This window comes from Neomonachus schauinslandi, chromosome 10 (genome assembly GCF_002201575.2).
Source record: "Neomonachus schauinslandi chromosome 10, ASM220157v2, whole genome shotgun sequence".
Classification (NCBI taxonomy): domain Eukaryota; kingdom Metazoa; phylum Chordata; class Mammalia; order Carnivora; family Phocidae; genus Neomonachus; species Neomonachus schauinslandi.
This window is the reverse complement of record NC_058412.1, coordinates 79,131,112-79,203,200: the sequence shown is the minus strand read 5'-3', so window position 1 is coordinate 79,203,200 and position 72,089 is coordinate 79,131,112.

Sequence of the window (72,089 nt, the reverse complement as noted above, 5' to 3'; positions counted from 1 at the left end):
ATTCTCTTATTTTTTTTTTTTATAATTTCTTACTAGAAATCTATAGCCACTCTTTGTTTCTTTGTACTTAAAGCATCTTTTTTGTCTGGCTCTTAAGATGTTCGTTTTATGACGGGCTCAGGAATTTATTTTTATAATTTGTCTTTTTTTCTTTAATCACACCTCATTGTAATCTAATTCACATGCCATAAAATTCACATGTCATAGTTTGTAGTATATCCAGAGTGTGCATCAATCACCACTATTGGATTCCAGAACATTTTCAACACTCTGAAAAGAAATCCCATTCCGATTAGCAGTCATTCCCACTCCGTCAACCCTCTAGTCCCTGGAAACCACTCATCTACTGTTTGTCTATATTGATTTGCCTATCTGGATATTGCATGTAAACGGTATCATACAATCCGAACTTTATTCCTTTTTTTGGCCAAATAATATTCCGTTGTATAGATACACCACATATTGTTTATCCATTCATCAGTTGATGGACACTTGGGTCGTTTTTACTTTTTGGCTATTGTGAATCATGCTACACTGAACATTTGTGTATGAATTTTTGTGTGGATCTATATTTTCAAATCTCTTGGGTATGTACTTAGGAATGGAATTCCTGGATCATATGGTAAATCTATTTTATCTTTTTGAGAAATTTCTAAACTGTTTTCCATAGCAGCCACACCATTTCACATTCCCACCAGCAATGTATGAGAGTTCTAATTTCTCCACATGCTTGTTATCATCCATCTTTTCTATTAGGGCTCAGGAATTGAAATATGGTGTGATTTGGTAGTGGTTTACTTTGTGTTTGTCTTCCTTAGGGTTTCTGATCGTCATAGATCTCTGGGTTTATAAAGTCTTTATAGAATTTGGAAAAAATTATTCTTTCATGTATTTTTCCCCTCTTCCCTCTCCCCCTTCTCTGGGAGTTCTGATTGCATGTAAGTGGGACTGCCTGATTTGTCCTACAAGTCACTACTGTCTGATTTCACTTTTTAAAGTTCTCCCCTCTCTGTTCTACATTTGGGTAGTTTATCTTGCTATGCCTTCATCTTCCAGTGCATACATCTTCTCTTCTGCAGTGTCTACTCATGGCTATTCCTATCTGGTGTAGGGCAGAGACTGAGCAAAGGCACAGAGATGTGAGGAAGCCAGGGGGGCTTTGGGAACTGCAGGAGTCCAGTGTGGTCTCGCCATGCTCAGCTTCAGCTCAGCCCATGGAGAAAGGAAGGCCTAGGTTTTGGTACCCTGCATGGATCCCTTGCAGGAAACTGAGTGAGGATGTCACTATTTCCCAACTGTGAAATCTCCCCCAGAGGGTCAAATTCTCTTCCCTTTCATAGCGCAAAGGGAGTAGTCATCTTCCCATCTCTCTTGGAGGCAGCCTCCTACTCTTGTCTAATTGGAAATATCTCTAGATCCACACAATGCTGCAGCTGGCAGCCCACCAGTTCCCTCTATGCAGCAGAGCTGCTTAACTTGACTGCTGTGAATGATGAAGAAATCTGAGCTGTGTGAGAGGAAAATCAGAAATGTCCCTTGCCAAATCTATTGTGCTGGAGTCTTTGGGATTTGAATGAGGTTGACTGAGTTCTGATAATTTCGATCAATGCATTTTAAAGTGATGGGATACAAGAATGAAGCAAAAGGCAATGTTTTTTATTCAATGTGCAAATCATCTGACTGTATCTTCCAGATGACTCTGTACCTTTAATTAATCATTTGTAACTTTCCTCTGAGAAAATGTGAAATTGATGGAGCTGATGACCTTCCAGAAAAAGTGCCATGCTGTTACCCTGAGACCTTCCAGTGCCTATACTAAATGAATGCCTATGCACGGGCTTGTGTGGGAAAAGGTGTGACCCCATGAAGGGTGTTGTTAAAGATGCAACAGCACCCAAACCCTCATGATTCCTGAACCTCCTGTGCTCACAGCAAACCAAAGGGAAAGAGCAACTCAGCCCAGCCCACGTCCACCTTGGCTCTCTAAATTAGAACTTAGGACTAAAGCTAGAAAAGTGTGCTTATTTTATGCAACCAATCTTCTCCAGAAAATGAATTTCAACTTGTTTTTGTAAGTAGTATAATTTTTAATTAGGTGCTAGGTGAACAATATATGTTTAATAAACTCATTCAAATTGGGACTATCATGAATGAAGCATTTTAACACAACAGAGAAGGAAAAAAAAATGTAAATTTTATGATTAAGCACTTGGGAAGACTAAACCAACCATGCTGACACCTACAGAAATGAAATGGTCAGGTGGCAGGATATTGTCAACGGGAATCTGCCATGTAGGGCAGGAATTGAGAGCACTTTGGAGGAAGGAAACCTGGACTCCAGACCTGTTAGTTACAGGTTCAGGGATCTTTGCACATCATTCAATATCCCAAATTTGTGGCTTCTCCCTTTGTAATATGATTATAATATCTGCCTCATTGGGTGCTGAAAATATTAAATGACATAATATATGCAATGGCACTTTATAAATTGTAAAACCCTATTACTACTCATGGGCCAGATTTCAAAAAAAGGGCCGCTGTCACCAGAGAAGAGGTTTGGAAGCAGAAAGTCTGAAGGTTGGTCAGACTTAGAGAAGCCATGAAGAGTAGAAGAGCAAGTGTTCCAGGCTAGAGGGATAGCATGACCAATGAACTCTGCACCACTGGGAAGCAGCCTGCTTCTCCTGTGGGAATGTTTCTAGTCCCTCCTCCATCATGGCCATCCTCCTCTAAACTCCAGGGACAGAAGTGACAAGCTGGCTCTACAAAGGCACAGCATCTGGACCATTCCTGCCTGGGGGCAAGAAGTGGTCTGTGATTTGGCTTGAGGATAGAAGTTGGATCTGGAACCAGTGGCTTTGAACACTGAGGGCACATATAAATCACCATGGAACAAGAATGCCTGGTCTCCATCCCTGAGTTGCACTGGAGCAGACTTTCTGGGAATGCAATGGCTTAGGTGGTATTTTTTTTTAAATCTAGACATGACTCTGATAAATAACAGAGTTCTGAGAACTGCTGTTTAGCTTTTGATCCACGAATAGAGAAATTCTTTCTCAGTAGAAACAACCTGCTGTCCATTCAGTTGGAAAGTTAAGTCTATTCTCTAGTGGCCCCCAAAGGGGGCTAACTGTGCTCCCAAGAGAGGGTCAGAAGTTCTGAAACCCTGTTGGTGTACCAGAGACTTCTGCCTCCTGCCCTGTAACTGCAGGGCTCTGACAGGTGAAGGCTTCAGCCATTCTCAGCAATGGAGAACACTTCACATAGAGAGCAGGGCACCTGCCATGGCCCATGAAGTTTTCATTGCACGAGCTCTCCTGTGTAAGTCCTTTCATGTCGTCACTGTTCATACCCACCCTGCCCAGCTCTCTGCATAGACACTGCAGAACTGAGGGAGGAAACTGGAGCCAAACATCCTCACACATGCCCAAGCTATTAGTGTTACTAACAATAAGCCAGTTTCCATCTTAATTTCATCAGATCTACTATCATTTAAAAAATTTTGTTTATTGCCTGTCTCCTCCACTGGAAGGTAAGATCCAAGAAAGCAAGGATCTTTTTTGTGTCACTCACTGCTATCTCCCCAGTGCCTAGAGATGTGCCTGGCATATTGTAGATCCTCAACATGTGGTGTATGAATAATCAACTAGCCCCCCATTTCTGAGAACTTATTATGTGATAGGCCCAGTGCTCTAATTATGTCTATCATCACATTTAATTCAAACAACAACCCCATATGGGAGGTGCTATTATTCATTCTCATTTTAGAGCAGAGGAAACTGAAATTCTGAGAAGTTAAGACACCTGCTCAAGGTTACACACATAAATAAGAAGTAGAACTAGGCCTTGAACCCATGACTTTACAGCTCCAAAGACCAAGCTCTTAAGGATTTTGAACTAATTTCTCTCACTCAAGGTACTACAGGAACATGTCCTCCTCAAGAACTGGTTATAAACCTGGTTTCACTCTGACCCTGAGTAGTAATGTGTTAATGGCACAATCTCCAGGCAGTGGTATTTCCTGGGAAGGGGGGTGGGTATTGAAATCTAAGGGGGAATTTTATCCCTATATCCTCCCTCCCAAATCCAGGATTCTTTAAGAAATCTACACAATACCAGATAAGCTCATTATCTTTGGAAGATTTCTTTTTTTAATGATACCCTACCAGCATATTGAAAGGACCAAGGTGAGATCAAGGTGTGTCTCGGGGGATAAGACTCTGGATGACTTTTATTTTACCCTTTATATTTTTCTACAATGAATAATGTATATTAATTATGGTAAGGATTAAGCTGGTCTAACAAAGAAACTGCAAAATGCTTTATCCTACATTAGTTCAGAGTTTCTTTTTCTCTTACCTACCAGTCCAGGGCAGAAAGTTGGGCTCCACTCCATGAGATCACCCAGGTTCCCAGCTGGCCCCACATTGGTCTAAGTCGCCTGCTCCAGTTGTCCTCATCTTTGTGGTTGAGAGTAGCTCATCAGCACCACCTCCAGGAGAAGAGGAAGAAGTAAAGGGAGGGCATAAATTGCCTTTTTTTCAAGGAGGTACTCTTATCTCACTTGGCAAAACCCAGTTACAGGGCTACATCTAGCTGCAAGGGAGGCTAGGAAACCAGTCTCTGGGCAGCCATCTGCCCTCCCAACACTCACAGAGAGAAGTCCATTATTAAAAGGAAGAAAGGGAAGATGGATATTAGGGGACAATAATTTCTGCCATAATGTGTATTTATTTATTCTAATTAAAAAAAATCTGTCCCCCCAAAAATACGACTTTTTAAAATTAATATACATCAAAATTGACTTTTTTTTGTATGGACAGGTCCATGGGTTTAAGCACACCAACGGAGTAGTGTAACCTCCACCACAATCAAGTTACAGAATAGTTCCATCACCCAAAAAGCTCTCTTAGACTGCCTTGCCTTAGTTACACCCTCTTCTCCACTCTTAACCCCTGATGAACACTTACTTGCTCTCTCTCACTATACTTCTTTTTGAGAATTTCAAATCTTGTATAAATGGAATCATATAGTATGTAACCTTTCCAGACTGGCTCCTTTCACTCAGCATAATGCCTTTGAGATTTATCCCCATTGTTATGTGTATCAATAGTTTCTTGCCTCTTAATGTATAGATGTCCCACCTTGTTTATCCATCTACCCACTGAAGGACATTTAGATTGTTTCCAGTGTTTGGTAATTATTCATAGAATAGCTTTAAACATTTGTGGACAGGGTTCTGAATGAACATAAATTTTCATTTCTCCAGGGCAAATACCTAAAAATGGGATTGCTGGGTGAGATGACACGTGTATATTTATTTTTTATAAGAAACTGCCAAACTGTTCTAGACTGGCTGCACCAATTTACATTTCAACTAGCAATGTACACAGGACTTCTGTACTGCTGAATCTTCACCAGGTCCTGGCACTGATAGCATTTCTTATTTCAGCCATTCTGATAGGTACATAGTGATATTTCATTATAGTTTGAATTTACATATCTCTACTGGCTAATGATGTTGAACATCTTTCATGTGGTTATTTGCCATCCATATACTCTCTGGTGAAGGGTCTGTCTAAGTCTTTTGCCAATTTTTCCACTGGGTTGTTTGTTGAGTAAGACAGTTTTTTAACATATTTTGGATACAAGCCTTTTGTTAGATACATGATTTGCAAATGTTTCCTCCAAGTTTTTAGCTTGTGTTTTCATTCTTTAACAATCTTTCACAGAACAAAAGCTTTCAGTTTTGATTAAATCCAAATTATCATTTTTTTTCTTTTATGAATTGGGCTTTTGCTGTCATGTCTAAGAACTCTTTGCCTAACCTCAGGTCACAAAGATATTCTACATTTTCCTCGAAAAGTTTTAGAGTTGTATATTTTCTTTTCTTTTCTTTTCTTTTTTACTATTAGGATCTATGATCCATTTTGAGTTAATTCTTGTATAACGTGTAAGGTTTAGATTGAAGTTCACTTTTCTGTTTGTATGAATGCCAATACCATGTGTTAAACATACTATCATATCTCCACTGAATTGCATTTGCATGTTTGGCAAAAATCAGCCATTCATATTTGTGTCTATGTCTGTACTCTCTATTGTGTTCTATTAATCTATGTATCTCTCTCTCTGCCAATACCACACTGTCTTGGTTATTTTGAAGTAAATCTTAAAATTGAATAGTGGGATTCTTCTAAGGCCAATATTCTTTTGACTATGCTAGTTTCTTTGCCTTTTATACTGACTTTAGAATCAGCTTGTCAAATATCTATAAAAATTCTGCTAGGAGTTTGGTTGAATTGCCTCCAATCCATGGGTCAATTTGGGGGAAAACTGACATTTTTCCTATGTTGAATTTTCCAATCCATGAACATGGTATGGCTCTATATATATTTAGGTCTTCTTTGATTCATTTCATCAGCATTTCAGAGTTTCAGCACATAGATTCTATGTATATTTTGTTAGAATTAAACCTACATATTTCCTTCTGAGGGGAGTTATTTTACATGGTACCCTTTTTTTTTTTCAATTATTCACTACTAGTATTTAGAAATATGAGATTTTTGTGTTTTGACTTTGTATCCTAGAATGTGACTAAACTCAGTGTTATGGAATGAATTCAATCCCTTCAAAATTCATGTTGAAGCCCTAATACCCAGTGTGAGTGTATTTGGAGATAGGGCCTTTTAGGAGGTAATTAAGATTTAATGAGGTCATAAGGGTGGAGCCCTAATGCAGTAAGAATGGTGTCCTTATAAGAAGAGGAAGAAAAATGCACATAGGACCTGCACACAAAGGAAATTCCATGTGAGGACACAGGGAAAAGGCTGACAGTCTGCAAGCCAGAAATCAACCTTGTCAACATCTTGATCTTGGACTTCCAGCCGCCAGAACGTTGAGAAAGTAAATTCTGTAGTTTAAGCCACCCAGTCTGTGGTATTTTCTTATGGCAGCAGCACTAGTAGACTAATGCACTCGCTTATTATTTATAGTTTTTGGTAGATTACTTGGGATTTTCTGTGTAGATAATCATGTTATCTGCAAATAGGGCAAGTTTTATGTCTTTCTTTCTATTATATATGCTTTTTATTTTTATTTCCGATCTTATTGCAGAGCCTAGAACTTCCAGCAGCATGTTGAATAAGTGTGGTGAAAGTAGACATCACTGGCTTGACTTGTTCCCAATTTTAGGGGGAAGGCATTCAGTCTTTCCCCACTCACTATGATGTTAGCTGAAGGGTTTTGTTGATGCTCTTTATCAGGTTGAAGTGATTCCCTTCTATTCATAACCTGCTGAGAGTTTTTATCATGAGTTGGTTTGGGAGTTTGCCAAATGCTTTTTCTATTTCAATTTACATGATCATATATTTCTTCTTAGCTTATTGATATAGTAGATAAATTTAAATTATTTGTTTGAATGATGAAACCAGCTTTTATGCCTAGAATAAATTCTACTTGGTCATAGTATATGATTTCTTTTATATATTCCTAGATCCAATTTGGTAATATTTTGTTGAGTATTTCTGCACCTAAATTCATAAGAGATGTTCATCTGTAGTTTTAATTTTTGCATACTTTGTCTGATTTTGATATCAGGGTAAAGCTGACCTCATAAAACTAGCTGATACATTTTCATTCCTCTACGTCCTGGAAGAGATTGCGTATATTCGATTTTATTATATGTTTGGTACAATTTGCCAGTGAAACTATCTTGGCCTAGAGATTTCTTTTGTGGAAAGTTTTTTAATTATACATTTAATTATACATTCAATTATACATTTTAATTATAATTATACTATAAAACCTAACTGGTTTTATAGTTCTAGGACTATTCAGGTTAACTATTTCATCTTGGGTAAGTTTAGATTCTTTGTGGATTTCAAGGAATCGGCCCATTCCAAATAAGTTGTTGAACTTCTGTATGTGGAGTTGTCCATATTTCTTTATTATCCTTTCAATGGCTATGGGGTCTGTGATTGATTCTTTTTAAAACACATTCCAGAGTCACCTGAGTGGCTCAGTCGTTAAGCATCTGCCTTTAGCTCAGGTCATGATCCTAGGGTCCTGGGATCGAGCCCCACATCAGGCTCCCTGCTCTGTGGGAGGCCTGCTTCCTCCTCTCCCACTCCCCCTGCTTGTGTTCCCTCTCTCACTGTGTCTCTCTCTGTCAAGTAAATAAATATAAAATCTTAAAAAAAAACAAACCACACATTTCACAAGGAAGCATGTTCTATTGATTCTTACGACTTCTCAATTTGCTAATAAAATTCTTTTATGGTCTTTTGATTTTACATGTCTCTAGGGATTATAAAATGGATTTGCAACAGGAATGGCATCTTTAGTCTAGATATAAAATACAAGGTGATGATTGATTTCTCTGGTATGTGGGCTTTTTGAGGCTGTTAGGCCTCTATTCCCCAGCCTTCCACCAGCTAGCTCCCAGAAAAAGATTGATACAAGCTCAACCACCAATTTGTAGTTCTCCCTCCACCCTCTGTTTTGAATCTCCGCCTCCTACCACAGGAAAGAGATGAAAGCACAATACTTCTTAAAAAATCTTCAACCCTGCCTCAATATTGTTTTCAAGTCCTCATTTAGTAATTTGGAAAGAAGCTTGGAAGAAATTAATAACTTGATTATCTGCTATTATGCCCTCTCTGGAGTTATTACCAGAATAGTTAAGCCTACTTGCTACAGCGAGGAAGGGCCTCAGGGATTGCCTTCCTGTTACAGATCAAGAAGCTGTGGGCCTTTAAAGTAGGTATCTTTTATAGAAAGTGTACAATATACCTGGCTGCTATAGATATTACCTTTATCAGTAATAATATCAGGGTGGGCTTTATTATTTTCATTTTATAGATAAGAACAATAAAGCTAAGAGATGTTCAGTTCAAGAATGTTTCATGTTTCTGGCTGGCTGTATGACCCTGGGAAAAATAATTAACTAGTAATTAGGCTTCAGTTTCTTTATTTGTAAAATTGGGATACTAATATAACTTAACTCATAGGATTGGTTGAGGATTAAATGTGTCTGGCACATACTAAGCATTCAATAAATTTTGTCATCATCCTTGCTGTTATTACTATACCATATACTATTTCTTTGAAATTTTTCTATAAAAAAACCACATACTGAATTTGTACTAAATATTCTTTAAAATTTATAATCATTAAATTAAAAAATAAAGTTAAGGAGGGCACATATTACAATGAGCACTGGGTGTTAAATGCAAATAATGAATCATGGAACACTACATCAAAAACTAATGAAGTACTGTATGGTGACTAACATAACATAATAAAAATAAAATAAAATAAAAAGTTAATTTGTATTCAATTAAGGATATCTTGACTAACCAGACCACACAAAGTATTCCCTAAGTTAACTGTTTTTTGTTTTTTTGCTGCCTTCAGATCAGGTTCATAAGAAATGAGCAGCGTATATTTAAAATAACAGCCTCAGCATTCTATGAAGAAGCAGCCATCTCTGTGCCTGCTTACATTCTTGGTCCTGGAGAGTCCCTGGCTGGTCAGAGCCTTCATCAACCTAGACAGCTTTATACAGGTTCATTAGGTTTACCAAGGCAGGAAAATGGGCTAATGAGTTTTCAAAATTGGATTTTATTTCTCGCCCTCTGACTTCTTTTGCCACATGACCTTGCACTGCTTCTCAACAGAGTAGGTGGAACATACATCCACACCTCCCTGGACTTGGCCATGTGACTTGCTTCAGCCAATAAAATGTGAGCATATGTGATGCTAAGCAGAGGCTTTAAATGCCTGTGTAGTTTGGCTTGGATGCTTTGCTTCTGCCATCTGCTATCTGCAATAAGAGGAATGTGCCTTGGGGAGCTCCTGGTACTGCAATGAGGAGACACGTGGAATAGACGTAAGCTCAAACTGTGGCTTGGGGTCAAGTCCAACTGATTCCTGCAGAGCCACAGAGAGCCTAAAGTCCATGGGCAAAGAAAAGCACCATTTGTTGTTATAAGCCACTATGATCTTGAGTTTGTTATGCAGCAAAAACTAATTACACATGTTTTGGTAAATTTTCAACAATAAGAATTAAAATCTATTGTGTGTGGTGATGACAGGGAGTAGGTATTTCACACACAGCTTGTCAGAAAATCCATTTAATCAAGTAAAGGCTATAAATTTCCTCCACAGCACTCAGGTGAAAGACACATCAGATTTCCTTACATTTTGTAAATTCACCAACTCTGCTTCAAGCCATCACCTTTAGGGATGGTGGGAAATTCCATCTCAGTTGTATTTTGGAGGTCCTCCTCCTCCCACCCCCCCCACCCCGCCGCCCCTGCGGGTTGTTTGGAAACACTGGTGCTTACAACATCCAGAAAATTGGGGGAAGGCTTATGACTGCTGTCCCTGAAGTATCTTGTCCAAGGCCAGCGGGGAGTGTTCCAGTGTTGCAACCCCACTCTCTTCCTTTGTGCCGAGTTTGTCTGGGCATCCCTGCTGAGGCTCCCAAGCAGTAGAACCTAGAGAAGTACTTCTCAAACTCCAATATGCACAGAAATCACTTGACAATCCTGCTAAAATACAACTTTGGATCCAGTGGGTCTGGATTTCTGATGAGCTCCCAGGTGATGCTGACATTGCTGGTCATGCACAACATGTTGAGTAACAAGACCCTAGAGTCCAGCCTCCCCTGGCATTCCAAGAAGCCATCCTTCCTCATGAGCACTCTGAATAACTGGAGCTCCGGTCTCCAGCACATGTGGGCCACCTGCCCTCCCCCCGTCCAATACCCTACCTAATCCCACCTTCTAAGGATGAGCCATTACCTCTGCCCTCTGTCTTTCATTCATTGGAAACATTCCCTTTTCAGATAATGAGCCTCACAGCTGAGTTAAATCTAAACCAGGATTTAGAAATTAAAGTCTGGATCCTTCTCTCCTTTGCCAAGGGCATCAGAGACCTCCAGGACTCAAAGGCCTGGCTGTTTTTCCAAAAAGGGAGTCAAAGGAGAAAATTAACTGGATTGGCACAGTAATAAAACTGAATGAGTATCTCAATAAGCCATCCAGCCACATTGGAACAGTCCAATTCCCTGGATTGCCAATGAGAGAATACTGTCCTGGAGACAGGTCTTTGGCTCAACCTGGTAACTACACATGCCTTCTGTCAGCTCAGAATTCTTGGTCATTTCACATTCAGGGCCTTGGAAATGCTGATTTTTAGAACTGGCAGTCAAGATAATTAGCATGTAAATGACACCTAAGGGTTCTAAGCAGAGCTGATAGGAACCCAGCCTTCAGGGCAGCCTTCCCAGTCCTGCAAGTTTATGGCCAAGAATCTGTTCTGATTGGTTGCTTTATTTGCTAAATGTTTTGAATTTAACAGGTTACTTGGGGAATAACTTTGCAAGCATGTATTTGCAGTGCCTATTCTTATATACCTCATTTTTTTCCTTACAACAAAAGTATTACAACACTTTTCAAATACTGGTTTAAGCACCCAACTAGTGCATAAGGTAAAATATCCTTCTATCAAGTCAATCTGTGACTGGTTTGCCTGAGAATCCCAAGAAGCCAGCAGCCTTATTTTACCAAAACACTGGGGAGAATTTATCCTGGTGGGTTGGTGAGGCTGCTGAGTCCTAGGCCCACGGAGGAGACCCAATGATGGTCTCTGGAAGAGGGTAGGAGGTGTTGTAGAGATGTCAGATACTACATCAGGCTAAAGACCCTCAAACAGCTAAGGGTGTCTTTGTCTCTTTTCTGGCTCTTTCTTTTTCTTTTTCTCTTCCCTCCTCTTCTTCTCCTCTCCCTTCCTTCTCCCCCCCCCCCCCCCACTTATCCACACATCCTCTTCCTCCTCCTCCTTCTCCTCCTCCTTCTTCTTCTTCTTCTCCTTCTGTCTTCTGTTGGCTCCCCTTGAGAGGCAGATTTTCAAAGACCTGGGGGCTGCTCACTGGGGCTCCAGATGGGGGCTGGTGAGCTGAGTGCTGCAAATCATCTGAGTATAAGAAGGCTATTCCAGGGTCGCCTGGGTGGCTCAGTTGTTAAGCGTCTGCCTTCGGCTCAGGTCATGATCCCTGGGTCCTGGGATCGAGGCTTCCTGCTCGGGCTTCCTGCTCGGTGGGAAGCCTGCTTCTCCCTCTCCCACTCCCCCTGCTGTGGTCCTCTCTCACTGTATCTCTCTCTGTCAAATAAATAAAATCTTAAAAAAAAAAAAAAAGAAGGCTATTCTAGCAAGATGGCCTCCTTAGTCTGGAAAGGGGTGGGAGGTGAGGAGTGCAAAGGGAGATTGGAGATTAAAGGCCTCTGGGGGCGTTATGGGAACTCCATGGGCTTTGTGTAACCCCCAGTCTCAGTTTGCCTGTGTTGAACCCCCAAAAAGGTGTTCTTGCACTTGATGGAATGGGTGGCAGAGAAGTGAGGTGTTAGGGAAACTGTCTTTAACATATCCAGGCTGGGGAGAGGAAGGAAGAAGCTAGAGAGTCCAGGGTGTGGTGGAAAAGCGGAGAGAAGGTATGGAGGCCTGGAACAAGAAAGAGAGGGTCACAGAAAGCTGGCTGGGCCTGACCAAGGTTTCTGGGGCTGAGCAGCAGAAAGGCCAGTGTTCCCAATCCAGAGTCTGCACTCACAAGAAGTCTTCATGGGCAGAAACTCACCCTTCTTGCTAGCTCTGCTAACCCACTTATCTCATGTTAGTTAAGCCAGGACATGAGTCAGTGTGTTTTGGACACATGGGTGTGAGGACTGGAAGCCATTCTTTGGTACACCTTCAGTTGTAAGGGAGGAAACAGAAGCCCACTGGTAATTCTCTTCCTTAGCATTTACTGAGCTCCTACACATTCTAGGTACCAGGGTTTCAGAGGTGAATTAGACATGAACTTGGCCACAGAGTTTTCAGTCTAATGGCCTTGTTCATGTGACTTACTCCAAGTCACCTAATAGTGACAAGGGTTAATCCAGAGGGTCTGGCTTCAGTCTCATGACCTTTCCACCCCTTACACTTCCACCTCTAAAGAATATTTGTTCCACCACTCTAAGCATATTCTCTCTGTTTATCAGGGGAAGAAACCCCATGCTTTGCAAAGCTCAGTGTGCATGTGGATTGCCTAGAAACTTATAAAAATGCAGATTTTGATTTGGTAGCTCTGGAGTGAGGCTGATGTTCTGCCTTGCTAAACAGCTCCAGGGTGATGCCACTGCTGAGGGTCCACAGATCACACTTTGATTATCAATGCCTTAATCAACTGTAATCCATTGGTACAACTCTTGATTGAAAAGGATTCAGAATCAGTCCCTTCTCAGCAGTGATGGGGGTAGAGGAAAGAGGAGCAAAGGATCTGGGAGGACTAGTCTGCCTTGCAGAAGTGTGGGAGGGAGATGCATGGCAGAGTGCCCTGTTTGCCATTCCATAATAAGATGATCTCCAAGTTCCCTTCCATTTCAAGGATTATAAGAGTTCCAGCCAGACCCTAAGGTGGTATGGTGGGTGAATTATTATGCAATTCAAGCCTATTAAGCAAACAGCCGAGCTGACAGCCTATGTGGTATGAAATGAGGAGAACCAAGAATGTTTTCCTTTAATTCCTAATTTTAACCTCCTTTAACTCACCCTCTTATGCCCTACTTGGCTAGTGGTTGACAGTTTCCTTTCTCAGTAAAACTTAAGATACTCCAGGATGGCAGGATTAAGCCATTATTAGTCACTAACACCACAGTGTAAATGGATCAGCTCTTCTCCGCAAGGAGAAATCTTAGTGAACCTAGGAATGAGGTCATCTGAGTTCTAATCCTGACCCTTCCACCAACCAGTTGTGCAACCTTACATAGTTTGTATAGCTTCCTTGGACCTCAGTTTCCTCTCATGTACAATGAAGGGGGTAGACGAGGTCAGCACTACGGTCCTCTGGGCTTTACCAGCTCAGTATTTTGTTAGAAACAGCAAAAAGGGAACTACCATCAGCCTCTGAGGGAGAGGGAGGTTGGAATCACTAGCTTGTGTCTCATATCTCTGGGCCTAGAGGGTGCGACTCTTAATTCCTAAATGAGATGAGAGGTATTAAGCCCTCAGGAGAGTGCCAGGCAATGGTAAGAGCACAATGACTGCGAGATAGCATCGTCACTTTGTAGGACCGTGTGAGGGTTCAGTGGCCTGTCTGCAGTAGGTCCTCGATGAGGAGGGTGCGGGGACACCGAGTGGGAAGGGCAGCTGCAGACAGGGGCTCTGAACATGGGGCCTGGGGGAAAGCCAGAGAATGACGCCTGAGACCAGATGCCAACTTCTGAGGTTGCCCCAGGCCAGCCCTGCTGTCCAGAGTTCCCACTCCAGGTTTTTACTTTTCTCTCTTTTCCAATCAAATTTTACCTCAGGTTAGAGCTACTCAAGCAAGTTATTCAGATAATCAAGGCTAAAAATACATGACTTTCACCAGGAATATCCAGCTAATGACGTCTAGTGCTTCTGTGTTGGCCCCAGTTAAGCAGCCACCTTCATGCTGCCTTGATCACCAGGGCTCTGGATGAGCCATCTCCAGGTCATTCTTTCTCCTATTCTAAAGACCAGGACCAGAGTTTACTGCTGCTGTGGGTCAGTAGCTCCCCTCCTCCTCTGTAGCTCTCCTTCCCTCCTCACCTACCCCTCTCTTCTTCTCCCCAGACGTGCTGGCAACAAGGCTCCTCCCAAACCCCTGCCTCCTCTACAGTTCCCCACCGGCCTTTGAGTCTTTGCGATGGAAGCCCATTAGAGAGAACCACTTTCCTATTTTATGCAGCGCTCTAATATTTCCCATGGTTTCAAAGTGCTTGACTTGCCTTTTGGACTTGCCCCAGCTCTTCCATCACACTCCTAGGACCATGGCTCAGGGGGATCAAGTTGGCTGAGTGCACAACCCTCAGAGTGTATGGGTGCAGATCAATCCAGAACTCTGGTCACTCTAAGGCCCTTTGTGGGTTTCTCTGGGAGTTGGTGTGTGTGCTTACACCTGTTTGCTGGTGGTGCTACTGGGAGGATGGGGTGTGTGACACATACAAGTGGGGTCTAGGGCAAGATGTGCTTCATGGAATAACACAGCTCTGTCAGCAGAGCCACCTCCTCTCATACCTGTAGCAAGAAGCCAGTTTGCTCAAACACAGTTGGAAAGAATCAGCTTTCTCCCCAGCAGGCCACACCAGCTCTTGACCCTGACTCTGACCGAGGTCAGAAGCAGGAGTACTGTGGCTGCACCTCTCTCTTGTTTTCCTCCCATCAAGTCCAGCTCAGCAACAAGCCTGTTTGTAAACACAGATCCCCAGCCCCATTTCTGGGTACTTCCCTGCCCAGCTGTGATCGTTAATTTTATGTGTCAACTTGGCTAGGCCATGGTATTCAGTTTCTGGACAAACATGAGACTAGATGATGCTGTGAAGGCATTTTTAGATGAGATTAACATTTATATCAGTAGACTCTGAGTAAAGGAGATTACCTTCAATAATGGGTATGGACCTCATCCAGTCCTGGATGTCCTAGAGGTCCAAGAATTCTGCCAGATGACAGTTTTCAGATTTAAACAGCAACACCAGCTCTTCCCTAGGTCTCTAGCCAGCCAGCCTGCCTGGCAAAATTTGGACTTGCCAGCCCCCACAATCGTGTGAGCCAATATCTGAAATCTCTCTATCTCTCTCCCCTACTATCCATCCATCCATCCATCCATCCATCCATCCATCCATCTATCCATCCATCCATCCATCATCTACAGAGAGATAATAATATACACACACATCTTATTGGTTCTGTTTCTCTTGAGAACCTGACAGATATGTCATCTGAGGTGACCACAGAGTCCTGAGGGATAACCCAGAGGCGGCGCCAATGGCAAACTGATGAGGATTACTCTCTTCATCTGTCTAAGGTGTCACTGGACACTGGCGGTTAAAATTCTGGACAGACAGGCACAGGGTGCATCCCTGTCATCCTAACAGCATTTTGTTGCAACTAAGGGCTGTTGGGGGTGGGACTGTACTCTCATAAATTCCTAGGTGGGTGTATGTCCTAGGTGTCATTTTGCACATCAAGCTTAAAGACTTAATTTATCTTAAAAGTGGGTAATTTCTTACTTTACTCTTCTTTCAGAGAAGACCATCAGTATCTCTTCCAGGGTTCTGAAGAATCATACCAAATCAATGCAATTTGGGGATTGCTTTTTGTTAAATGGCCATTTTCCAGGAGGAGGCCCAAAGAGACAGGATCCAGGTCTCTATGGAGGTGTGGGTAAGCATCTGTAAGTCCTTGTTTCTCCATCTGTAAATATGGCTGCCGCCATCATCATCATCATCATCATCATCATCATCACCATCATCATCGCTGCCCACTGGACTACTAGGAAGCCACCTATGGAGAGAGAGAAATGATCATAGAAATGTTCTCCTTCCTCCTCATTCTTTATCCTTTCTTGCTCTCTCTTCATTGTTTGCTTCTCAAGGGATGAATAAAGCTCCCCCAGGACTAAGCTAGGAGTTAGCAACCAATACAGTACATCAATTTAAGCGAAAGTGTGAGGTTTTTAGGCCAGTAGGTTTTAATATGTTTGTCCCCTCCAACTTCACCAGTGCCTGAGTAATTCTAGCCTCCTTACAGGGTTTGGAAGGGGCAGAGTGATCTTGCTGATATTGCAGAGACCAATGGTGACTGACAGGAAGCTCAGGCCCTGCAGCAAGCCCAAGGTGGGGGTGGTTCTAAGGGGAATGGGGGCTCTCTGCACCTCTCAGACCATACCTCATAGATCAAGGGTCAAGAGACTTGAGTACCTATCCCAGCTCTGCAATTAATCTTCTGTGTGAAATTGCACAGGCCACTAAACAGATCTAAGGCTTAGAGCCTTAGCTTCCTTTTTGTAAAACAGAGGTGATATTACTGCTCTACACACACACACACACACAATTTTTTGATACCAGCATTAAAAAATGTTCTCCAGTTTTATTGAGAAATAATTGACATATATCACTATATAAACTTAAGGCCTATGGCAGGATGGTTTGATCGACATATATTGTGAAATGATTATCACAATAGGTTCATCTAACATCTATCTTCTCATATAGATTCAATGAAAAGAAAAGGAAGACGAAAAGAATAAAGGAAAACATTTTTCTATTGTGATGAGAACTCTGAGGATCTACTTCCTTAACTTTCTTATATATCACACAGCAGTGTTTGCTATAGTCATCCTGTCATACATTGCATCCCTCGTACTTACTTATCTTATAACCAGAAGTTTGTACCTTTGACTACCTTGCAATTCTCCCTCCCCCGGTCCTCACCTCCAGTAACCAAAAATCTGATCTCTTTTTCTATGTGTTTGATTTTTTTGTTTTGTTGTGTGTTTTTTTTTTTTTTTAAGATTCCACACAAAAGTGAGATCATACAGTATTTGTCTCTCTGTCTGACATATATCACTTAACATAATTGCCCTCTAGGTCCAACCATGTTGTCAGAAATGGTAGGATTTCCTTGTTTTTGTTTTTTTTTTTAATGGCTGAATAATATTCCATTGTACATATATACCACATCTTCTTTATCCGTCTATCCATTGATGGACACTTAGGTTGTTTCCATGTTTCAGCTGTTGTAAATAATGCTGCTATGAATATGGGACATCAACATTTTTCAAAGCGAGGTTGTTAGAATCACCAGCACCAAGTCCCCTGAGGAGCTTGCTAACATGCAGACTCTTGGACCTTATCCTGGGCTTTACTGAATTAGATTTTCTGGGGCCAGGAATCTGCATTTTAACAAGGGTACCAGGTGCCATATTTTGTCCCAATTATTCATGTTTATGTTATTCCACTGAGAGACTGGAATTCCATCTAATTCTAGTCTTATTAGAATAGTGAACTATCCACACACAGGCCACATTTTCTTTTTTTTTTTTTAATTTAAAAAATATATATCTTTATTATGTCCATGGGGAAAAACATGTTTTGGATAATTTGCTCTTTTGAGCAGAAGAATGTTGTGGTAGAGGGGCTAGGAAAAGTCTCCATTTCTCCACTGTTTTTTGTATCCACATCACTTGCAACGTGACATCACAGTACCTTCCAGCAAAAGGTAGTCTATTTCTTTCCCCCACAAACCTGGGCTGCTCTGTGACTTGCTTCAGCCAACAGAGTGCAGGAAAAGTGATGTGTGTTCCTTCCACTGGAGGCTGGATGAGGTCCCACCCCCTTCTACTCTCCTGGATCCCTGCCTCTGCCCTGTGACAAGCCCAGGCCTGCCTGCTGGGGAGTGAGAGATCACAGGAGGGAGAGCCCGGATGCCCAGTCGTGGACATCCCACAAGTTTATAGTTGTAAAGCAGACAGCCCCCAAACAAATGAGGCAGCACAGTGAAGACCAACAGAGCTGCCTGCTGGACCCACAGGTGACCAAAGATGCCCTAAGTCCAGAAGAGCTGCCTAGCTGACCTGTAGACTGTAGTTTTAAAATATGGGTTTTATTCACAAACAATGAATCATGGAACACTACATCAAAAACTAATGATGTAATGTATGGTGATTAATATAACATAATAAAATTTAAAATATATATATGGGTTTTATTATGATTCGGGTATGGTAAGGCCAAGAGATCATCACCTCCTTGCTGCTTGTTCAGAAGTGGTTCATGGGATGGATTTCAACTGAAACCATTGAAAAGATAGTCTGTTATTCTTACAGATCCCAAGGAAAGGGGGCACACCACCCCACCCCACAGAGGGCCTCTTGGGGAAGCACCAGGGTCATCAGGAGACAGAGGGAGAGGAGAGAAAAGTGAGCAAGAGCCGTTATCGTGGTTTCATTTGGCTGACACAGGCTAAGCAGACATAAAGCAGGGTTGTTTAAAGTGTTGTAATTTTAGCAGGCTCTGAGGCATAAGGACTGTCCCTAGTTGTCTAATCCTGGCCCTGGGGTGATTAGGGCTGGTGGAAAGGGGCCCAAGTGTGAAAGCCAGGGAGGTGAACATTTACTCTCCCTATGAAATAGCTAACCCTGGAAGGAGCAGTCCCTCCAGGGTCAGCAAGGCCCCAAGATGTCCAAGCATCAGAAAAGAAAAAGCATGGTTAGTTCAACTGTGAGTAATAGTAAATAGATATTGTTTTAAGCCACTGAGTTTTGATGTAGCTAGTGATGCAGCAACTGCTAATTCCTACAAATGTCAATGAGGAACACTGACAATGAAAAGGTTGCTATTAACACGTTAATATGGGCATATTGTCCAAAATTGAAACTCAGGCAGCAGGAAGCAGTGGGGCAGGCTGCAGTGGCCACTGGCCATGGGCAACTCACTCCTGTTCTTTTTTTTAAATATTTTTAAAAAATTTTTTTATTGTTACATTAATCCCCATACATTACATCATTAGTTTTAGATGTAGTGTTCCATGAGTGTTCATTGTTTGTGCATAACACCCAGTGCTCCATGCAGAACGTGCCCTCCTCAATACCCATCACCAGGCTAACCCATCCCCCCACCCCCCTCCCCTCTAGAACCCTCAGTTTGTTTTTCAGAGTCCATCGTCTCTCATGGTTCGTCTACCCCTCCGATTTCCCTCCCCCCCTTCATTCTTCCCCTCCTGCTACCTTCTTCTTCTTTTTTTTTTTTAACATATATTGCATTATTTGTTTCAGAGGTACAGATCTGAGATTCCACAGTCTTGCACAATTCACAGCACTTACCAGAGCACATACCCTCCCCAGTGTCTATCACCCAGTCACCCCATCCCTCCCACCCCACCCCTCACTCCAGCAACCCTCAGTTTGTTTCCTGTCACTCCTGTTCTAATACAACTAATTTGCTGATTATTTTCCCAACTTGATCGTTCCAGTCAATTCTGGATGGAGCTGTCATGGCCACTTCCCCATGTGGAGCCCTGCTGTCTCCTCACCCTCTTTTCTCCCTGCAGAAAGTAGAGGTAGTATAGGCTTAAGTGTTTGTAAAACCAACGATAAAAACACTAAGCAGTTTTCTCTCAGGAAGTTATTTCTTAGAACGATGATTGTCTAAAAGGTGGGGTCTACCCACATATGTCACCCCCAATCAGGGACACTTAAGGAGCCACATGTAATACAATAAAAAAAAAAAAGCATATTTAACAATACAGAAACATTTAGCATTATAAAGTGAAAAAAAGCTATTAGTATTTTTTTTGCAGCACAAACTACCCAAAGTAAAGTTCAACGAAGTTTTTTGGCCAAAGGAAATATGAAAAAGATACAGTGATTTTCAGCTGGGGACCTTTTAGGACTTGAGGGTAAGGTGGGAACAGTGTGAGATTTGTGCATTCACAAGAAGAGGCCTGGGTAAAAAAAGCTTAGATGCTCTGTCTTAGAGGAGCAAATGGTGCCCTGTATCCCCATCATGGTAAGGCTTGAGTGGTCTTCCAGTGAGGACACTGAGTGGGATCTTAATAATGGAAATTACCACTTCATATGTAGCATGTGGTTTCTGTGAACCACAGCTCATGCCTTAGTATTATCCCTGAAATGCACTGAAATCCATTAAAAATCCCTTCTGCAAATTCCTAACTAAGAACATTTATTTCAAGGCAGGAGATTTAATGGAACGTAAAGCAAATACCAAACTTGGTCAAAATTAATCAAGTCCTCTGAACATTACTGGCAGATCTCTCTGAAATGAATACATCATGCAAATGACAAATGTGTCTCTAAAGAAAAAACTCAGTTCAGTCTCCTAAGTAGGGAAAAACCCAGTCCTCCACCTCCTTCTGTGTTTCTCTTTCCTGTGTGTCTCCTTCACTACTCACACAGAACACTCACAATACTCCTGACACCAGATGTGTGGGGGGGTTTCCTGTACATCAAGCAACTCTCTGTGACACCAGCTGGGTATCCTACAATGTGACTGGCACAATTCTGACACCATTTACCCGGAGATAGCATCACATCCCACAGATTAGGAGCTCAGTCCCACAAGCCTGCTCCCACCGCGCTTCAGATGCCAATTGCAAGTAATATGTCCCCAGGTTACCCACAACTTCCATCCTATTTGGTTACAAATTGGAGGTTCCCATGGCCCTTCCTCGGGTTTGATCAATTTGCTAGATTAGCTCGCAGAGCTCAGGGAAACACTTACTTGTATCTACCAGTTTATTAAAGGATATAATAAAGTATATAGACATACAGCCAGATGAAGAGATACATAGAGTCAGGTCTGGAAGTGTCCCAAGCATAGAAGCTTCTGTCCCCATGGATATGGGTGTGTTATCCTCCTGGTGTGGATGTGTTCATCCACCTGGATGCTCTCTGAGCCTCCTACTACTAGGATTTTTAGAGGCTTCCTCATGTAGGCATGATTAATATTAACTTCATTTCCAGCCCCTCTCCCCTCTCTGAAAGGTTGAGGTGGAGCTGAAAAGTCCAAGCTTCTAATCATGGCTTGATCTTTCTGGTGACCAGCTCCCATCCAGGAGCCCACCCAGAGTTGACTCAGTAGAACAAAACATGCTCCTAGTGTTCCTATCACTTAGACATTTACAAGGGTTTTGGGAGCTCTGTGCAGGGAATGGAGAGGCAGGACAAGCATATGTTTTCTGTTATCCAATAGTGTCTCCCCCAGCTCCCAGATACTACTCCGGGACAAGAGGTAACGCTGCTTCTCAAGTTTACCGCACTGGTGACCGCAGTGGCTCAGGCAGTAAAAAGCTCATCTTTAGTTTTCCGCAACCAGCTGGGAAGCAACTCCCGGTAGCTGCAGGGTTTCCCATTATTTACCAAAGAGTTCAGTTGAAACCCATCCCATGAACCACTTCTGAACAAGCAGCAAGGGGGTGATGAAGATGGTGTCAGGGGAGGGAAAAGTAATTGCTGGAGCATAGAAGGAAAGTGTAAATGAGTTAAACTGTTCTCGAGAGGGTGAGAGCTGGGAAGGCAGCTCTCCCGTGCCTATGATTCCTGGCAGGTATTTCCATGGGCAAAAAGGCCAGATGCCCAAGGATGCAGCTGCTGTGCTGGGTGGGGGAGGGTGTGGGGACAGGGATGGGGCTGCTGAAGGACAGAAGATACACATATGGCACTGAGAGTCCCTGCGTCAACCAGATGATCTTAGGGTAGCAAGGTTCTTTGGGGCCTGACTGTGTTGCTATATTCAGGGGGAAAATCCAATTCCGCGGCAGTGCCTAGGGACAAAGTGGCTATGTTCCATACCAACAGCCCTGGGCCCCTCCCTTCTTCCTCAGCTCTGTGTGTTCCAGTGCACAACACCTCAGTCAATCCAGACCCTACAGTGACATTCAAGTGGTCTGTCTGGAGATGCAATGAATGAGCATTTGGTCATAAGAAAGTGAGTGTATGAAAGGAAAAAAGACATGGTGTGGCCCCCTCTCCATGTCTTGCCAGAGGTCAGGGGCAGACAATCTCCCCCTGCAGCACTTTCTAGACAGTTTGCCCTCTATGATGAGTCCACTGTAAAAGTGACATCTTCCTAAATCCACATTGTTCGGGCTGTTTCTAATATCTGCCAATGTCCCTTGAGTAAACTTGATACAGTTGTTTTTCTAGTAGAGGGAAGAATTGGGAGTGTTATCCAGTCCCTCCCATTAGCCCTCCCTTAGGTTGTCGATAGGCTTTTGCGGGGTGGCAAAAATGGGGGGGAAAGTGTATGGAAACTATATAGAAAACAATCTGACCTTTCGAGGTCGGCTTTTCAAAGAGTCAATTACAGTTGAAATTAGGAGACGGAAGGAAGTTAAAAGACTAGAAGCAATAGCAAGGCATGAGATTCATCCAGCCTCCAGCTATATATTGAGCACCAACTCGAGCCAAGCACTATTCTAGGTCTTGAGATTACAGAATCTAAATTGGAATTTGAAACTGGATTCAAATGTACATAAAAACGGGCCAGCGTAGATAATTGGTGTAGGGACTGAAGATATTTCTGCAGACTTTGAAAACCCTACTGGGGGTGGGGGTGGCTGTGGAGGTGGGGGTGGCAGTCCTTAATATGGATTTTGCCTTTGTCACTGGGGACACCCCCAGTGCCCTTGTCCTGAAGTGCCCAGAGAAAGACCTGTGCCATCTATTTTCAGAATACGAGGACATTTGGTGGGCTGCTCTGACGAATTTCCTCTGCTGTAGAAGGAGTGGGGCTGTTTATGGATTTCTGGAGGAGGGACTGTTGCCTGATTCTCTTTGCTTGCCCTACTCAGAAAAATGTTCAGATTTCTTTTTAAGGCAATACATGCAGGATCATTCTATTGCAAGCTATGCATATGTATCTGTTTAATTTTAACTCAAGCTCTTTACCAAAAAGCAAGTTCATTTACTCAGAGCCTAGACAGAAGGCTTTCCCAGTCCTGACACCTTGCTTATTTGCTACTTAAAGTCTTTTGGAAGAAAAGAACAGATTTTTGCATTTTGTTCCCTTTTTTACTTCAAAAAATAAAAAAAAAAAAAAAAAAAAAAACCCACACAACTGTCCTAATTGGAAAGGATTCTTGATCTATTTCATTGCAGTCTGCTTATTTCTGGTAAGTGTCCAGAACACTTGGCCCCTACCCCTGCCAAGGCTGCTCTCCAACAACATTTCAACTTTGTTCCAGAGCAGTTGGAGTTTCACAGCAGCCCAGAAATCTCTGCAAAGAGCCCTAGGTGACATGCTGGGGCATAGGTCTCCCCGCCCAGGCCTATCCTCAGCTTCCCTTTAGGCCCACCCAAGTTGCTCAGTCACAATGGTGCTCCTGTCTTCTCCGTTCTGCTCACCTCTCCACATAGGGCTGCCCCACCGAGCTGCTGCCATACTCTGGGTGCAGGCATGGGAACTGGGGGGTTGTGGGGATCAAAATCTAATTCTGGAATCAACTAGAGTCCCTGGTGTATGGCACAAGCCCAGGACAATTCCAGCCTGCACAGAGCTGCATTGGGTTAAGGCCGTACATAGTAGGGAGGTACCTGTTAAAGGCAAAGAGATCAGATTGCAACAGGGCCAAAGGTGAGGTTGTAGGATACAGGCAAAAAACAAGGCTTCTCCACAAACACCTGTGACGCAGATGAAGTAATCATCAGGAACAGCCTTAGGGATTGGTGGAGGGCTGGAAAAGCCACCAAGATAATACGCAGTTGTGATAGGGATCCTTACTATAAGGCACCAGAGAAGGACCCTAGAGCTGATTTAGGCTGGAGGTGGTGCACCGGGAGCCTGCAGATATGTTCTATTTGGCCCACAAAGTGTGTGTGTGTGTGTGTGTGTGTTTTCCCCTTAGTTGAAGTGGCATGTTTTTGGTTGACACATGTGCTCTCTACTTTGCTTCACTAATGTCTTTTACCATTATTACCTGCTGGGACAGTCATGCAGGGACCAGAAAGGGAGATGGAAATTGATGCAGGGAGAATGTACCTCCATCATGCCTCAAACTGAAAGTCTTTCAAAGGAGAGCACAAATGCTTAGTATTAATTCCTCCAAATTATCGGACTTGGAAATGAGCATGGTGGTAGTGTGTCCTTCTCCTCATGGAAATCATAGCTCCAAGGAGTTCCATAGACTATAGTCTCCAACACATACATATAGGCTGTCAGGAGGAGAACCCTCACAGGAAGAAGTACAGGTGTGTCTAGGGGCCAGTGGCTGCAGGGCTTAGAAAATGCAAAAAATATTAACACTTCTTAAAGGTGAGCTGTACACCTGCCCCTTGTTGCACTGGCTGGTAAAGGAACTAGAGGTTCAAGGGCTGGCCACAGAAGCCCTGTGGACCCAGCTTGATTCAGAGAAGCCAAGGAAGCAGAGTTCTATAAAGAATCACACAATATTTTCAGGAAGCAGTCCGTCTCTGTGGAAACAGAGAGAGAAAGGTCCTTTGGGATCAAGAATTCTAGAAGGCTGCTCCTGTCCCACTCCTATTTAGAGCCTCCCACAGAAAGCTTTATTCGGGAAAGTCCAACCCATACACTCTATAAGAAAAAGAAAATAGAATAGCTTCCATGCAAGCATGCTGTAAGATACAAAGAACAGCAAATCCTGTCAACAGAAGAACATGCACCAGAAAAATGTGGCCTGGAAGAGATGAATTACGAACAAACATTCCTCCATGAATTAGAGACAAAGCACAACCAAAAAAACCTTAGCAAAACAATGTGATCTCTAGAGGGAAACTACAAAGCACAAATGTAAGAACTCAAATACAAGAAGACAAGGCAAGGAGAGGTGATGAGATAGGAGCAGAAGAATCAGGAAAGAGAGAAAAAAATAAAGCCATCATCACATGAGTGAAGACAAATTGGATGGGGCTCAAAAGGAGTGAAGTCACTGTAGCAAATGCTGTACAGGAAGCAAAGGGTAGAAATATGAAATGCAACTACATGAAATAGAGTTTCAAACAATTAAAGGGAACATGACTGTGATAGCAGAAAGTCAAAAGAAAGCCAACATATGCAAAATTGGGGTCCCTGAAGAAACCAAATGATTCAAAGTAACAAATATTTTAAAATATAATTCAAAGCATTTCTTAAAATGAAACAAGACTTGAATCTACTTATTGGATGTTCACACAACTTCCCAGGGAAACCCGATCCAGGACAGTCACTGTATGAGACATAGCCTAGTCTAATTATTGACTTAAAGAGAGTATCCTTTGAGCAGTAAAGCATAAAAAAATCAAGTTACTTACAAGAGAAAAAAAAAATCAGATTGAACTCAGACTTCACCCAATAGCATTTAACATTAGAAGAGAATGGAGAGGGGTGTCTGGGGGGCTCAGCTGGTTAAACATCTGACTCTTGGTTTCAGCTCAGGTCACGATCTCAGGGTCCTGAGATCAAGCCCCACATCAGGCTCTGCACTCAGCGTGAGTCTGCTGGAGATGATCTCCCTCTGCTCCTCCCTTTGCTTGTGTGCTCTCTCTCGCAAATAAATAAATAAATAAAATCTCTATAAAAAAAGAGAGAGAATGGAGAAACACTTAGAAGATATTTAAGGAAAGTGCAAACCAAGAATTTTCTATCATCCAAGCTGTTTGACAATTATGAAGCCTATCGCAAACCATTTAAATATGCAGGAACTCAGGAAGTATTGTTTCCATGAACCTTTCTTGAGGAAACAACCAGAAAATGAACTTCGTCCAACTGAGACTCAACTGCAGAAACTTTAGCCAAGAGTGTGACTGTAAGCCTTGATTATATTTAGGTTTGGATCTAAAAGGAAATGTGAAGTGGGGACTGGAGTAACAACATAGAATGTAAGTGTTGTATGTTCTGACAATGTAGAAATAACACAACTGGCAAACACTGGGATGGGAAAGGGTAAAGATGTCAGGAAGCTCAGCGATGGCTTTATCTATAGAATCAGGGACACAGGGAAAAAAATTTAAAGACTCAAATAGTAGAACATACATTTTTAAGAGTCCAAAGTCAAAACTAATCAAGATAATATGATTGACTAAAGTAGGAAGTGGAGGAGAGATAAAAGAAAGGGAAGAAAATACATATGAATTTTATTACTGTTCAAAATAGTTTAAAAAGCAGATGATTGAGTATTTTGGTCTGACAATTATAAAGATAATCATTAAAACAGTACTACAATTTGTCTTAAGTATCAGAACTTGTTTCTCTTCCCTTCTCTTGAAACCTTTTCTCTTCTCTTCCCCTTCCCTCCCTTCCTCTCTCCTCTATTTCTCACCCTATGCCCCCTACCCAACAAAAGGAAACAGACCTTATATTGAAAGATTTAAAACACTGTAATCAGAGAACAAAATACAGACCTTCCAACAAATATTGTTGGAAGCAATACCCAAAGCAATCTACACATTTAATGCAATCCCTATCAAAATACCAACAGCATTTTTTACAGAGCTAGAACAATCCTAAAATTTGTATGGAACCACAAAAGACCATGAATAGCCAAAGCAATCTTTTTTTTTTTTTTTTTTTGAGAGAGCGAGAATGAGAGAGAGAGAGAGAGTACATGAGATGGGGGAGGGTTAGAGGGAGAAGCAGGCTCCTCGCCGAGCAGGGAGCCCGATGCGGGACTCGATCCAGGGACTCCAGGATCATGACCTGAGCCGAAGGCAGTCGCTCAACCAACTGAGCCACCCAGGTGCCCTAGCCAAAGCAATCTTAAAAAAGAAAAACAAAGCTGGAGGCATCACAATTTCAGACTTCAAGTTATATTACAAAGCTATAGTGATCAAAACAGTGCAGTACTGACACAAAATAGACACATAGATTAATGGAACAGAATAGAAAACCCAGAAATGAACACAAAATTATATGGTCAATTAATCTTCAAAAAAGCAGGAAAGAATATCCAGTGGGAAAAAGAATGTCTCTTCAACAAATGGTGTTGGGAAAACTGGACAGCAACATGCAAAAGAATGAAACTGGACCACTTTCTTACACTATACACAAAAATAAATTAAAAATGGATTAAAGATCTAAATGTGAGACCTGAAACCATAAAAATCCTAGAAGAGAACACAGGTAGTAACTTCTTTGACATTGGCAATAGCAACTTCTTTCTTGATATGTCTCCTGAGACAGGGGAAACAAAACCAAAAAAAAAACCCCAACTAGAACTACATCAAAATAAAAAGCCTCTGCACAGCAAAGGAAGCAATCAACAAAACTAAAAAGCAATATACAGAAGATATTTGCAAATGACAAAGCTGATACAGGGTTAGTATCCAAAATATATAAAGAACTTATAAAACTCAACACCCCAAAAATGAATAATCCAATTAAAAATGAGCAAAAGACATGAAAAGGCATTTTTCCAAAGAAGACATGCAGATGGCCAATAGACACATGAAAAGATGTTCAGCATCACTGATCATCAGGGAAATATAAATCAAAATTACAATGGGATATCACCTCACACCTGTCAGAATGGTTAAAACCAATAACAGGTGTTGGCTAGAATGTGGAGAAAGTGGAACCCTCTTGCCACTGTTGATGAGAATGCAAACTGGTGCAGCCACTCTGGAAAACAGTATGGAAGTTCCTCAAAAAGTTAAAAATGGAACTACCCTACAATCCGGCAATCATACTACTAGGTATTTACCCCCAAAATACAAAAATACTGATTCAAAGGGATACATGCACCCTGATGTTTATAGCAGCATTACCTATAATAGCCAAATTATGGAAATAGCCCATATGTCCATTGGCTGATGAATTGATAAAGAAAAGGTGCTGTGTGTGTATATGTACATATATATGTGTGTATGTGTATATATATATATATATATATGGATATGGATATATTCCATATATATATGGAATATTACTCAGCCATAAAAAGAATGAAATCTTGCCATTTGCAACAACATGGATGGAACTACAGAGTATTATGCTAAGCAAAATAAATCAGAGAAAGATAAATACCATATGATTTCACTCATATGTGGAATTTAAGAAACAAAACAAACAAGCAAAGGGGGAAAAAAGAGAGAGTGAGGTAAACCAAGATACAGACTCTTAACCACAGAGAACAAACAGATGGTGACCAGAAGGGAGGTGGGTGGGGGATGGGTCAAATAGGTGATGGGGATTAAGGAGGGCACTTGTTGTGATGAGCACCCAGTGTTGTATGGAAGTGTTGAATCACTACATTGTGTACCTGAAACTAATATTACACTGTATGTTAACTAACTGGAATTTAAATAAAAACTTTAAAAAAATACAGATCTTCCTCAACTTACTATAGTGCTATATCCCAATAAACCCATCATAAATTGAAAGTAATGTAAGTTGAAAATGTGTTCAATGCACCTAACCTCCCAAACATCACAGCTTAGCCCAGCCAACCTTAAACATGCTCAGAACAATTCCATTTACCTACAACTGGGCAAAATCATCTTACACAAAGCCTATTTTATAAGAAAGTGTTGAATATCCATGTGATTGATAGAATACTATACTGAAAGTGAAAACCAGAATGGCTGTGTGGGTACAGAGCAGTTGTAAGTGTGTTGGTTGTTGACCCTTGTGATCATATGGCTGCTGCAGATCTGTGGCTCGGTGCCTCTGCCCAGCACTGAGAGAGGGTCGGACCACAAATCGCTAGCCCAGACAAGAAAATTTGAAGTATGATTTCTACTGAATGTGTATCACTTTTGCAATATCTTAAAGTAAAAAAATCATTAACTCTAACCATTGTAAGTCAAAGACCATCTGTAATGACACATCTAAAATCAAACTCATACCAAAAAACATAAATGGGATAAATTCAATTATTAAAATAAATGATTTTCACATTGTATCATAAAGCACAACCAAATCTTATGCTGTTTAAAAGCAACATATCTCAAAAAACCCCAAAAAATAAAAGCAACATATCTCAGGCAGTAAATAAATCATAAAGGTCGAAACTGAACAGGATGGTCAACGTGTACCAGACAAGCACAACCAAACGAAAGCAAGTACTGTCAATTTACCCTCAAAGAAGAGGAAATTCAGGACAAAAACCATTAAATGAGACAAAGAAGGGGATGTTATAATGCTAGAGAATGCATTGCACAATGAAGACAGAGTAGTGAATGAATATCTATGCATAAAACCACATGATAGCAACATTCACAAGGCAGAAATTCCAGAAGATGTAAGAAGAAATAGAAATACACTTGTCATAGGAAACTTTTTAATCCTGTTAATTCATGTCAGAATTAATGTCAAATAACAAAAAGAAGTCAAAACTAAAAAAGTTGATCTGATTAGTATATGTCAAAACTTATATACTGAAAATGGAGACTTTACCTCCTTTTCAAAGGTCAAGGGAACACACATGAAAACTGATCCCATGACAGACCATAATGAACATCTCAACAAACTCCCAAAAGGAGAAATGGTACAGGCAAAATCCTCTGCGATAATATGGTTAACCTAGACACTGATAACTAAATAGAGAAACAGAAGAAGATTCTTCTATCTGAAAATTTAAAAAGGTAAACAAGTCTCTACTAAACATCTCTTAGGTCAAAAGAGAAATGCATACCAAATTGTAGAGATTTTAGGAAATGACGATTGAAAAAATGATACAACATAACCTGTGAGTTATGGCTGAAGCAGTGCATATCCTTAAATGCTTGTGTCAATAAAAATAGAAAGAATAAAACAAATTATTTAAACATCTAATTCAAATTTTAAAACGCTCACTCTTTTTAAACCCAATCTTCAACCTTAATGTGTTATGTTAAAGTAGACTTAGAGTGGCATAATTGATGTAAAATCAACTGCACACACATTTAAACTGTAATTTGGTGAGTTGTGACATACATAGCCACCTGTGAAACCATCGCCACAGTCAAGATAATGAGCATATCCATCATTCCCCAAATGTCTGATGTACTTTTGTAATTCCCCCCTCTTGCCTCTCCCACACCATCCCCAATCACCGATTTAATTTCTGTCCATATAGATTCATTTGCACTTTCTAGAATTTTTTTTAAAAAATAGAATTATAAAGTATGGTGTAGCTCCTTTCACTCAGCATAAATATTTTTAGATTCACTGAAATATTTCTAGGTAATGATATGATGTATTGGGATATGCCTCAAAACTACCTGGCAGTGGGTAGGGGCAATGGGTAGAGGTGGGATGAACCAAGATCGTCTATAAATGGATAATTACTGAAGCTGAATCATGGACACCAGAGAGTTCATTTTACTATTCCAGCACTTACATAAGTGTTTCAGATTCAAATCTTTAAAAGTTAGTAAAATGAAAATGGCAAAAGGAAACAGACTAAAACAGTGCTCTGACTTCCTCTGGTGTTAATGAGAATTTGCCTGTTAAGGAGAGCTGGCCACTCTTCCCCTTATACTGAATGGGCTCTACGTCTGCTCCACTTTCCTGTCTGAGAAAAGCAGACACCACAATTTGCTTATGGTGTTTAATGTGTGTCAGAGTCCGTTATCCCTAAGGGAGTTGCATTTGTGGAATGGTTGGTATGGTAGGCTGTCTGTTATATTTGTAGCTTCCAAGGAGCCCTGGCTTTCAGTATTGTCACAGTGTCTCTGGGTTTGGCCATACGACAGCTTTGGGCAAATGGTCATTTGCAAGATGGGTGCAAGCAGAGGTTTGATCCACGCTTGCAAAGTGGGGCTTATCCTCTTGGTAGGCTCACTCTTGGAGTCAGCTGCCATGCTGTAAAGAAACTCAAGCTAGCCACATGGAAAGAGCACGTGGACTGAACGAGAGGGCCCAGCCTTTCAAACAGCCCAGCCAGGCACCAGTCATATGAGCAAAAGACCATCTTGGATGTCCAGTCAACCCAATGAATCATGAGAAATAATAAAATGGTTATTTTAAGCCAGTAAATCTGAATGGTTTCTAACACAGCACTAGATAACTGAGTCAGTACATACATGTTGTGTGTGTTTCCAGAAAGTTAGTGAAAATTTGCACAAGTGAGCAACAGGTTAGGAGAAATAGTCATGAAGACAAAACTTCTACAACTACTAAGATAATTATTTGCTTTCAGCACAAAGTGAAATTTAGAAAATCCCTCTCACACATAACTTTCCTGGAATACATCTACTGGGTGGTGGTAGCTGCCCAAGAGAAAGCATGCCCAGAGATGCCCAGAGAAGGGGATGTTGGAAAGGTCTGTGGATAATGGGCATTAACCCAGGTGAACACAACTGACCACAGCTCCTTGGCATAATAAAACACCGTGGTGGAGTCAGCCTTGTCCTGCTCGGCCCATTTCCCAGAGCCACGCGGCGCTGTTCAGGGCAGTGCTGTAGAGAAGAAAACCAGGTCCAGATCCAGAAAGGCTTCGGAGGTGTTGGAACCCCCAGCTCTGGAACACACTGGCTTCCAGACAGCAGGTTAGGGAATTGAGCCAAGGGTTGATGGGAGTGCTTCACATCAGTGGAGGCCAGAAACCCCTAACCCATGGGCCCCTGCCACTCTACGGGCAACCCTCACAGCAAGGCCCCCATCACAGAAGGAGGAGCCAAAGAGAATGAAATCATTCCGTGAGAGCCTTGCCCTTGCCTGCATTGCATTCACTTCCCATATACATTCTTTTACGAAGTGAGTGAAATTGTTCTAGCTCACCGCAGTGGGTGAAAACAGACTCCACCCACCATTTCCTGGGTGTGGGTGCTGTGGGCAGATGCCAGGAGGAATTTAAAAGAAGTCATGCTATTTCGGGTGTTATAATTTGCCAGAATGCCAAGGCAGCAATACATCTGCCCGTGTGAGATTCCCACTCTTTAGACAGGGAGCTTCGTCCCGGCATTCACATTGTTCCAGCATGCTCCTTTGTGAAGTCATTCCGTGGCTTTTTCCCTTACAGTTCCTGGTTCAGCCCAGGGGCTTGTGCTCTGACCCTGTGCAGCCTCCTGCCTGGCCTGGCTACGTTCAAACCTCCAAGTGCTTTTACCTAATGGCTCATGTGAGGGGTGGGCAGGACTAGGGTGGTGTCATCACAGAGGCAGGCAAATCTGAAGTTTGCCAAGAAGGTTCCAGATTGATCAGCTCCAACCCCAGTGGTGACTGGATCATGAATCGAAAGAGAAAACCCAGGAAGAGTGGCTGAAAGGGTCAGGCAAGGCCAGCACTGCCCTGACCAGTGCAAATCAGGAAAAAGAGGTCATTCAGAAAAGAAGGGAAGGCTATTTTGGGGAAATAAAAGGCAAAACGGATGTCACTAGATGACAGGACAGACCTCCAGTAATAGGTATATATATATATATATATATAGATATATATATATATTTCATCTTGGAGAAGTCTGCGGAGCTCGGAGGCAGAGCCCTATTTTTAGTGTCTATTGTGTGAGGCTTTGGCAGGGATGTGCATAGCTGCAGTTTTCTTCTGACAATGATTACATTTTAAATAGAGAAAGAAGGTAATGAGGGCAAAAATAATAACTATTTTCAGGCCTCAAAATTCAGGGTGTTTGAAACAGGGTTTTCTAAAATGCCAGCCTTGGTAGAAGAACCATTTTTCCTTCTTGCCTTTCATCCAAGGCCTCTTAATAGATGACGCACGTGGGGGAGGCAAGGCAGTGTTCTTGTTTTCTTCCCTGTGTCCTGCTCGGGACCAGTTGTCTGATTTCCACTATTTAACAAGGAAGGAGGAGAGAGGAGGCAGGGACCCACCCACCATGGAGATTCTTCAACTTTGTGCCTCAGAATGCCTGGGGGCTGCTAGAAGTGCAGATTCCTGGCCCCAGCTCCACCAGGGTCTGATTCCACTGGTCTGGGAGAGGACTAGAAAATGGAATCTGCACGCACCCAGCACCTCCCACCCAACTGAGTGTCTCCAGGGGACTGGGTGTGGACAGTCCTGGACCCCATTTTGAGAAACCTCCCCTTGCAGCTAGTGCCCTATAAATTGTACTCATGAGTTCACGAACTTGAAGGAGTCTGAGATGTTCAGAAGAGGGCACTGACTATAGAATTAGATGAGGTTGAAAGATGGTGTGGGCAAGACCATTGTGATATTGTGATTTATAATAAGAAATAGATATTTGGTCTTTGTCCCCATTTCTGAATCAAGCTCCTAAGACGCGTGGAATTTCCTAAGTGAGAAGAGCCATCAAGATGTCTTTTGTTATATTAATAAGGTGACTTTTGGAGGCACCTAAGGTTGGGGGCTTGTTGCCAGTGGAACCAAACCTGAGATTAGAGGGTCGGAATTTTCAATACCAACCCAGGACCTCCCAGGAGGAGAGAGGGGCTGGCGATTGAGTTCAATCATCATCAATGGCTAATGATTTAACCAATCATGCCTGTGTGATAAAGCCTCTGTAAAAACCCAAAAGGACCGGTTGGGAGAGCTTCCAGATTAGTGAAGTGGAGACTTGGGGAGAGTGGTGCACTCAGAGAGCATGGAAGCTCCATGTTCCTTCCCACATAGCTTGACCCACGTTTCTCTTCTATGTGGCTGTTCCTAAGTTACGCCCTTTGTAATAAACTGGTAATCTAGTAAGTAAAATGTTTCTTTTGAGCTCTGTGAGCTGGTCTAGCAAATTAAATCTTGAAACCTCCAATCTATAGCTGGTCTGTCAGAAGCACAGGTAACAACCTTAACTTTCGATTGGCATCTGAAGTGGGGTAAGGAGGCAGTCTTGAGGGACTGAGCCCTCAACCTGTGGGATCTGATGCTATCTCCAGGTAGTGTCGGAATTGAGTCAAACTGTAGACACCCAGCAGGTGTGAGAGAATCCCTTGATGTGTGTGTGTGTGTGGCGGGGGGGGGGGGAACCCACACATTGGAATTGGGTGCAGAGTTATAACTATGGACCCCAGAGTCCAGCTGAGCTGGTCAGAAGCTGGATAGCTGAGGCCACTACTCAGAGCACCCTCTAGTCAGAACAGGCCTGAACAGAAACAGTGCACTTTCCCTTCTTCATCATATACGGAATCACAGCAAAGAGGACTTCCCGTCTTTCTCCTTCAAACATGGAAAGGGTTTTGGCTGAACAAAGATGTCATTGGAGTGCCCTTTGAAGAAGAGAGGAGGGGTTGGGAAAAGTCCCCACTGGATGGAGAAAGGCAATACCCCCTGGTTCAGTAGGGGTTGGCCAGTCTCTTCCAGGGGCTGAGTGTGGAGGGCTCACAAACAAGACCTGTCTGCAGTTCCTGATATTGTGTGGGCTGACCACAGCAGGGGGAGGAAGCAACCACCGTCACACTCAGAATGAACGTGAACCAAGGGTTAATGGACATGCTTTTGTAGTATTAAAATGCTATATTAAGATATCGCTGGTTGCATCAAACGGAAGATCATGATTATTACCAAAAGAGCCCAATTCTTAACAAATATAAAGGTGATCTCTGACCGCTTTACAGGATTCTGGGTGACATTCCTCATTCTGATGTCAGCCTGACAGCACCAAGCTTCTTTCTCCTCACCATGACCAAGATGCCCTGGATCTTCCTGGAAGTGCCCAGTTCCTCATTCTTTCTTTACTACAACAGAAGGATGCCCAGACCCCCTCCAGTTGGATTGACTCAGAATCTCTGGGGATGATGGGATCTAGACTCTGTAGTGTTTTAAAAGCTCCACAGTTGATTTGGGTGCATAACTGACAACCAGTCATGGCATTCTCCACCCTGAGTAGGAGGATGGTATGCATTTAGTCAGGTTAGTGGCAAGAGACAGAACACCAACTTAAAGTAGCTTATGCCAAAAGGAGGGTCTAGTGGCTGCCATAATTGGAGTGTTTCAATGGGTGGTGCTGGTGACCGGCTTGGCTGGATCCCAGGTTCTAGACAGGCCTTCCAGATTCTCTCCCTCCATCTCTCAGCTCTGATTTCTCCCTACTATCTTTAATCTCAGATCAACTGTTTTTAGGAAGAGGCAGGGATGACCCCTCAACATCATGCTATAGAGGATAATTCCAGAGACATAAACATCATGAAATAGGGCTTTCATTGGCCCACCTGACCCACACCTGTGTTACAGGGTAAGGAATGGGTTGATTGGCTAAGGTGGTCAGGTGTCAGATCTGGGTGGGTAACAGAGAGTTATTCACTAGAAGGGAAAGATCTGCAAAGGAAAAAAGCAGAGACAAAGAAGTGATAGTATCTACTGGAGACCAGAAAGATCATGCTAATAGCCAACTTTTTTTTCTGAGCACTGTGTATGTATATCAGGCACACTGAGATAAGCACTTTACACACTCTATACTTTAAAATTCTATCACACATCTCACAAGATGCATCCCTTGTACACTTTCATTTCCTAGAGGAGAGGAGAAAGGCCTAGAGAGGTTATGTGCCTACACAAGCTTGCCAACTAGTTGCTGGCAGAGCTAGAAATTCAGTGCAGGACCGTTTAATGCCAGAATCAAGCAGTAACCAGAATGGCTCTCAGCCTCCAGGACCAGCATGAGCACATGGCTTCCCCTCCTCCCTTGGCTCCCCCATGGGAACGTAGCTGATCATTACTCCTTTCTTATTCTTTTGACTTAAATAATGCCCTCTTCCTCATTTTGAAGTATCCTGAAGGGCAATTATTATGCTACTGACCCCTTCCAGCAGTTTATGAATTCGACAAACCATCTTCAGTTCTGCACGGAAGTGCGTTCTGGCTCCTCTCTAGCCGGCCCTCGTGGTTAGCTAGCTGTGGGCCCAGCACTGGATCTGCTCACAGACTTGAAGGCAGTGGAGGCCTGGAGGAACTACCATGTCCACTCACAGATGAAGTATTTCTGGAAAAATTGTTATAGGGGGCTTAAAACCATTTTTTTCATTACAAACCCTGTTTCACAGAAAAGGAAAGAGTGGCAGTAGGTCAAGTGAGAAATTCAAGGGGACTGCAGATTTAGAGTTCTTCTCTGCCCCAATCCTTGCTTTCCTCAGTTCTCCCCTCCCCCATCCCCGCGAGTCCCAGCATCTTTCTCTTCCCCTCCCCCAATCCCTCCTTCTTTCCCTCTGCAGCAGCTCTATTATTTCTAAAGTACATTATGTGCTTTTATGATTTGGTCTTCCTGCTGTGACATCAAGAACGAACTTTAATAGGAGTATAAACACCATTTGAAAATCCTTTTGCAGGCTTTCACTTTTTATATTCTACTGTGTGCTTGTCTCTCCTTGAATAAACAAATCATGCACCAACAAGTAGTGTGAGAAAATGCATTTCCTTTGTTGTTACAGCAGTTCTTGCTGGAGGCACTGTGACTTGTAACACAGATATATTTCTACCTTCCTTCCCTCTCTGACATCAACAAGAAAACAAGAGCCAAATCCCAACCATTCCTTTCTCCACAAGGATGCAGAACAGTAATGTCATCCATGCTGAAGGTTCCCCAGACTCTGGTTGTGACTGACACTCTGTCTGTAAACTCCAAATTGAGTAACTGGGTTCTCCTGTGTGCTGCCCATCAACAGTATCAGACAGGGAGAGGCAATGTGCCTGCAGGGTTTAGATGGGCAAGTTGTTGATGACCATGGAAGAAGAGGGTTGCACAACTCAGAGCTGGCATGCAATAGAGGTGACATGTCCCTGGATCCGTCCCATCAGTTTTATGATTGGGATGATATTTAGTGGTAATATAATATGTAATTACCTAGAAAAAAGAATGGAGTAGTTTTGAAAGCCTTTAGTCGTGGTAAGTTTTTTTTTTTCCATAGTTTTCCAAGTTGCACAGAGAATTCTCACCTCATTTGGGCTGATCTGCATTGGGGCTCAACTCATCTGTGATTAGGAAGCAGTACCAGTGACACTCTCACTAAATGTAGTGATAGTCCCAAACTGCACACTCATTTTAGAGGCAGGAGAGAGGGCATGAGGTTCCTTCCTCTATACCACAATATTTTATTGGAGGGACATATAAAGAAGTTCTATTTCGAACATGTGGAGTTTAAGGTGCCTGAAAGATTCCCAGCCTCCAGAAAGACCTGTCCAGTGCGTAGTTCGAAATCTGCCCTCCAGAGCTCAGCTGCATTTGAGAATAAGATTCTGATTGTACTTCAAGCTGGAAGAGGGAGGAAACACTCTCTAGTAGAGGTTGTCGAGAAAGGGGATGAGAAGTTTTATCTGGAATTTGGGGAGGGTAGCACCATTTGCACACCAGTCAGAGAAAGAGCAAAAAGCAGTGAAAGAAAGAGAACCAGAATGAGGTGCCCTGGGGGAACAAAGGAGAGCAGAGTTGCCAGGAGTGGTCAGTCACACGCGGCCGAGGATCTGATTATGGTAAAACCCCTGGAGAGAACCATGGATCCAACAGTTTGGAGCTGGCTGTGATTTTGCTGAGGGTGTGTTGCAGGGGGTGTGGTGTAGTCTAAGGTCAAAATCCAGACTGCACTGATTAAAGATGAGGAGAGATGAAGTGCAGAAAACTCTTACAAGAAATGTATTGGTGAAGAGAGGAAAGATGGCCAATAATCTGTTGGGAAGAAAATATTGACAGGTGATTGCCCCTGATGGGAGTGCCTGGACTAGGCATGCAAGAGAGGCAACGTAGCAAGGGGTGGGAAAGTCCGGAGGTACAAGAGGAGGCTGGTAACTAAGGGCACAGGGCATGTGTGAGGTGTGGTGTGTACACGTATATGGGGGGGGGGGGGGGGGGTGTGTTTGTGTGTGTGTGTAAGGCTTAACCATGGGTGAAAGTAAAGTGAGCTGGCTGGAAGTGAAGTGACGAAGGCTCTGTAGGGCTGGCAGCAGCTGTCTTCCTCTTGGACTCTAGTTCCTGTGGATGTGTTTGCATCTCCTCAGCTGCTTGGGCGAGCCCTGCCAATGCCAAGTCTGCCAGTGCCCCGCATGAGAATGCTGTGTCAGGGATGACAATAATGTCCCCTGATGTTCCCATTGCCTCCTGTCCCTAGGTGCCAGGAGGACCTGGGGTCTCAACATCAGGGTATAAGGGGGGAGAATGGCCCTCTCTCCAAATGCATACCTCACTTTATCTGCTGGTTTGGACCTCTTTGAAAACAATTCTGATACTTGCTGTGAACAATGCTCACAGAGGAGTCCACATGCATTTCTTCCTCCTGATAGCAGGAGCCCATCTGTCACATCCAAATTCCTCCATGAGAAATTGTGGCCTTCAGAGATGCCTGTTGCTGGCCTCTGAGTCTACCTTTAACCTGTTCACCAAGATTTACTATCTCTGTTCTTCTTGTGAAGGTTTAAATTCTTAGGCCAAAGTCCTAAAGCCGAGTTTAAGCTCAAGGCTTCTGTGCTCCCTCTCCCTATAGCAGGGACTATGAAAGTGAAGCCCCCTCTCCCACCCCAGTACCTGCCTGGGAACAGAAACCCCTGCTGGAAATGAGCATCAGAGGGTCTATTCTCTTCCATAGCAATGCCTTTCACCTGCTCAGAAGTCTCTATCACACAGACACAAATGGGTTTCCACTCTCACATATAATGAGACAGCCACACATTTTCTCTGAGTTAAATAGAAAGGGAGGCTATCTCCTGGGAGAGAGGGGTGTGTCAAGGGTTGGAGCAGGAGCTGGGAGGAAGGGTAAAGAAAGACAGTTCAGGATGGTGTGGGAAGTAATGTAATGAGAACCTGTTAAGAGAGTTGATAGATGGGAGGTCAAGGGATTGGGGTGTGTGGGACACAGAAGAGTAGATTTTGCTTGATTCCACCCTGCAGGTGAGGCCAGCTGTACAGACCAACAGGGCTAAATGGGAAGGCTGGCTAATGAGCGGGATAAGGGGATGAATAGAGCCTGAGGGTGCATGCAAAAACCCCACAGAGCAAAGGATCAAGATCAAGTCTAAAAAAAGAGAAAATCTGTGTTCTTATTCAAGGGTAAGGGGCAACCAAGACTGAGGTCAGGGACCAAGTGGACATTAGAATGAAGTTGTGGATAAGAAGTAATGTCTGGCCAGGAAAGTTGGATGCAGATTTGTAAAGTGGACCTTAGCGTCTCAGAGCTCCTTATCCTAAGATGGTTTACTAGTATCTAGGAGGACTAAAGGTGGTGAGATAGAAAGGTTCAGTGGGCCTGGGAGGAAGAAGGCAAAGAGGCTGTAAGAGAGGAAATGCCAGAAGAGGAGTAGCTCCCAGTGATGAGGAGTCCAGGGTGTGACCAAGGCACAATCAGCCTGGATGTTGGAGGGACCAGCAGTGTGGACATTAATTGTATAAAGAGGAAGCCTTGGAACCAGGGGTCAAAAACCTTAAGGAATATGACATAGTGACATAGAGATTGTTCAGTGATGAGAATGAAACTGGGAAGGGGCTGGATGCCAAAATCGAGCTGGTCTGAAGAAGAGGTAGTTGAAGAAAAGACAATAGAAGAGAGATTGCCTGAATGGGGTTACAAGGCACCTGGCCAATTTGACCTCATTTTATATTTTATCATTACCCACATAATCACCTTTACTGGGATTCTTTGTTGTTGTTGTTGTGTGTTTGTGTATGTGTGTGTGTGTGAAAGAGAGAGAGAGAGAGAGAGAGAGAAAGAATTTGAATTACCATATGGAATCACTTGCTTTCAGACTGAGGAACTACCTTTAGTATCTCTTGTAGCAGAGATTTGCTAGAAATCAATTTTCTGTTTTTATCTGGGAAATATCTTAATTTGACTTCGTTTTTGAAAGACAGTTTTGCTGGTTATAAAACTCTTGGTTGACACTTTCCTTTTTCTTTTTGTATACTACCTTCCTGACCTCAATGATTTCTGTTAAGAAGCCAGATGTTAAGCTCACTGAAGATCCCTTGTATGTGATGAGTCATTTTTCTCTTGCTGCTTTGAATACTCTTTACCCTTGGCTTCCAATATATTGACTATTATGTGTCTGGGTGTGAATTTGTGCTTATTCTACTTGGGGTCTGTGGAGATTTGTGCATATGTAGATTAATGGTCTTAATCAAATTTGAGATGTTTTTACTACCTGTTGTTCACATTGCATAATCTCTATTAGTCTGTTTTGTATTTGTTGATTATTTCTGCTTTCAGCTCAAAATACTACTGAGCTCCTCCTACAGAATTTTTTATTTCAGTTATTGTACTTCTCAACTCCAGAATTTCCATAAAAAATAATTTCCATCTCTTTATGATAATCTTTCTGTTGAGAACACTGTTGTCAAATTCTCCTTTAATATCTTAGACATGATTTCCTTTCTTTCTTAGAACATATTTATAATAGCCCGTTTAAAATCTTTGTCTAAGGGTGCCTAGGTGGCTCAGTCAGTTAAGTGTCTGCCCTCAGCTCAGGTCATGGTCCCAGGGTCCTGGGATTGAGCCCCGTGTTGGGGGTCCCTGGTCAGCAGGGAGTCTGCTTCTCCCTCTCCCTCTGCTCTACCCCCCTACTCATGCTTGCTCTCTCTCTCTCTCAAAAATAAATAAATAAAATATTAAAAAAAAAATAAAATCTGTGTCTAGTAAGTTCAAATCTTGGTAACCTCAGTTTTACTGACTCATACCTTTTTTTACAAGCCTCATAATTTTTTGTTAAAAACTTGATATTTTAGATAATGTATTGTAGTAACTCTAGATACCAACTCCCTGTTGCCTCCCCCTTGCTGGGGCTGATGTCATTGTTGTTTGCTTGGTCATTTTTTCATTTGTTTAGACACTTGGCTGAATTAATTCTGTGACATCTATTTTCTATGTACTGGGCAGCCTCTAATGTCCCTGCTCCAAATTTTTGCCTGTATCTATCTAGGGGTTGCTCTGGGTCATCACAAAACATTTATTGGTTAAAGGTTGTGCTTAGGTTCTCTTTACCTGTTATATTTTTTAATCCTTTACTATGTGTGTGGCTTGGAGACTGCTATCACAGTTCAAGGGGTTTGTGGTTTTGCCCCTTATTCAGCCAAAGAGTAGCAGCTTGGATGGTGCCTTCCTAATCACAGCAGAGAGGGCAGAGCATTGGGAATGCATAAAGTCTTCTGGACTGCCAGGGGTGTATACAGTATTTTTTTATGTCTGGCTTTATAAAAGTTGCCCCTGGATCACAGAAGTTTGTTGTTCAATGTTTAGTCAGAGACTGTGATTATGCTTCTTGTGATGGTTTCTGCACATTGGTTGGTCTCTTGATCACAGCTACCAGGAACAGAGCTATTGCAACATGGGACTGGAGGAGATGAGAAATGAGAATGACCTGCCCTCTTCCCTGCCCAGGGTGAGACTGCAGCCCCAGGTTGGGGATCTGGGGAGAGAAGGAGCCTCCATCTTCTTGGCTGTGCTGGCCTGGGTAGAGCATTTAAGTAACTGGAAAGAGGATGGAGGAAGAGCAGGTCATGTCTCAAATGTCACAGACTCTTACTTATTCTTGGGATTTAGTAGATTTCTTGAATGAATATTTTTTCATTTTCTGTATGTCCTTATGACAGTTTTCAGAGACTTTTAGGTAATTATTATTACTGTTTTAAAATCTTCTCCAGTTAAATGATGGTTTTGTTGGGAAGAGGGCCCACTGAGCTCCTCATTCTGTCATTTTGGAAGTTCCCAGCTCATGCCTTTTGCATTATTTTCTTATTCAGACAATTTCCTCCCAGTTGGAACATAACCCTGTTCCCATGTAAAGGGCCCTCCCTAGTGTCAGGGCTGGGATAAATCAAGTAACTCCTCTACAAGGGGCATATTAAGTCACATTCTGGAGCTGGCACATTTACCGTCCTGTCTCCTTATACTTGCTTTGCTAATAAGACAAAAGAAAGGTCTGTGTGGCTCAGATTTTATAGACATGTTTCTTATTTGTTTTTAAATTCTCAGCACAGTGAGATGGCTAAGAGCAGCTACTCAAGCCAGTTTGACAGGGTGCAACTCTGGCTCTACCACAGGCTCTGTAGGTCTTCATGTCCTTGCTATAAACATGTGAGGAGGGCAAAATTTATTCAAAGGCCTCCCCCAAAGAAGGCTATTTCACAACTTCTCTCCATAATTTCCTTTAATGGCTATAGTTCTCTCTTTCTAAGAACCTGGGGGTAATTGTTGGTCAAAGAAAACCAATCAAGTGTTTGTTTTTTTTTTTTAATCAGAAACTATATTTTTTCCTATGCTTATATTTTAACTATACTTCCTAATAGCATTTTTCATGATGTAGGGTTTTTAAGAATCAATGGGTTTGGAGGCAGAGTAGTTTTACAAGATTTCCTGGCCTTGGTCCTAAGCAGTTAGATATCTATAAAGGGTCAAATTCTGCTGAACCTCCCCTCCCCAACTTAAAATAATGAGCATAGGGTACAAATGAAAGGGATAGCTGGTTGATTTTCGTAGGCATGTATAAGCAAAAAGAGATGCTAATAAAATGAATGCTAAGGCTTAAAACAAAGTGCTTGCCAGGTTGGGAAACTGGCTTTTGACAAGACTGAAAGCCTAACAAAGAGAATCCTCATGGCCTGAGACAGGTTACACCCTTCAGCCTTTGGATAGTCAGCTCTGCTCCTCTAAGCTGAGTTGCTTCCACAGTGGACTCTCTCATGGTAGTGCCTATCAGTAAGCAGCCTCCAGCATTCACAATGCCCGCACCACTAACCCACCCCCACACCTTTTCTCCGCAAGCACCCTTATCTAGCATTTCCTTAATTATAGAACAGAATAAGGGAGCCGGTAATACATAACTTCATTGCTGACTTACATTTTAGTGAGATAAGGGGAAAAATAACATAGCTAGAGGAAGTAAAGGTATTTATAGAACTGCATAGTGATTCAGAGATATTAATAACACCTGGGACTCACCAAGGGCTGTTGTCTCAAAATGCTTTCATAAACAAAACAACCCCAGCTTGCCATGTGCATGGAAAGAGATAGAATAGCATTTGTTAGTTGCCAACCCCCAGTTTACAGAATCTAATTGGGGTTGGCTCACATTTACAGAGCATGTCTCCATGCCAGACACAATGCTGAGCTCTGAACACTTGATTACTGTATATCCCCCACTAAGGTGAGTGTTTTTACCCTCTTTATATAAATAAGGAAATAAGGGGATGGATGTGAAGCCCTTGGCTAAGGTCAGTCAGTTTGTACGTAGAAGATCTGATTCCAACTCAGGCGTACAAGACCTAAAGCCTGCCTGGTACACTTAGCCATCCAGTCTCCAAAAGATTGAAGCACTAGTACGGTACATACCAGGCACAATAACAGAAAGCTCCCATTGCCTGAACTGCTATGCTCTGATATAAGGTGAAATGTGGTACAGAGAGATTTGAAAATAAAGGTAGAATCAGGGCTCTGGTCAGGATTCTGACACTTGCAGCTTGAGTGACCTTCATTGGGTAAAAACATACGGAGTTCATAAGGCTCTATGATCCTATCTGTAAACTCAGGACTAGTGGAGGCTTCTAGTTCAGGCCATGATGCAGTATCAGACTTATTTTCCTACCATAAGCCCTATGAAACCTGAAAAAAAAAATTGTAACAACTGCTTTCAGTCATTGGACAACAGAAACTGCAGGGCTGTGGCCCTTGAGAGAAGAACACATGGAATAACTTCACATTTATGCCAGAGAACACTTTCTAAATCATGGCATGGAAGTGGATCTGAAATAGAGAGTAGTGTTCTCATTGGATGGAGAAAGAAGATAAGAGTTTGGTGTTGAAGAGGCAGATGGAATTTGAGGGGCAGGATACCAAGAAGAGGAAGCTATGCAGGGGAAAAAAAATCTCAGAAATACACATAATAGACCTCTTGAGTCTGTGGACAAATGCTACATATGCACAGGTCAGACTCCACAAGGTCTGGCAGAGAACAGCTACTGGGAGCTGGGAACTTGGTGGAGATATCAGAGATGGCACAGGGTTGGTAAATGCTGGAACTCCAACTTGCCAGAGGGGAGAAACTGCACTGAATGTCCTAGGCATTCAGTTAAGACCCCAGAAAAGCCATGCCCTAAATTAAGAGCTACTCTTTCTTATCCTGCCAACTCTTAGTTTCTCATACCAAAGCCTAAAACTAAGCTGTGCTGTCAATAAATTAATTGCCTGTCAAAAAAAAAATGCAACACTCTTTAAAGAAAGAAAATATAATTTGGGCCTCTAACAACATTGTATACACTTACTGTACAGCAGACAATCAAAAATCACTAGACAAATAAAGAGAAAAGAAATATGTCCTAATACTAGGAGAATAGCAGTCATTAGAAAGAAACACAGAGATGATACAGATAATTAGATTGGCAGACAAGAAATCTGTTACTGGGATGCCTGTGTGGCTCAGTCGGTTAAGCATCTGCCTTTGGCTCAGGTCATGATCCCAGGATCCTGGGACTGAGTCCTGCATCAGGCTCCTTGCTCAGTGGGGAGCCTGCCTCTCCCTCTGCCTGCTGCTTCCCCTGCTTGTGCTCTCTCTCTCTCTATGGGGCTTTCAACAGAGAAATGACATTCATTTCCAATGTGCATAACTGTGGACTGAGAAGGAGAGGCAAGAGATATTAGAGTCCCCAAAATGGAAAACATAATGTCAGAAAACTTTCCAAATTTGATGAACTATATTAATCCAATAAGTTCAAATTCAAAAAGCTCAACAAATCCTAAATCTCATAAATAAAAAGAAGACTACACCTTGACGTAAGTTAGTAAAATTTCCCAACACCAATGACAGAAAATTTTAAAACCAAGCAGATGAAAAATACTCTGATACAGAACAATAAGAATAACTACAAATGGAATGGCATCTTTAAAATGCTGAAGAAAAAACCACCAAACTAGAATTCTATTTCTAGTAAATATATTCTTTTAAGAAAAGTGAAACTATAACATTTTCGAACTAAACAGAGATTGAAAGAATTCATTAATACAATGCACTACCAGAAATGTTAAATGAAGTTCATCTGACTAAAGGTAAATGAAAGCAGATGGGAATCCAAAATCTATGCAAAAGAGTAAAAAGAAAAGAAATGGTAAATATAACTTTTTGTTTCTTAATTTCTTTGAAGACAATTGACTTTTTAAAACAAAAATACTAAGAATACATCATGGGGCCTGTAACATATTTAAAATTAAAATGTAGTAAAAATAGCACAAGGATGTAACAGAAATAAGGGAATATTATTGTAGGATTTTTACATTTATAATATATAACAAATGTATTATTATATATATGACATGTATATATAATATTAACAAGATAGACTACAATAAATAAAGAATGCATATTTTAAACTCTAGAGTAACCACCACAAAACCCAGAGCCAATGGAGGAGATATATTGGTATACTAACAATTGTTCAATTAATTCAAAAGGAGAGAATAAAGAACAAATGACCAGGGAATGGATGGGACAAATAGAAACCAAATAGCAAAGCTGGGTAAACATTTCAGTTAATAAGTACAGCTTGTCAGACTAGATAAAAATACAATATTCAACTATACACTATTTAAAAGATGCACACTTTAAAAAGAAAAGACACAGATGGGACGCCTGTGTGGCTCAGTCGGTTAGGCGGCTGCCTTCGGCCCAGGTCATGATCCCAGGGTCCTGGGATTGAGTCCCGCATCGGGCTCCTTGCTCAGCGGGGAACCTGCTTCTCCCTCTCTCTCCCTCTGCTTGTGCTCTCTCTGTCAAATAAATAAAATCTTTAAAATAAATAAATAATAAATAAATAAATAAAAAGAAAAGACACAGAGAAGTTAAAAGAGAGGGAAAGATATGCAAACACTAACTATGAGAAAGCTTGAGTAGCTATATTAATATGTCAAGGTAGGTTTTAAGGAATATTACCACAGAGAAAGAGGAATATTTTATAATGATTAAAAGGTCAACTCATCAAGAAAATATAATATGTGTGCTTTTAATTAAAGAGCTTCAAAATACATCAAAATACATTCAGAGAAAAAGTGACAGAACTAAAGACAGAAATAGATGAGTCCACAATTATAGTTAGATATGTTAATACTCCTCTTGGCATTGACAGAACAATATCAATCAACTTAATTGGCATTTGGAGAACACAATATCCAACTCCGATACACATTCATTTCAGGCACAAATGGAACATTTACCAAGACAGACAATAAAGTACTGAAATCATAAGGAGTATCATCTTTGACCACAATGGAATTAAATTAGAAATTAATAATAAGTTTTAGAAATCTCTAAATATTTAGAAATGCAGCTATATACTTCTAAATATGCTAGGAGCCAAAGAAGAAATCACAAAAGAAAAGAGAAATATTTGGGGCGCCTGGGTGGCTCAGTCGTTAAGCGTCTGCCTTCGGCTCAGGTCGTGATCCCAGGGTCCTGGGATCGAGTCCCGCATCGGGCTCCCTGCTCTGTGGGAAGCCTGCTTCTCCCTCTCCCACTCCCCCTGCTTGTGTTCCCTCTCTCCCTGTGTCTCTCTCTGTCAAATAAATAAAATCTTTAAAAAAAAAAAAAAGAAATGAGAAATATTTTTAAGTGAATGACAATAAAAATACTACATATTAAAAATTGTTGAATGCAATCAAAGGAGTGGTTAGAGGGAAATATAAAGCTTTAAGTGATTATTTAAGAAAAGAAGAAAGATTTAAAACTAATGATATACGATACCACCCTAAGGAGTTAGGAGGGAAAAGAGCGAATTGGCAGAGACAAAGTAGAAAAAAAAAAGATAAGAAAGATGAAAGAAAATAATGAAAGAGAAAACAAGCAACAGAGGAGATCAATGAAATAAAAAACTATTTTTAAAAAATATTAATACAATTGATAACTCCATTACCATACTAATAAAGGGGGGAGGGAACTGCAAATCTCAGAAATATAAGCGGAATCATCACTACAACCATCAGTACAAACATTATGGACAGTAAAAAGATTATAATACAGGAATGTCATGAAAATTTTACACCAATAAATTCCACATTTTGTGTAAAATGAATAAATTCCTTGAAAGACAGATATATTAAACTGAACCTAAAAGAAACAGAAAATCTAAATTTTCTTTTATTTGCCAAAGAAATTGAACTTATAACTAAAAACTTTCCCCCAAAGAAAACACCGATGAACTATATCAAGCATCTGAGAATGCAATAATGCCAATCTTACATAATTTTTTTTCAGAAAATAAAGGAGTAAACACTTCCTGGCTCAAATTATGTAGATACTGAAGCCTGCCTGACAAGTATGCCACATAAAAGAAAAATCTCAGACAATATTACTTGTACATGTAGAAACAAAAATCCCGACAAAAATATGAACAAATAAAATTTGGCAATATGCAAAATGATAACACATTATGACCAAGTGGGTTTTATCTCAGAAACTCAAGGTTAATTTAGAATTATCAAGAACATACTTCACCACATTAACAGAATAACACTTACATATATAGTGAGAATATGTAGCAAATATGGTAGAATGTGGAGCAAGTGGAACTTTCATTCATAACTGGTGGGAGTGTAAATGATGAAGCCACTTTGGAAAACTCTTTGGCAGTTCCTTATAAAAATTAAACATGTATTTCTCTTACAGCCCAGCATATCATTCCCAGGTATTATGCCAAGAGAAATCAAAAACATATGCCCACAAAAATACCTGCACAGAATGTTCATAATAGTTTTATTCATTACAGCTAAAAACTAGAAACAATTGAGATATCTATTTAATGGGTAAACAAATTATAGAATATCCACACAAAGAATATGACTCAACAATAAAAAGAACAACTAGTACACTTAGCAACAGGCATGAATCTCAGAAACATTATCCTGAACAAAAGAAGCCAAGCACAAAAGAGTACATCTTGTATGATTTCATTTATATGAAGTTCTGGAACTTGCAGTGATAAATAATACCCCTTGTGGGTGGGGGAATGCATGTTTAACTACGAAGAGAAATGCAAGGTTATTTTCTGAGTGGTGTAAGTGCTCCCTAACTTGATAGGAGTGTTAGTTACACCATTACACGCTTCAAGTCATCTGACTGGGCACTTCAGATCTGTATATTTCATAGGAGGTAAAATTAAAGTAACACAAATTGAATAAATAAGAGAAAAAAATAGTAATTCCTTCCCTGTCTACCTCACATGAGAATGTATGTGAACACACTTTGTCATTATTAAGTATGGTATAAATGCACCTCGCTGCGTAGCAATTTTGGTGTCTAGGGAGAGGTTAGTGCTTTCAGAGGATTTTGGAGCCATTGAGAGCAATGTGGCATTTAGAGTTATTGCACCTTACTGAGACTCTTTAACCAACTACTCTGGTAGAAGATGGAACAGCTAAAGAGCACTGAGGTCTCAAAGTGATTACATGCAGAGGTGGCCATTTTGATGGCACTTTTAGAAGCAACCCTCATCTTACCCTGCCAGGTTGGTGACCCTGGCTCCCCACATCACCACCCAACCCCCATCTGATCTTGTTTGGCAAGCCTGGGGAGATGAACACAAGAGCCCTCTAATCTTGGGGGAAAATCCGTTCATTTTATTGGGACTTTGCAGAGGAAGTAAACCAGATGGTGCCTGGATCGTGTGGCTCTTGCCCTCCAATCAGAAAGCTGATATATCCTGCTTGAACTCCCCTCAGTGAAGGACTGACCCAATCACCTAAAATAAATATTTAATGACCTCCTCTTTCTAAGACCCCCTCCAATAAATACAGTTATATTGGAGTAATCTCATGTTCCCCTCTATCTTCATATGTTATCACTGGGCAGTGGTGAAATAGAAGGAGCAGAAACACATAAATGGCTGTGACTTAGGGTGACGATGAGTCTAACAGATGTTAATGTTAAAGGGTTTTGGACATGCATTCCTAATGTACCCACTGTTCCTCTCTCCCAAACATCCTACCCCCAAACTCCACTTAGACACACTTGTACAGGAAATGTGTATGGGGCACTAAATACAATTCAGTTCTTTTTTGGGAGGGGGTCTAGGTTGACCAGCTGTTGTTGGTAATGAGAATAATGTAATCTTCAAGGGGACATCATGCCTGAAAGCCCACCGTTTGTTATTTAGTATTTGAGGTGAGCAGGTTCTCTTTCCAGGACTCTCTTTTAAGACACACATGTTCCTTGCCAACTCTTTGTGACCCAGTGCAAAAATCAACCAATGCCAAGGTCAGGGATTCAAGGGAGGCTGCCCATGAGCCCACTCCCCTGGACCCAAAGCAAACTATTAAACTCCTTTTGAGTCCCTTTCATAGTTAAGCTCTTGAGGTAAAGCCCACGCCACTGAGCTGTGCCTCAAGTGACAGATTTCCTGATTCCAGGGCCAAGGGGCAGCAGCCTGCTGAGCCACCTTGGCCATTGGCATCTCCATCTACCTTGGGGGAACTGGGAAAATAGCACGGCATGTTAGTCCAAGACCAAAGTCCTGTTTAGTTCCAATTCAGCTCTTAGAGCTGGGTAGAAGCAGTGTGGGGTTGGGGGAAAGTGCAAATATGGGACAGTTCTGCATTCAATTCCCAGCTTTACTACTTACCATATAGACAGGCTATGTAAGCTCTGAGCCGTACTTTTCTGATGCATAAAATTCAGGGTAATACAACATGTTTCAAAGAATTTGTTGTGAAGATGAAATGACAAAAGCCCTGCCTAATACAAGTTTTTTTCAAACTTTTTTGACCACGACCCATATGTTTTTAAAGACACATAGAAAGCATCATAAATATACATATTTAAGCAAATGCACTATGTATATTACACTGGGATTTTCTTTCTTTGCTACATAATTCTATTTTATTTTATTTTGTAAAATGAAGGTCTATATTCATCTTGTAACCCACCAATGGATTAAGACCCACCATCTGAGGAACCCTAGCCTAGCCAACTCCCAGCTTGTTCAATAGCCCTAGGGGCTCCCAGACAAAGGAGCACAAAAAAGAACAGGGTTTTTGCATTCAGGTCTGCAATGAAAAATCTCAGCCACCCTGGCTGATGCTCATCTTCCCACTCATCCTAAAATGGTAGTGTATTTATTTCCTAGGGCTGCCATAACAAAGTGCCACAATCTGGTCACTTGAGCCAACAAAAATTTATTTTCTCACAGTTCAGGTAGCCAGAAGTCCACAGTAAAGGTGTCCACTGGCCAGCTCCTTCTTGGGGTCCAGAGGGAGAATCTGCTCCATGCTTCTCTCCTAGTGTTTAGTGGTTGCAGGCAATTCCTAGTGCTCCTTGGTTTTCATCTTCATCACTTCAATCCCTATCCCCATAGTCACATGGCATTTTCCCTGTAGGCCTTCACATCATCTTCCCTGTGTGTGTGTGTGTCTCTGTGTCTCTCTTCTCTTCTATAAGGACACCAGTCATATTGCATTAAGGGCCCATCCTACTCCAGTATGACCTCATCTTAACTAATTAATCAACAGTGACATTATCAACAATGAGGTTCTGGGAAGGATAAGAATTCTTGAGAGACATCATTCAATCCAGTATAGCCAGTATTTTTGTTTTTCCATCCTGAGCCCATGGCCCGCCAACCTCCCTGATAACACAACCGGTGAGGGTGGGCTAATGGAGACTCTTATCAGGACCCAGATGTGCATTTCAAAGTCATCTTCTGAGGTCCCCTCCCTCCCCTAGGTGGATTGAGGTTTAAAGTTACAAATGTTGGAAAGCTCAGGTCTTGGGAGTTATTTAGAAAAAGGAGTTCTGTGTGCATTCAGGTGGCCACCCACTGAATCTGCTAATCTCAAAGGCGGAGGCAAAGCCCCTTCAGGCTGAATTCACTCCCAGGAAATGCTGCAAAGTAGGCTTCTGCTGGAGCAGCAAGCACAGCAGGTAATCAGCTGCCAGAGGATGAAAGACAGGCTGGAAGGGGCTCGAGGGGGACAAGATGCAGACTGATAGGGAGGAAGGCACTCAGCATTCTGAAGAAGGAGGGATTCCAACAAGAAAGTCTGACCTGCCGAACAGACCAAACACTCCTCCGCTAATTCTAACAAAATGCACAAGCTCATATCTTCAGGAGAGACAAATGGGCTGAATGTATCTGCAGAAAAGGAGCTCTATAAAATAGGATTTATTCACCTATAACTCACAGAACAGCCAAACGCAAGGGAAGTGGCTAAGAGCTGAGAGCCACTGATGAAGAATTTATTGGAGTGGTTGTAAGACTATCTCAGGATGCAAACCCATTTATTTTCCAATTTGTAAATCACAAATGTTCTGGGTCAGGTAGAAGAGCTAAATCTGATGCTAAGAGCAGCAGTGTGTAAATCAAAACAAAATTTGCTGTCAGAAAATTTAGAAACTCGAGTAAAAATTCCATTGATATCCTATTTCCTCCAACATCAAGGAGCCTCCTCTCATGTCTTTCATGACTCTGCTGCTGTGGGGACGGCCACTGTGGTGCTGTAGACATCCCTACCAACACCCAAAGGGGCCTCTGAGCTCTGAGCTCTGGGTTGTCTCAAGTGCAAGTGTCCTGGCTTCTGTTCTGGGTTTGGAGATAGAGGCTACATGGTGTTGTTATTACAGACTCAGAGAAGCTCAAATCTACAGGATTTTTCCTACCCAGGGCTACTAGGGCTGGACCTGCTCAGATGAAGGCCACTGACCACCCCCCACAGGCTTCAGCTTGAGGGAGTTAATGGCAAGAAGAGGAAAAAGTGAAGGTTGGCAGCAACAACTAGAGCAAAACCATAATAACAATAAGGACGGTGGCAATAGTAACAGCAGCATTTATCAGGCCCTTACTAGGGGCCTGGCCCTCTTCTAAGCACTCCATATATGTTAACTCATTTCTTCTTCAAAGCCACTCTTGGCAAAAGATACTATTAGTCTTTTTTTACAGATGAGGAAACTGAAGCACAGAGAGGAAAAGTCCAAGGGAGTCCTCTCATTCATTCTGGGGTCCCTCTCAGAGCCTTGGTCATTGGGGGTTCCTTCTTCTTCATCAGACCCCAGTCTTGAGTCATTAGGTAACCTCAGAGCCAGGCCTGGGGGGAAATGGGCCACATTCAATTGGCTGTCTTGTAAATAACTGCAGGAGGCGTGCCTCTGCCCCGATCCCAGAGTTTCTTTGATGTTCAGCTACAACAACCATTTGAGAGCCATTTGCCACTGGTATCCCCTCTGGTTGCAGACCCAACAATAATTCAAGTAGGTCAGGCCCATGACCAAGTATGGGGACCCACAACTTCTGCTGTGGTCTCTCTCTGTCTCTGTCTCTGTTTCTCTCTCTCTCTCTCTCTCTCTCTCTCTCTCTCTCTCTCACACACACACACACACACACACACACACACACACACACTCTGGAATGCTCCCCGAGGGCTTCCGAAATGGATACCTACAAGCCTCTCCTCTTAGACAATAAGCTCTCTGAAGATGCTTTTCAAAGATAAAAATGCAGACAACCTGCCTGCAATAAATGCACAATTGAGGGAAGTCCTGAGCTATACACCCCACTCAGGAAAGTGCTTGCTGAGTCTGCTATGTCACACAGAACATCATTTGTCCATAATAAATAAAAATACTTTGCTTTGTGGGCAACGCTTGAGAGCCTTGCCAGGAGTGGAATGCAAACCTCACTGCTGGGGGCTCTTGAGAGACTGCCCTGTGTGAGTTCTGTATTTTTCTGAAAACAGGAGACCCCAGCTGAGCCCAGAACTGCTGCTGAGGACCTAGTCCTCTCTGCCCTCTGCTGAATATACACCCAGTGCCTGGTTCTGCCCGCATGCTGCTGTGTGCTCCCCACCCTCCCTCCTGCAAGGACCTGGGGCAACTCATCCTTCCAGCTTCCCCTCAAACATTCCTGCCTCAGGGAGGCCTGCTCTGGTCCCAGCCTAGGAAGAGGGTTACACAGCATCCAACTTTCCCCCTCTCATAACACTCAGCATATTTGTGTCTTATTTCATGTCAGTGTTCCCCACCTGCCTTTCTAGCTGCTTTCCATGATAGCAGAGACCAGGTCTGTCCTGACCCTTTCTGAGTCTCCTGTGCCTTGACACAGGTCGTGACACATAGTAGATGCACCATACATGATTGCTGAATTGACTTCAACTAATCAGACGAGCTAATCACACATACTATATGCCAAACACTGCATTAAATACTATCCCCATATCATAGGTGGGTAGTTTTGATGCCAACAGACTAGGTCTGGGGGATCCAGAGAGGGTCCCCCAGAACTAGCGAAGTGGGTCCTTGGCTTCATGTAGGATGGAAATCAAATGGGAGCCAGCAGGAAGTGAGGTAAGAGTTTACTGAACATATAGAGAGAGCAGATACAGACAGAGTGTCCGGAAGACTCAAAAAGGAAAGAAGCATGAGTCTCTTCTTTGTTCAGGGTCTGAGGTTTTCGTTGAGGATAGTATATGTATCCCCTCAGGCACCCAGCAACCAGTTAGAACACAGATGAGGGCCCAGGTGTTATTCCTTGAAGCTTAAGGGCCTTGGCTTTGAGATGTCTAGCACCCGCGATCTGGAATACACATATGATGGCTTCCTCTGGTCATTCCCACCTGGTCTTTCCTTAGATGTTATCTATTCTAGAGAAATCATTAATTCCTTGTCCCTCACAAGGAGGACATATGCTATTTACATAGGCATGAATAAAGTGGGGTGAGGGTACAGATCCTAACAAGGAAAGAAGCATGAAAAGGAGCAAAAAGCAGATTCTTATGGAGTCTTTCAGTTTCCCCATCTCAGTGTGAGGCACAGAAAGGTCCAGTAATTTGTTCAAAATCGCACAATTGGAAAGGAGAAGAGGTACAAGGAGGATGTGAACTCAACTGGTCTGACACCAGAACCCAAGTGCTAGACCATGACATTTTATATCTTCCTGGACCTCCTGGCCAATACCCTGCTCACTAGACTCCTAGGCCCTTCCATTCCCCATAAAAGAAGACCTGTCTTAAGGGGGACCACACATTCCAGCAGCCTGTCCAGACTCAGAGCCCCTTGGGCCTGAGAGACAATGCCCATTTTATTTATTTATTTATTTATTTATTTATTTATTTATCTGAGAGAGAACGGATGAGGGAGATGCAGAGGGAGAGAATCTTCAAGCAGACTCCCTGCTGAGCATGAAGCCCCACATAGGGCTCCATCTCACGCCCCATGAAGGCCTGGGAGACAATGCCCATTTTATTTATTTATTTATTTATTTATTTGAGAGAGAACGAACAGGGGGAGAGGCAGAGGGAGAGAATCTTCAAGCAGACTCCCCACTGAGCATGAAGCCCCCACATGGGGTTCGATCTCACGCCCCATGATATCATGACCTGAGCCAAAACCAAGAGTCAGACGCTTAACTGACTGAGCCACCCAGGCACCCCAACACTGCCTTTTTAATAAAGAATACCACACTCGGCCGTCACAGGACCTGACCGCCACCAGCTGCCTCAGGCCAGCTACTTAAATTTCTTGGGCCTCAGAATCTTCCACACAGGACCAACACCTTCTCAGGGCATCCTTCAGAAGACCCAGCTAGAATGATTCAGGCTCCACAGGACTGGACTGAAATTTTCCCACACCACATACTAGCTCTGTGACTCTGAGGATAGACAAATGACATTTTGAGCCTCCACTCGATTAATGACTGTAATCTAAAGTCCCCAGTGAAGCCCAGTTCAAAGTTTCCATGAATTCAAAATGCTGGCTTTACAATTGATATTTTTAAAACTAGAGTTGACCAATTTTGTCTTTGATATCTGTATAAGTTTCCAGAGAGACTGAAAATAGTAAATGCTTTTGAATAAAAGAAACATTACTATAATGGGAACACTAGCAACAACAACAAAACAACAGCAACACCAGCAAATACAGACCTTGCAGGAAAAGGACTGACACGAAATCTCCCTTATCCCCTCCACCCTTTAGCCCTGGTTCCTCACCCTGCAGGGAAAGTTCTCTGACGTCTCTTTTTAAAAGATGGGGTAACTGACAGGGTCAATGCATTCTACCTCTGATTTTAAGTTGCCAGAATTTCTTTAAGATAGCTCACACATTTGCTAATTTTCTAACTCAGATTTGATTTTTCTGATTCTTACTGACTGAACTTTTTGGGCCAACTTATATTCTATTTCCTGAGGCAAGGTTCATTCTGTTATACTTTTACATCTGAATTCTCATCGGGTCTTGGATCCAGATTTTAGTTTTATATTTGGAACCAGGGGAAGGGAGCTAACATTTATTGTGGACCTACCCTTTGCCCACACTTCACATAATTCCTCTTATTTAGTTAGTCAGTGGCTGCGTGAGGTAGACAGTGTTGTTCTCATTGGATGGGGTGAAAAGTGAGGTCCAGAGACATTAAATAGCTAACACAAAGCAACCATGGGATGAATATCTGTGTTAGAACCTATTCAGTTCTATGTGTCAGAAACCCAACTCACACTGGCTTAGCAAGGAATTGGCTTATTGATTCACACCACTGAGTGACACAGGGTAGACTCAGACACAGCTGGATCCTGAAACGCTCTACTTAGGACTCAGTCCTGGCTCTGATTCAGGAGCCAACAGACTGGCCCTCACCTTGTGGAGCCAAGATGGCTGCCAGCATGCCCAGTTTCCACCTGATGTTCTAGTGACCCCAGCATGAAGAACACTTCTGTTTTTAATTAATCCATCAAAGGTCCGGAACTGAATCTCACTGGCCTGGCTTGGATGCCGTGCTCACCCCTGGATAAGTCTTGTGGCCATGTCTAGGTGAAGTTCTCACTTCCCTGGGCTCAGGAAGGAGGGTGGGCAACACATCTGAGCCACATGGCCTGAATAGAGGAGGGGTGTGTTTTCAAAGTAAAGCTAGGGGTCTATTTTCAACTCAAGGGGAATAGATGCTGGGAAGGCAGCAACACATGGTAATAGTGCTCGGCCCAATATCCACAGCTGTCCTCCCCCAGGCCTCCCCTGAAGGGGGATGGATGGTCCTGGCCTGGGTAGTCACTCCATCCAGGAGGCAGGAAAGATGGGGTTTTCAAACAAACAGCTCTTTCTCTGCCCTAGATCTTTAAGCTTTCCGAATTATCAGGTAGAAAAAATGGAAAGCAGACCTGTTTTTCCTCCATGCCTATTCCTGTAGTAGAACTACAGCTCCAGAACTTCTCCCCTTTCCAGAATACGCTATGATATAAAGCCCTTGTCAAACTGCTGACCCAGAGGCTCTGAGCCCAGATCAAGCTCCTCCCCTGAGGAAATGAATTACACGGCACACGGTCAGATTTCACCGTCAGCACTGAGGGCCTTTCTTCGAGTTCCTTACATACCCCAGGGCACCCATCTTTCACCCAGGCTGCCCTGGGCAAAGCCCTCAGGCTCTGGAGCAGGGTTACCTGGAGGAGTGTCCCAAATCCTTCACTTTCCTTGATCCCAGGCAAATTACTTAACCTCTCTGTGCCTCAATTTGCCTCTTCCATAAATAAATTAATGTAGGTAAAATGCTTAGCACAGTGCCTAGCGCATACCCAGTGCTAATTAAGCATTAGCTCTTATTATAATTATTACCTCATCCATGTGTTGTAAAAAATAAATGGGTTAACACATGTGAACAGTGATAGGCACATAGTAAATGCTTAACAGATGTTTGTTGTTACTGTTACTTAGAGGCCAGTAGGACATAGGGACCTTTATTTTGTGGTCAGTCTCACAACCTCAGCTGGCTGTTAAATTTGGGAAGCTTTTAAAATGCTCATATTTGAGATCTGAAAGCCCACTGGGCCTCAGCCTTGGCAGCTCTGAAACCACACAGAGGAGCTTTAATAGCTACAGATGCCTGAGCTCTGCCCCAGAGACTGTGATGTAAACAGTCTGCAGTAGCCTGGGCATTGGGACATTTCACAGGTTCCCAGGTGGTTCCAAGGGGTGGCCAGAGGGGAGAACCACTGCCTTTGAGGGAACTGATAGGGAGAGAGGACATTGTAGGTAACACAGTAGAGACCGAATAGGTGAGAGAAGACATGCCCGGTGATTCTGAGACTGAAGGGGTGCCAGAAACTCTGAGAGTCCTGAATATGGTCCCCTCAAGGACCTCCACAATGAGTGTCAAGCCAACAAGCAACCAGTGGTGATCACAGACTCCAATCAAAGGCTTGGCACCCCAAGAGCAGGGCCCTGCTCAGCCGGCTCATGCAAACATCAGTATTCCAGGGGAGGAAGAAGGTACTGTTCCAACCAGCTGCCCTGCCTGATTTGGGAATCTAGAAACCCTAGGTCTGACTCTGGCCAAGATAAAAGACTTCAAGTTTTCTAGATATGATTTCCTGGGTGAGAGCTGTCTCCCTCGCTCATTGATATGTGGGCTGCACACTCTAGAGAGGGATGTGGAAATGGAAACAAGAAGGCCCTGTAGAGGGGCCTTGTTTACGCGGTGTCAATGTTGTTTGCTGAGACAGGGTGCAAAGCCAAATCACAGGTTTGGAGCAGGGTGTGTTTGGGGGTGGGGATGTGAAGTACGGAGTCATTCATCTTTGCATCTAACATAATAGCTGTCATCCTTGGCTACACATGCAAAGCCGCTGGGGGCCTTTACAAATGTCTGCAGTCCAATCCCTGCCCCTGGACTTGCTGCTTTACAGTTGACCCTTGAACAACATGAGTTTGAGCTGCATGGGGGTCCACTTACATGCAGATTTTTTTCAATTGTTATTGTTATGTTAATCACCATACATTACATCATTAGTTTTAGATGTAGTGTTCCCTGATTCATGTTTGTGTATAATACCCAGTGCTCCATGCCGAACATGCCCTCTTTAATACCCATCACCAGGCTAACCCATCCCCCCACCCCCCTCCCCTCTAGAACCCTCAGTTTGTTTTTCAGAATACTGTAAGTATTTTCTCTTCCTTATGATTTCCTGAATAACATTTTCTTTTCTCTAGCTTTCTTTCTCATAAGAATACAGTATATAATACATGTAACATGCAACATATGTGTTCATTGACTGTTTATGTCATCAGTAAGGCTTCCAGTCAACAATAGGCTATTAGTAGTTAAGTTTTAGGGGAGTCAAAAGTTACACACAGATTTTTGACAGCATGTGTGGGGGAGGGGGAGTGTCAATGCCCCTAACCCCCAGGTTCTATTTGGTCCAAGGGTGAGGCCTGGCCCTGAGAATTTAAACTCCTCCAGGTGCATCTTGCATGAAGCCAAACTCACAACAACTGCTGAAATCCTTAGTACAGAACCCGAACAATGGAAGGACAGGGTGTGGCAAGTGGCATGAGAAGGGGTCCTTGTTATGGGGAAATCCAGGGGCACAGCCTCAGGGATGGCTTCCTGAGGGGCACTGCTGTGGGGAGGAGGACAGGACACTTAGGACTGAGTGTGCAGTAGTGGGAAGGGCTCCTATTTGTGGGGGCTTGTCCATTTTGAACATATTTGTTCTGACCTCTTAGGTGAGACAGGAAGAGAAGGACTAGATTCAGATGACACCCTTTTACTCTGAGCTCAGCTGGTGCTGGAGTTGCTAACCTAAGGATCCTGCACCAAATGACCCTCCCCTATAAACTACCCAAGGACCCCCAAAGTGTCCTGACCTTTAGAAATAGGAGGCTGGTCTTGAGAGCCAGGGGAGATCCTGGATGAATACTTATACAGATGGGCTCAGTCCTTGGGGAGAAGGCAGGGCTGGGCAGAAGCCACAGGCTGCAGACGCATTTTTCCTGAAGCACCTCTCCGAAGACGCAGGCTGTTCCCATGGTAATTTGCGTCAAACCATGGGGGAAGTAGCTCGTCACTGCATGGTCAGTTAGACATAATATGTGATTTTAAATCATTTTCTTTGACTGCATCTGTTATCAAAAATCACTTCCACCTTTGGAGTTTACATTGCTATTTTTTAAAGGGAAAACTGTGGAAATGTGCATCCTTATCAAAATATCCCCCACTTTCTATTCTGTTTCTCCCTCCCTCCCTCCCTCGCTCTCTCTTCTCTCTGCTTTGAAGCCATCAAATTGATTCAGCTCAAGGCTAAATATAGGGATGACTAACAATGATTTCCACAAGAGCCTTAGAAATCGCTTGTAAGCGAGCAAACGGAAAATAGATTATCCAGCAACCACATCAACCAGCGTTTGAGACAACAGCCTAAATCCAGCCACTGAAGTGAAATGAAAAGTAATGCTCTTCCCTCAGATGGCCCGTCAGCTGCATCACCTGAACAGGAAGAAGGGAATCCATGGATGGTGTGTAATGCCCTCAAGGCTGGGTCTGGCTGTGGTGATAATTCCTGGTCGGAGCTGTCACCTGGGAGGGGCTAGGGCGTTGGGGTGACCGTCCATTTCCACTGTTGGCACCACAGTGAGTTCTCTAGAAATTAGGTAGTTTATGAGATGTGGCTATATTTATCAGAAAGAAAGAGACCCTCCACACATTTCACGTCCCTGAAGAGGCCTGGAATATTGGAAACAGCAGGTCAGAGAGGGAAAAGGTGAGTGAATGAGTTATGGCGTAAGGCTCAAGAAAATGCCACTGAAGAGGCTGGTCCAGAATTGGAATCAAAACAGCTCTTGTTGATGGTGGAAGCTTCCCTTAACCAATTCCCCTCATTACCCTGTGCAAAACACCGTGGCAGTTCATGCCTGGCAGGCTGCTTTAGTCCCACCCTGATACCTGGGCAAGCGGGGCTCCTGCCCTCAGCCCTGTGCCCTCGAGGGCCCTACTCTGTATCCCACAAAGTAAGAGGTCCGGGGCTCAACAGGATATGTCAACCTGGAGGTCCCACTTCATCTTCTCTAAAAAACAATGTTCTCTAAAAGGCTCTCTAAAAACAATGGTTTGCAAACTAAAACTGTGGACCAAGTCACTTGTTTTCATACAACTCATGAGCTAAGAGTGGTTTTCAGATTCTCAAATGGTTGAAAAAGCCAAAAGAAGAATAACATGGAAATCACATAAGATTCAAATTTCAGTGTCCATAGGTAAAGTTTTACTGGAACACAGCTATGTTCTTTCATCTACATAGTGGCCGCAGCTGTTCTCACCCACAAGGGCAGAGTTAAGTAGTTATGATAGAGACTGCAGGGCCCACAAAGCCCAAAATATTTACGATGTGCCCATTTACAGAAAATTTTGCAAACCCTGGGTCGACACCATGCTCATGTACCTGGGACCCCATATTACCTGTCCACGGGGCCTGAAGCCCCTTCTGTCTCCAGGCTTCTTCATTGGGTTTTCTTCTTAAGTGTGGACCAGGCCTCCTGAAGGTGGCCAAGGGGTGACTGTTTGCAGGGAGCATAGACAGAGCTTCGCACCATCAGTGCCAGGCTGCCCTGGCGTGTAAGAAGTGGGGGTGGGAAGATAAAACCAGCAGGTTGGGGGTGGGGGCCTCAAACTGGCCCTGTCTGGATAACGGTATTCCAGGATTCAATATCAAAACTTGTCCTCCTGGGTTCGTCAGGACAGAAAGACTATATTTTGTGTTAGGATTAGCTTGATTTGTAAACTTTAAATAGGGGCCCCCATTTGTGCTCATGTCCTGGGGTTCCAAGTTACTCCTGCAATAGTGGGGGTAAGGGCCTCTAGATTACTCCTTTCTGTTCCCACCAGTGGGGGTGCTCTTCACCCAGAGCCACAGGGATTCTTCCCAATCCCATTCTGGCTGGATGTACTTGCTATTACATTTATATAATTTCTTTCAGTACTTACAAATTAATGAAACATGAGTATCAAGAGCTTTGTTGTTGATGTAAAAAAGGCAAATTTCTAAAAAACAATGGTATTGAAATAAGTGCAGGCAAGACAAGCGTACATGATTGGGAAAAAATTTAAGTATTCAGGGGCACCTGGGTGGCTCAGTCTTTAAGAGTCTGCCTTCGGTTCAGGTCACGACCCCAGGATCCTGGGATCGAGCCCCGCATCCAGCTCCCTGCTCCGTGGAAAGCCTGCTTCTCCCTCTCCCACTCCGCCTGCTTGTGTTCCCTCTCTCACTGTCTCTCTCTGTCAAATAAATAAATTCTTTAAAAAAAAAATTTAAGTATTCAAAGGATTCTGCACTTTGTTTGCTTCTTACATGCATATAAATCCTTGCTCCATTTTTAGAACCCAAACTGAAAGTACAGCCTATTTATTACACTTGCAATTTATATAAGGGAGAGAATATGAAGTTCCAATCAAAAGGACATGACCCCAGGCCATGGTCTTGACCCTATATCAAAAGACAGTCAAATCAGTGTGCATTCATGTGCTTTACATGAAAGGGTTTAATTATCTTTATCATTGTTTGTAATTCCTCACTTAACATTTTTGATGAACACGTCAGTGAACAATTCACATAAGTTGCCATCTTGTACTATTATATGGGACACTGTACTAAAAGGTACTAAGAGCTTTACAGGCTTCATTCCAGTTAATTCCCCCGAAAGTCCAATAGGATAGATGCAAGCGTATAGCCACAGATAATGCAATGAAACTCAGAGAGGGTGAGTCACTTGCCCAAAGTCATACAGCAGTGAGGAGAGATTTGAACTCAAGTCCACCTGACTCAACCTTCAAGAGCTTAACTTCTATGCCATGCTCCGCAGGTATGTGCAGTACATGCAAACAGATGAGTGAGGACCCACAGACCCGAAGCTCCCACTAACTGGGTGCTAGCGCTCTGGGCGAGTCAGGGTGCCAGGCAGAAGCATAAAAAAAAGCCACAGGCAATACACGGCACAGTGTCCTGGAGCATTGTTTCTACTTGATGGTAAACAATAGAAAACCAAAAAAAATACTGAAGTGAATTTGTAAACACCATGGAATGAGATGCAAAATACTGAATAACTTCCAAATATAGAAGAGGGACTTCCCAGAACTCTGAGGTTCTGGGCTGCTTTGGCCTATATCCCCACATCCCGAGGGGTCCACTATTGTTATGCGCCCTTGGGTGGAAATTTGGGGAAGCCCAGTCCTGTGGAGTATTATACAGAATTGCCTCAGGGTCAGGGAGGAGGAGGAGGATGCAGTCGAGAAGGCTTGTTTGAACCTTGTCTAGTGTGCCCAGGTCTTATTTGGAAGGGAGAGAGGGGGCTTGTGGAAGGGCATGCTGAACTGTACCATGCCAGGCCCCAGCATGGGCTCACAGTGAGACCTGGAGGATTCGCCATGCGTAGGAAGCTAGGAGGGCTGGGATGGCCAATAGCCCACGAGGAGCTAGAGAGAGGAAAAGGCTGCCGAGGTACAGACCCTCTGGAGGCTGCTTCATGATTCTGCTGAATGTGAACTGTTCTCCAGCAAAGCTAATATCATCCACTTAAAGAAGTGAAATTGGGGAAGGATGACTTTGAGACATGCATGCCCAGTGTGAATCTCATTCTGCAAGTGTAGGCCATCAAATCCAGGAGGCTTGGGGCAGCGTTCCCCTAAGCCTTGGTCAGTGGTCAGAGTCCCCATGCTTCCCTCTAAAGCCCCATGTCACCCTGGGCTCTGGTGAGGCTTTAGGGCAACTGGAAGTCCTGACATTGTGCGTGGTGATGCATTGTTCTGGGGAACCAGTGCATAGGGGCACAGGATTCCCCAACAGGTGAAGAGCCATTGCCTGAAAGAGCCTTGGGGTGGAAAAGCCAGGCATGGGAGTTTTAGGTAAGCCAGACCAACAGCCAGGGCCCACTGTGCCCTGAACCCGCTGGGCCTACAGAAGCCTTTCTAGCAAGTTCTCTGATCTTCACATAGCAATTGGCTCCAGCTTCTCCCATTGACAGAAACTGTTGGATATTTATGACTTATGTAAGTGTCCTGACCTCTGTCTCATTTAGTACAGGCCCTGGCAATGCATGTCTGATGAACTGATCAAGGCACAGGGCATGGAGGAATGAATGCTGAGCTGTTCCTGGAAGTGAGCCAGGAATAGTGATGTCTAATTCTGTGCAGCTGTGGAATACGTTCAGTTATTCAGTGCACATGACAACGTTGTAAAGTCTGCATGAAGAGCCTAGGGTTCTGAGAACTTACCTGTCCTGCTCAAAGTCATAGAACTGATGACTTCAGACTCAAGGCACTTATGAACTCGGCTACCTTGAACAAGTTGGACTGTCTCCAGCACTCAGTTTCCTCATTGATAGAATGGGATTAACAGGGCTGTTAGGAAGATTCCATGGCACAGTGTGAAGATGAAATGATACAAGGTGTGTAAAGTGCCTCCAGAATGAATGGGGACATCACTGCCTGATAACTGTTAGCTATTATAACACAACGAAAAGCTGCTCTTCTTCTTAAATGCTTCTGAGAGAGGCGGCTGGGGTAAGGAGGAGATACAGTACTGTTAGATATAATCCTACAAGTGGTTTGTAACATGGATCTGACCATACTGAGTAGAGTTACTGACCGAAAGAATAACAATAATAATTCTACACAGAGATGTTTCTGTGCCACCCCCCACATGCATTCATGGAATTATTCCTCTTAATATCCCATCCTGTGAGAGAAAGCTGGGACTCAGAGAAATGAAATAATTTTCTTAAAACTCCTCAACTTGAAAGAATGGAGGCAGGACCATAACTGCCTCTGTAAGCCTCTGGGCTCCATTGTGGAGACAGAGCTGGGCCTGGACAGTGTAAGGGCCCTGGAGTCACCAAGGACGAGCCAGCACCTGCCCGCTGCCAATAACAGCTGGAGTTGTATGAGGTGAGGGACTCCGGATAGGGTTGGGAGAGAGCCCATGTTACCAGACTCAATTGCTGAGTCCCCCCACCTCCTTCTTTACCTTAGTAGAAGCTTCCTCTGAAATCGTGTACCTTGCCAGGATGCAGAACTAGAAAGTTCATAAATCAGAGAATCACTGAGTGGCAAACAAGCTCGTTTCAGAACTGCAAGAAAGGAAGTGACACTTCCCCAAGGGCTGCAAAGATGCTGTTTGTGAGAGAGAAGTGAGAGGGACCTGGCACCATGCCCACGAAGAGACAGGTTGTGCAGAAGGGCCTGAGTCCCAGTCCAAGCCTGCAAGCACCCTCATTATCCATGGCTCCATGAGCCTCTACGTTGGCCCCCACGTCCGCCCCTTACCTGCCACCTGGCTGCATCACATCCTGCTTTTGTCTGCTCCCCACCTCCTGTCACACGCAGGATGAATTCACACTTTATGCCTACACTGCCCACTTCTCCCTCCCCTTCTCCTGCCACTTTTACTAGCTGCACTGGCTTCCACACTTGTCTGAGAAACCCCAGGCTTGCTCCTGCTCCAAGGCTCTGCACTGGGGGTTCCCTCTGTCGATATCCCTCTTCCTCTAGCTCTTCAAATAGCTGATTCCTCTTGTTCAGGTTTCCATTCAACTGTTACCTCTTCAGAGAGTTCTTCCCTGACCTCCCAATTTAAATTATACTCTGAGGTTAATCACCATTTTAAATCTTCTTCATGAGGCCTTCAAATCACCACCTAGAATGATTTTGCTATTTCTTTCTCTCTCTGAGGCAAAGGCCTTGCCTGTCCTGTTTACTGTGTGCTTTAGGGTTAGAACAGTGCCTGGAACAGAGTAAGCACTCAATAAATCCTTGCTGAATCAGCAAACAAATCAGCACAGGAATGAAGGTTTCTGGTGCCAACCTTGAGTTCACTTCGTTGGTGGGTGCCACATGGCTCTGGGTAGCCCTAATGGCTCTGGTCCATGCTCAAAGCATCCCCTAGGTTTGCTGCTGGGGGCTACAGGAAGGCGGAACAGATGGGTAGGTGGGAGAGGGCATCAATGTTCCTTGAGCTTTGATTCAGTTTTAATTCTGAGGGACTAGGTGTCATCATCTTGAATTAACTGTCTATGTCCAGTAGCCCAAATCCTAACCTTAAAATCCTAACCTATTAGTCATGTGAGATGGGAAGTGATGCAGAATGGAAGCTCAGTTGGCTTAAGACATGAATCTGGGTTCCAACTCCATCTTTACATGCTGGGTGACTCCAAGTAACCACAGAGCATCTGGATCTCCTCTCTGGAAAATGGTTGAGTGTGTGAATTTGGAAGTCAGGCAGCCTTAGGTCTGAATTTGAATTAGGCCACTTACCAAGTGAGTTAGGCAGGTTACTTAACCTCTCTTTATTCCAGTTTCCTTATCTATGACATGGAAATCTTAAAACCATCTCAGTGTGGGGGCATCAAGATTAAATAAATTGATGCTTGTCAAATGCACTGTTCTGTGACTGGCATATACTGTCTTCACTGCTGTGACCTCTGGATACCCAGCAGAGGATGTGGCTGTCATCTTCTGAGCTGACAAGTAAACCCTCACCATTTACATAATCCTTTAGCTGGGGTAGTTCTCAAAGTGTAGTCTCTGGACCAGCAGTATCAGTATCACCTGGGAACTTGGTATGATAGCAAATTCTCAGGCCCCATCCCGACCTAATGAACCAGAAACTCTGGGGGTGGTACCCAGCAATCTAGGTTTTAACAAGCCCTTGCACATGATTCTGATACCCAAGAAAGCAAAAAACCACAGCTTCAGCCCCAATCCTCTTAACACTAACTTCACATTAGAATCATCTGATGTACTTTAAGATTATGCTACTGCCTGCCCCTACATGCAGTGATTCCCATTTAGTTGGTCTGGGAAAGAGACCTGGGCATTGGTATATCTGAAAGCTTCCTGAGTATTTCTTTTTTTTTTAAAGATTTTATTTATTTATTCATGAGAGATAGAGAGAGAGAGAGGCAGAGGCAGAGGGAGAAGCAGGCTCCCCGCGGAGCGGGGAGCCCGATGCGGGACTCGATCCCAGGACCCTGGGATCATGACCTGAGCTGAAGGCAGATGCTTAACCGACTGAGCCACCCAGGCATCCCGCTTCCTGAGTATTTCATAGGCAGTTGGGCCTGAACACCCCATCTGCCCCCTGCCCAGTGGAGAAACGGAGCTTGTTTCCATCCCTGGAGGCAAATCACTCTGTGACCACTTGACATTCCTTATGATGACAGACTTCCAAATCTTACAGCAGGAACTGGTTAATTCATACCATGAAAAATTATATGCCAACAAATTGGACAGTATAGAAAAAAATGGATAAGTTCCTGGAAACATAACCTTCCAAAACTGAATCGGGAAGAAACAGAAAATTTGAATGGACCAATTACCAGCAATGAAATTGAATCAGTAATCAAAAAACTCCCAAAAAACAGAAGTCCAGAACCAGATAGCTTCACAGATGAATTCTACCAAATATTTAAGAAGTTAATACCTATTCTTCTGAAACTATTCAAAAAAAATAGAAGAAGAAGGAAAGCTTCGAAATTCATTCTACAAGGCCAGCATTACCCTGATACCAAAGCCAAACAAAGACACCACACAAAAAAACTAGAGGCCACATATTTCTGATGAACATAGATGCAAAAATCCTCAATATTAGCAAACCAAATCCAACAATACATTAAAGAAATCATTTACCATGATCAAGAGGGATTTATTCCAGAGATGCAAGGGTGGTTCCATATTCACACATCAATCAATCAATATGATACATCCATTAACAAGGGGAAGGATAAAAACCACATGATCATCTCAACAGATGGAGAAAAAGCATATGACAAAGTACAACACCCATTCATGATAAAAACTCTCAACAAAGTAGGTTTAGAGGGCACATAGCTCAACATGATAAAGGCCATATATGAAAAACCCACAGCTAACATCATATTCAGTGGTGAAAACTGAGAACTTTCCCTCTAAGCTAAGGAACAACACAAGGATGTCTATGCTTGCCACTTTTATTCAAGACAGTACTGGAAGTCCTAGCCAAGAGGCATCCACATTGGTAAGGAAGAAGGACAACTTTCATGATTTGCAGATGACATGATACTATACAGAGAAAATTCTTTTTTTTTTTTTAAGATTTTATTTATTTATTTGAGAGAGAGAATGAGATAGAGAGAGCAGGAGAGGGGGGAGGGTCAGAGGGAGAAGCAGACTCCCTGCTGAGCAGGGAGCCCGATGCGGGACTCGATCCCGGGACTCCGGGATCATGACCTGAGCCGAAGGCAGTTGCTTAACCAACTGAGCCACCCAGGCGCCCTATACAGAGAAAATTCTAAAGACTCCCCCAAAAAACTACTAGAAATGATAAATGAATTCAGTAAAGTCACAGTATACAAAATTAATATACAGAAATCTATTGCACTTCTATACATTAATAATGATGTAGCAGAATGAGAAATTAGAAATATAATCCAATTTACAATTGCACCAAAAAGAATAAAATACCTAGGAATAAACTTAACCGAGGAGGTTAAAGATCTGTACTCTGAAAACTATAAAACACTGATGAAAAAAACTGAAGACACAAACAAATGGAAAGATACTCCATGCTCATGGATTGGAAGAACAAATATTGTTAAAATGTCTATACTACCCAAACCAATCTACAGATTTAATACAATCTTTATCAAAATACCAACAATATTTTTCACAAAACTAGAATAAATAATCCTAAAATGTGTAAACTACAAAAGACCACAAATAGCCAAAGCAATCTTGAGAATGAAGAATAAAACTGGAGGTATCACAATCCCAGATTTCAAAATAGACTACAAAGTTGTAGTGATCAAAACAGTCTGGTCCTGGCACAAAAACAGACACATAGATCAATAGTGCAAAACAGAAAACCCAGAAATAAGCCCACTATTATATGGTTAATTAATCTATGACAAAGGAAGAAAGAATATACAATGGGGAAAAGTCATTCTCTTCAACAAATGGTACTAGGAAAACTGGACAGCTACATGCAATAGAATAAAACTGGACCACTTTCTTATACTATTCACAAAAATAAATTCAAAATGGATCAAAGCCCTAAATGTGAGACCTGAAACCATAAAACTCCTAGAACACATAGGCAATAATTTCTTTGACATTGGCAATAGAAACATTTTTCTAGATAGGTCTCTCTCCAGGTAAGGGAAGCAAAAGCAAAATTAAACTATCAGGACTACACTAAAGTATAAAGCTTTTGCATAACAAAGGAAACCATCAACAAAACAAAAAGGCAATCTACTGATCAACAAAACAAAAGGCAATCTACTGAATTGGAGAAGATATCTGCAAATGATATATTCAATAAGGGGTTAATCTCCAAAATATATAAAGAATTTATGCAACTCAACACCAAAAAACCAAATAATCCAATTAAAAATAGGTAGAAGACATGAATAGATATTTTTCCAAAGAAGACACACAGATAACCAAAGACACATGAAAAGATGCTCAACATCACTAATCATCAGGGAAATGCAAATCAAAACCACAATGGGATATCACATTATAACTTCTCAGAATGGCTAAAATAAAAAACATAAGAAACAAAAGTGCTGGCAAGGATGTAGAGAAAAAGGAACCCTTGTGGACTGTTGTGGGAATGAGAACTGGTACAGCTACTGTGGAAAACAGTATGGAAGTTCCTCAAAAAATTAAAAATAGAATTACCATATGATCCAGTAATTTCACTATTGGGTATTTGCCAAGAAAAACTGAAACAAAAACACTAATTTGAAAAGATATATGAACCCCTATGTTTACTGCAGCATTATTCATGATAGTCAAGATATGGAAGTAACCCAAGTGCCTATCCATAGATGAATGGATAAAGATGGATAAAGAAGATGTCACACACACACACACACACACACACACACACACACACACACACACTATGAAATATTACTCAGCCATAAAAAAGAATGATATCTTGCCATATGTGACAACATGTATGAACCTAGAGGGTATGATGTTAAGTTAAAGAAGTCAGAGAAAAGACATATACCATATGATTTCACTTATATGTAGGATTTAAGAAACAAAACAAATGAACAAACACAAAAGACAAACAAAAAACAGTCTTAAATATAGAGAGTAAACTAATGGTTGCCAGAAGGGAGGTGGGTTGGGGAGGGGTAAAAAAATGGTTAATTCAACTAATATTTATGGAAGGCCCATGACCCAGCATTCTCCTGGGTCTTGGAGGAATAGAAGATACTCCCAGTTCTTTTAAGAACTATGTGATTTAGGTGTTCAATCAGAGAACAAAGAACTAACAGTAAAGAGTGATTGTGTTGCCCTTTCTGTTGTGTCTGCAATTAACTGGGTGACCTAAAGGAGGTCACATGAGCTCCCTGGATCTGCACTGAGAACAGTCACATTGTACTCACTTCTTAAGGAAGCTGAGAGTATAGAATGGGAAAATGGTTGTGAAAAATACAAAGCATGGCATACCTATAAGATGAAATTATTATTTATTATTTATTGGCTTTATTTTTCTCTTCATAATCCTGAGCACAGACTGCAGACAGCCAGTTAGAAACTCATGGCATTAGCTGGGGATTCATCTATATTCCAATCACTTTCTTCTATAGATGAGGAAATGGAGGTTCAGAGGGAGCATCTGCTTTGCCCAAGGAAGCATATGGTAGGTCACAGGGCCAAGACATGAACCTCTGGCCAGAAGTTCTGAGCCTCTAAATACATCACTCCCCAGAGAGACCTATGAGAAGGATACTGACAGACTGAAGCCCACCAGGCCCTGAATCCATGTGCCATCTGGAGGATTGCTGCAGGGAGAAGGCTCTGGACGCACATTGTTTTAATATTTGAGGAACTGGCCTGAGGAAGCACAGAAATTGTTCTGCAGGATGCCAGAGGGTAGCAGAGTAGAACAGAAGGTTACAGGGACACAGAGTACATCACAACTTACAGAAAGCAACCAAAAATAGAATGGAGCTACCTTGGGGGCTATGACTTTCCTGGGACAGGAGGTGTTCCTATACGCTAGTCAACAAACTCAGGAAGTCTATGACCTGAATCCTTTAAGCCACATTGTAGCATGGGGAAGAGGTTGGGCTCCAGCAGTGCTTTTCAACTGTGGCTGTCCATTAAAGTCACCTGGTCCAGATGCCCAGGCCCCAACTACGGTCATTTAAAATCAGAATTTCTGGGGTGGGGAGCAGGCATTGATATTTTTCACAAGTTTCCCCAGATGATTCTAATGTGCAGCCAGAGTGTGGAATGAATGAGATTCTATGATTCTAAGAAATTCCCTTTAGACAGGAAGGGAACACCACCCCCACCAACCAATATGTCATTTCCTTCAGTGGCTGTGAGTGGGTGCTAATTGTTTTTTTCAGGGGGCCAAAAAGGCACTCATGCAGACAACCTGAGCTGGAAAACATGGATTTCACTTCCTAGCATGATGGTGATGAGTCTATTCCTAAAACAGAATATTATGGAAATCCAGGGTCTTTGTTTTTCAGCTTAAACCAAAGTCTGACTTCTCTGAAAATGTTTTTTGTGAGGGTTCACTGGGATTTCCCAAGGAAACATTTTTGCAGACAAGCTGTCATCAAACCTAATCCACATCTCCATCCAGATTGCCTGTGTGTGGTACTTTTTAGAGTTAGGAGACCCTAAGGGCCATACCAATCTCTTTCTTACTGAAGATGAGTGCCTTTGCTTTACAAAAGAAAGCTCCCTCACTTCCTAGGGAGAAAATGCCTGCAAAATAAGAGGTCTGAGGATGATGCTGCTGATGGAGAGAAGACTTTGCTTCAGGAGAACAAACATGAGGCTGTGCCAGAGGAGGCCCGGGTTTCAAAACAGGGTTGCTCACCCTGATGCTGGAACCCTTCTCATGGTGCTTTGGAGTCTGGGGCTGAAGAGACACCTCCATGGTTCATAGACTGTTAGGAGATTAAACAGATGTAAGCTGGTATGTTAGAGTTCTCCAGAGCAACAGAATCAATAGGATATGTATGTATATAATGTGTATTGCAATGTATCCCATGGCCACATGGGATTTATTCCACATGCAAGGCTGGTTCAATATCTGATAATCAATCAATGTATATACATTATATCAGGGGCCAAAGAAGAAAAATATGATCATATGATCATATCAATTAACACAGGAAAACATTTGACAAACTTCATCATCCATTCATGAAAAAAAAACCTCTCAGTATATTAAGAATAAAAGGTAACTTCCTCAACCTCATAAAAGCATCTACCAAAAACCTAGAGTTTCCATCACACTTAATGGTGAAAGGCTGAATGTTTTCTCTCCACAGTTGGGAATAAAGCAGGATGTCTCATCTCATCCCTCTTACTCAAAACTCAAAACAGTACTGGAAGTTCTACCCACTGCAATAAAGCAAGAAAAAGAAATAAAATGCATTCTGAGTGGAAAAGAAGAAAGAAAAGTGTCTTTATTTGCAGAAAACATGATTATCTACTGAGAAAATCCCAAGGAATCTATAAAAAAAGATCTTCTAGAACTAGTAAGTGATTCAGTAAAGATGCAGGATATAAGATCAACATAAAATACAACTGCATTTCTATATACTGATTATGAACAAGTAGAAACCAAAATAAAAAATGCAACACAACTCTTAGTCTGAATAGTTATAAATTTAACAAAACATGTATAGGATCATTATATTGAAAATTATAAAGTGCTGATGAAAGAAATCAAATAAGAACCTAAATACCTGGAGAGATATACTGTGTTCATGGCAGTAACACTCAACATAGTAAAGATGTCAATTCTCCCTAAATTGATCTATAGGTTTCACGCAATTGTTATCAAAATCCAAGCAAGATTTTCCAGCAAGGTAGATGAGATATCATTGAGACAATCTTATTCTAAAATTTATTTAGTAAAGCACAGGCTCTAGAATAGCTAAAACGATCCTGACAAAGAAGAATAAAGAAGGAGGACTCATTCTACCCATAATTAAGGCCTGTGTATAACTACAGAAGTCACGATAGCATGGTAGTGACAGAGTGCTAGACATATAGATCAATGGAACAATAGCAAATAGACCCTCATAAACATGCCAACTAATTTTTGATAAGATGCAAAGGCAATTCAATAGCTTTTTCAACAAATTATGTTGGAGCAATTGGACATATGTAAGCAAAAAAAAAAAAAAAACCACCCTATATAAAATTAATTCAAATGGATCATGGATATAAAAATAAAACCCAAAACTATAAACTTT